This window comes from Saccopteryx bilineata, chromosome 12, assembly GCF_036850765.1.
Source record: "Saccopteryx bilineata isolate mSacBil1 chromosome 12, mSacBil1_pri_phased_curated, whole genome shotgun sequence".
NCBI classification, from domain to species: Eukaryota; Metazoa; Chordata; class Mammalia; order Chiroptera; family Emballonuridae; genus Saccopteryx; species Saccopteryx bilineata.
In genome coordinates this window covers 1,678,507-1,739,454 of record NC_089501.1, presented here as the reverse complement: position 1 = coordinate 1,739,454, position 60,948 = coordinate 1,678,507, and the positions used below count along the sequence as shown (strand labels likewise).

At 41.4% G+C, this 60,948-nt stretch overlaps 2 non-coding genes across 2 annotated transcripts; one reads left to right on the top strand and one right to left on the bottom strand.

Annotated features, from left to right (window-relative positions):
- The first annotated feature begins 14,975 nt into the window (after window positions 1-14,975).
- On the top strand, window positions 14,976-15,083 carry LOC136316514 (U6 spliceosomal RNA). The gene has a single exon (XR_010727744.1). It is a non-coding gene; the product is annotated as a U6 spliceosomal RNA (small nuclear RNA).
- A 9,282-nt stretch (window positions 15,084-24,365) lies between these two features.
- LOC136316515 (U6 spliceosomal RNA) lies at window positions 24,366-24,472 on the bottom strand. Its single transcript, XR_010727745.1, has one exon. It is a non-coding gene; the product is annotated as a U6 spliceosomal RNA (small nuclear RNA).
- Window positions 24,473-60,948: the final 36,476 nt, after the last annotated feature.

The window sequence follows — 60,948 nt, the reverse complement described above, 5'->3', positions numbered from 1 at the left end:
CTAGAAGAGTAAATATCAAAATCAAAATAAGAGTTGGGAATTTAGAAAATATTTTTACCTTACATTTTTGGATAGGAAACGCAAGATATATTCAAAATCAGCATAATAGGGAAAGCTATACGGGAAAGTCTCACGCTTGGAGCTGACTCCATCCTCGCCTTCCCACAGGTCCCTTCCACTCCCACCTGTCTATCAGAGACCATCCAATTGCTTTCTTCTCCATCCTTCCAGTGCTTTGCCAGCAATCAGAAGCAAATACAGAGAAATCTTCTCATCTTCCCCTCTTTCTTACAGGAAAGATGACATGTTATATTCATTGCTTAGCACCTTGCCTTTTATTTAAATCTTGAGCATATATGAAATATTTTAATACATACTCAGAACTGATGATTTTCCACATTTGTAGGGGAAAAGAACACAAACATACTTCTTTACCGAAGTAGCATTTTTTCATAAAGGCAGAGAAGTTCACTTTCTACTTTGTTAACAAAAGTTTAAAAAAAAAAGTAGAGTGAGAGAAAGGAAAGAAATTTTAACTTCAAGAAGCATTAAGGAGGGCTGCCTTGCCCTGGGGGAAAAGTTTACAATGTGTAAAGCTCCTCTTTCAAAGCAGCCTTATTTCCATAGGCAGCGAAGAGATTACCACCTTGTAAAAGAAAGGAAGAAATGAAACCTCCCCACCTTTGAGTTATCCGTCCCAGAAAAAGGAACATTTGGGGTGGGGGGTGGGGGGCGGCCTCTAGATGACCACCACTCTGACTCCTAGAACCAGGCTCTGTTCTTTAAAATTTAAGGAAATTCACTGGGCGTCCCAGAAGATTGTGTCTTGAACTCTATGAACCTATTATGTCCCTGGGCCTCCTTCTCCCAACCCAGTCTCACAAAAGACAGACAAAACAAGCAAGCCCATCATCTACCCAAACTACTTTGGTCACAATAACTTTGGCTATTAAAAGAGAGATAAAGAAAGAGACAGAGACAGAGACACTTGTCATCAGAAAACCTTTTAAGGTTCTATTGAAAAAAAAAAAAGCCAAAATAAAACAAAACATTTTTTATCTTCAGGATAAATCCAAAATTTAGAAATGTGACCATGATAGGGATTACATACTAAAGGCAGATAACATGTTAACCTGGTTAGAAACTTTTAAAAAATCTTAAAGATTTCATCATTTGCATTCATTCAAGTCATTCATTTATCAACATTTTTTATTCAAGTATTTTTAGAGCATCTTTTATATGCCAGAAATGGTTCCAGACACTGGGGACAAAACAAGGAATAAGTCAGCAAATAAACCCCTCATGAAGTCAGCATTCTGGCCAAGAAGACAGACAACAAATACATAAACAAACAGAAATATACATTTAGGTAGTGGCAAGAGCTATGAAATGACAAAATAAAGCAGGGCAACTGGATGAGGAGGAGGAAACCCTCTTAGACATGACCAGCAGGAACAGCCCCTGTGAGGAGGTGACCAAAACCAATAAAGGGACAGGGCCAGCTCCTGGGTGACTAGGGGCAAGGGAAAAGGGCCTGGGAGGGAATGGCAGAGGACAGAGGCTGGACCAGGGGGAGGGGAGGGGTGTGGTAAGAGAAGGTCAGAGAAGCAAGACAAGACTGGCCTCATAGGTCAGGAATTGGCAAACTGGCCAGAGGCCAAATCTGGTCTGCTGCTTGTTTTGTGTGGCCCATGAGCTGAGATTGAGTTTTACATTTTTTTAATGGTTGGGGGGAAAATCAAAAGAATAATAACTGGAAAAAATAAAAAAGAATAATAACTGGCCCTGGCTGATAGCTTGGTTGGTTGGAGCATCCTCCCAGAGTGCAGAGGGTATCGGTTCAATCCCCAGTCAGGGCACACACAGGAACAGCTTGATGCTCCTGTCTCTCTGTCTCTCTCCCTTCCTCTCTTGCTAAAATCAATAAATAAACATTAAAAAAAGAGAGAATAATTTGTGACAAATTTTTACATGAAAATATACGACATATAAATATTACTTGGGTTTTTTTTCTGTATCTTTTGTGCTCCAATGGCAAAGTTGAGTAGACACAGATGGTATTGCCCATGGCTGTGGACTGAATTGTGTCCCTTTTGATTTCACATGTTGAAGCCCTAGCCTCCTACCCATCAATGTAATGGTATTGGGAGGCGGAGCCTTTGGGAGATAACTCGGTTTAGATTAAGTCATGCAGTTGAGGTCTTTACGAGGGGCTTAGTCCCCTTGGAATAGAATGCTAGAGAGTTTGTTCTCCCACTTCCACTCCAGCCCACCCGCCCCATGTGAGGACACAGCAAGAAACAGCCATCTGCAAGCCAGAAGGAGGCCTCTCACCATAAATCAACCACGCTGGAAACTGATCTAGAACTTTCCAGCCTCCAGGAATATGAGAAAATACTACTGTTTAATCCACACAGTCTACGATATTTTGTTAGGGCAGCTTGAGCAGACTAAAACATACTAGAAAGCCAAATATTTACTCTGTGGCCATTACAGAAAAAGTTTGCCAACCCCTGTTGTAAGCTTCAGAATTTGGTCCTAAGAAATGGGAAGTGAGTAGATGGACAAATCATGCTAAATGAGCAGGTCTAATATTTGCTGTTTGAACTATTCAGGGGAGTTTTGACATTTTTGAGCAACCTGAAGGTCTCTGACAAATTATTCTCCTGAGGCGAAACTGAGTCATTCATGTCAACAGATCTTGACGTAACAGCTACAAAGATCCAGGCAGTGGGCTGCTCGCCTGATGGAGGCCTTGTTTCCAAGAACCCTGCGGTGGGCAAACCTCTGACGGGCAAACCTGCAGCCACTTCAGCACCCGTACCTCTACCGTACACGCGGACTCCTCCAGAGCTCCTGGCAGTGCTAATGGAGATGAAAGGTGTTGGTTCTTTATGGAAATGACTCTCAAATGAAAGATGAAACTTTAAAGAAAGGTCAAAAGGCAGCTTACATACATGTAAAGATAAGCTTAGTTAGGACAGGTGCCTACAAAATTATTTGTTTCTGAAGGATTTGGAGGGATGATGGACATACACTTACAAGTATCAAGGATCTATTGTACAAGAGTGAGTTGTAAAGAAAAAGAAAAGCACATGGCAGATGTTATCTGTCTGACTGCATGTTATTCAGCCAGCTAAGAGAGAGAGAGAGAGAGACGGAAACAAAAAAGAAAAGCAGAAAACAAATTCCAAAACTTAAAAAAAATTGGCATTTTCAAACATACACAGGAACAATCTTTTCTCTAGAATGAATGTATCACTCGAGGTTCAACACTTTGGATTACTGAATTTTCAGAAGTTGCTCTAGAAAACCATTCCCCTGGATTCCTCTGGGGTTCATGCTGGCACTGAGAAGCCTCGTAAACTGCAAAGCAGGTGCATCCCTGGGCTCTTTTCTGGGGGGGGCCTTGGACAGGAGCCTGACTGAGAGTTGGGGAGTCTAGCTACCAGGCACACTGTTTTCATTTAAATTGCATGTTGAGGTGAGCTTGAGCCACTTCCAAATCATCCCTTTTCGTAACACCACTGTTGACAAATATTAGAAATATCAATTTGTGCAAATAACTACATGAGGGCTTCTGACTCCAATGCTTGCTCTCCCAGGATAGGGGTGAACAAAGGAGAGAAAGGGGGGTTCTTGATTTGTACCTGTGACATACGTAATTGGGGAGAATGGTACTCTGAGTTCCTCACATGTCTGGGGCTTGCTCCATACATGCCCCACCCTACTACTTCTTTCTCAGGAAGGTAAGACCCAAACATTTTCTGTATGCTAGCCTAGAGACTGACTGAAGAATTCAGGTCTCATTAAAAAAACAACCACCAAAAAACCCCAAAGAAACCCACCAAAGTAACCTTTTGGATCTCCGACAACTGCAGTCAACATCAGGACAACCCAGTGTAGTGTCCGTTTCTCTTTCCAGAGGTCTGGCCAAAATCAAGTTTCTCATAGTGTTACCTCTGGGATTGTCTATTATAAAAAGTGAGAAATGTCAACCTTTTGTATATCTTGGGTAATATCTGAAGCAATGCAATTTAATTCCTGAAAATAAAATAAAAAAGCTATACAAAATAAATAAACAGAAGAGAATCACTTCAAGACAAAAAGATAAAATGAGAGCTAAATAAAAATGAGAAGTTATACTATACAGCAATTAGCAGTGCCTGTGTAACAGAGTAAGTTTTCAAATTAGGCTTTGCAGGCAGTTTCTGCTGTTATTCTGGGGCTGCAGCTGAAATCCTCAGATGTACATTACTGATTAGGCCACTTGCTTTGCATGGGTCTTTTAAAAAATGTGTTTCTGAGCAAGCCTATGCATGTACAAGTATGTGAATGGACCTCCAGTTCCCACAGGCTGATCTCCCTGAGGTCCCAGAAAAAGCTCAGGGCATTTCCCCATGCAGATTCTCTGCCAAAAGGGTGTTGTGCAATAACAAAGAACTCCTGACATGACAGGCACGCGTGATAACACAGTGCAGCAGTGGCATGCTGCAGATGGATTTAGCGCTTATACGTTTTGCGTGCTTTTTTTTTTTTACCTTAAAATCATAAATTAAAAAAAAAGAAAATTTGAAAGGAGAGCTTGATGATAGATATAACAAGATTAATAAGTCTTAACATAAATTGAACCGGACTAGGCAATACTTTCTCAAATGGATGGATCTGGTAAAGTGAACACAAAATAATATGGTGTACAGAAATTACTTGGATGCCCAGGCTGATGTAAGGCTATAACTATTATCCTTAACCATAGATTTCATATTTGGGATTCGACGATTTGAATCAATTTACCTCCTAATAAATGAATATATACATATTTTAAATTTAAATATAGAATATACATTTGTATTATTTGTAATAGTAAGCTATCACTTATTACATATTTTATTTATTCAGATTCTGAGAAAACTTTTCTTTGCAAAAGGGGTTCTTCTTAAGAAAAAAAATTAAAAGGAGAGCTACCTGCTGGTTCTTGAGTATCTTAAGCTGTGAGATTTAATCATATAAGCTCAGTGCGCTGGCGGAAGGCCTCCTAGCCTCCCGTAGTCCACTGAGAGGCCGACTGGGCACACTTTGGGACTCCGTAGCTTTCTGAGTAGCCTGTTGGACTGCTGCTGACCCTGACCTGCCATGTTGGTGACTCAGACACTCAGAAGGGAAAGAAAATCACGTTTCCTTATGACAGATGCTCAGCAACTTTCTGTCCCTTTCTGTTAGCTTGCTCTTTAAATCCAGTGCCTTCTGTCCTACACGCACCCCTAATTCATTGATTCATTTTTGTTCTCCACCTATAGTTTTTCTTTCCTCTATATGCACATGTGTAGATATATTTTCTGCACCCTCTCCTCCCTTTACTCCAGTTTCGAATATGTAGGAAAATCAAAACATAACTCTGGGAGAATTATTTGGGTGCTAATTACTCACCCAAGTAAATTTGTAGCCTTCTAAATTTTTTCTTCATCTTCATGTGCTCCAGATCTCTGGACCAGAAGGAAAAAAAAATAATCCTAAAAACCCATGTTAATATTTGCTACACTATAAATTGGAACTCGAATGAATCTGCTTTGAAGCATATAAGTAACATTTAAAAGCCTGACTGTCACATACATAATTTAGGTGGATTTCATTCATTTGGAATTTGTCCAATATCCTTGCTTCACCTATCTTTTGTCAAAGTGTATTTACTTTATGCTGAGAAGCAAAAGCAAGTTGCATAACATCCCCTATGGAAGTGTTCTAGGACAGATGATTGTGATTAAGATAACGATTAAGACAGGTGAGGGGTAGCACTGCTGAGGGGAAGGCACAGTCCGGGAGCAGATTGTTCCTGGTATCACGTTCAGTCTGTGGGGTCTTTGGGAGGGAAAGAGGAGATCTGGCCATGGACTGGCCTTAGTGGTGAGGAGAAAGTGGGGTTTGATCTGGACCTTGGTGAGAGGCAGAGTTGAAGGAGACGAAATTCCAGGTGGGAGCAGAAAACAAGGCAAACAAGAGGGGAGAGAGATTGCTAGCAATCACATCTATTTTATTTGATTGATTTTTTAAAATCACACATCTATTTTAAACAAAGCATCAGACAAGCCCTGAGGAAACAGGGATCCTTTAATAAAGAGGCTAAAGAGGCAGTCCTGAGTCTTCGCCCTCACTTCAGGAACAGAGCACCACCAAACTCCCGCACCCTCCCTCCCACAATCAGATCTTACCTGACTGGGCCTATCCCCTGCCTGCCTGCCAGTCAGGGGAGGGAGGAAAATCCTAGAAAGCAGGACCTGCTTGACGTACTTTGTATCCCATTCCAGGCACTCAGTAAATATTCAGTAAGTGCTCGATGGTGTTATAAAGAGGACACTGGTAAAGTGTGACTTTGGAAGGGTGGGAATCCGTGCAGCTCCAGGGAAACTGTAGGGAACAAGTACCCAGCTCTGCACAGGGGCAGGAAGGAAGGTAAGCCTGGGAAAGAATCCCCTCCGTTGTGAGCTATGTGAGAACTGCTGGGGCCATTTCCTAAAAGGCTTTGACAAGAATGCAGGATTAAGGTGCTTGAAGTTTAGTTTGTGTATAATATAAAGCTATTAGAGGCTCTGGAGATAAAAAGAGAATCAAAATAGTACATTTTTGACTGAACAAACATACCCAGCAAGGGAGAGGGATGAGTGGAGCAGAGGATAGGTATGGCCCCGCCCTCAGAGGGTGTGGCCTCTGATGCCTTAGGAAGCTTAGGTTGTGCTGCTGTGCAGCAAGGCCAGCCCTCGGGAGCCTGGAGCTGGAGAAAGTTTTAGTAGTTGAATTTAGAAAAACACAAAGGAAGCTGACCAACATAATGACGCAAATGAATGGCTAAGCAAACCCTGATTTGCTAACCCTCAGTTGAGGAATGACCATAGGAAAAGGACTTCAGGAATAAAGGAGTAGGAAAAGTCCAGATAACATGGGAAATGTATATATTATCCCTTTTATTTAAAAATCTGAAAAAATTTAAGATCTAAAGTACCGAAAAAATTAGTTTTGAATATAACTTTTTAATTGCCAATTCCTCCTTATATTTATTTATTATTTTTTTATTTTTTGTATTTTTCTGAAGCTGGAATCGGGGAGAGACAGTCAGACTCCCACAAGCGCCCGACCGGGATCCACCTGGCACGCCCACCAGGGGTGAAGCTCTGCCCACCAGGGGGCGATGCTCTGCCCCTCCGGGGCGTCGCTCTGCCTCGACCAGAGCCACTCTAGCGCCTGGGGCAGAGGCCAAGGAGCCATCCCCAGCGCCCGGGCCATCTTTGCTCCAATGGAGCCTTGGCTGAGGGAGGGGAAGAGAGAGTCAGAGAGGAAGGAGGGGGTGGGGGTGGAGAGGCAAATGGGCGCTTCTCCTATGTGCCCTGGCCAGGAATCGAACCCGGGTCCCCCGCACGCCAGGCCAACACTCTACCACTGAGCCAACCGGCCAGGGCCCCTCCTTATATTTAGTTACATATAATTTGGAAGATGTAATAGAGCTGATAATTCTATAGGAAAAGTCTGCTCAAATAGTATTGTAACAAAAATGATAGCTGCCTTTGTCTCAAGTAATTTTCAATTCACCAACTCCTAAATAGCATGTACAATAGAAATGAAGCAAACTAAGAAAAAACGAGAGCACCATCACTCGGAAGGAAAGTAGGTCAGATCTAATTGTGATGAAGCCCTAGTGAAATACACTAGGGAAACTGCAATAATAATAGTTAATTTGAGTGCAACTGTGTTATTTGTTAGTACACCTTCAAATATATGCAAGTGGCACAAACCAGCACTGAATGCAGGAGTTAGAAGAAACCTTAGATATTTAAAACTTATACACCCTAGCCCAGGGAATGAGATGACTTTGCTTTGTTGTTAGAATAGAAAAGGCATGGGAGGAGTCCTGCCTTTCAGTTTAACACTCTTTTCTTTTTTTAAAAATTTATTGGGAAGATAGAGAGACAGACTCCTGCATGTGCCCCTACCAGGATCCACCTGGCAACCCCATCAGAGGCAGGTGCTCTGCTCATCAAGTGCCATACTGGAAACCCAGCTATTTTTAGCACCTGAGGTGAAGGCTCCAAGGTGCCATCCTCAGTGCCTGGGGCCAATGCGCTCAAACCAAATGAGCCATGGCTACGGGAGGGGGAGGGAGAGAGAGAGAGAGAGAGAGAGAGAGAGAGAGAAGGGAGGAGTGGGAAGCAGATGGTTGCTTCTCCTGTGTGCCCTGACCAAATCTGGGACATCCACACACCAGGATGACATTCTACCACTGAACCAACTGGCCAGGGCTAATAATACTCTTTCCTACTACAACACAGTGCCTAAGTAGGAGCAGACAGGTAGCTTCTGATGGAGAACAGGAGGTAGCTGGGAGCAAGACAGGGCTTCACCTCCAGGTGACAGGAGGAGGAGAGTAATTTCTCCATTATGTTTACCACCAGAGCCCAAAGGATACTTTGGTGATATCTTATTTTCTTCTTATTTTTTTTTTGGTGGTGGTGGGGGGCGTGGTGGTGGAAAAAAGGGGAAGGTGTCCTCTAAGTACAAACATGATAAAAATGGTATCTGAAGTTCAATGACATTCTAAGAGAGTCTCTAACTTCAGTTTAATCAGAGTTTAGGTTCATTGCACATGGCAAACTTATTACATACTCATAACTGCCAGCTCATTAGGCAGGGGTCCTTTGAGGAAGCAAAGCAGCTGCTTTCCCTTGACATGTTTCTCCCATCTTGCAGAAGTAAAGATTATGCCAGTAGCCAGTCATCAGCTACTCAATTTTTGTGTAGAAAAGTCACCCCTACCATCCATACAGGGGAGGAAAAGAAAAGAAAGGAAAAAGAAATAGACAGGACTCTATGAGTCTTGGCTGAGTCTGTACACTCCCAGGAGAGAGGCTTAAGTGTTTACACACAGCATGTTTGCCTCAATCTAAACAAGAATCTGATCTTCCAGGAATATAGCACTTTCCATCCTCAGAGAAGTCAAACACCTTCGTCAGACGGCAATGGAACCTGTGAGGAAGTAGTAAACAGTTTGGATGAGGATTGTTGTTCTTTCCAATTTAAGAGGCTACAAGTGGCTAATCTGGGGTCACAAAACCAGTTGGCGATTTACTTCAGCCCTCAGAAGGCTTCAAAAGCCAGGGAAAGAACCTTCCTCCACTCTGTAGAATTGTAAACCCCAGGGAGTCTCAATCCCTAAGAAGAGCTAAAGCTCAAGTTTCCTGGCTCCTAATGCTAACATTGTATCGAAGAGGATTATAAAAGAACGTGTAGCATAATCATCAAGATTTAAATCCACAAACAGCATATATGTTAGTGGGGAGAATCGAAGTATTTTCCTATGGTACATTTTAAAATTCTCCCTCATTCAATCCCTTTTCAAAAATCTTTAAATTTTATATTTCCAGACAGGCTTGGACTAAATATTGTAGTTCATTGTGTAAAAAAAAATAAAAAATAAATGAATATCATGGTGAAGATTCTAAACACAAAGTTTAGGTTAAAAGTTGCCTTCTTTTTTTTTCCAATTTAAAACATTTTTCATATTGATTTTACTCAAAACCTAAAATCCAAGGAGTGCCTGTGAACAAATAGAAAACCTAAACTTCACTGATTTTCAAGTTCCTGGAAGATTTGTACAAAATAAGTTCTCTTGAAATTAAACACCTAGTTTGACAGCTTCACTAATTACAGCATGCTGTACAGTGGAAGGCCAAGTCCCATGGCCAAGCAGACAGATTAGCCACAGTTGCTCAATAAAACAACTATTTAGCAGAGACAGCCCCTCGGAGAGAAACCTAAGAAGTCCTGTGCATATCCAAACAGGCTGCCCCAGTGTAAAGAAATCCCCTTAAGTCACTTTCGGCTTCATTAGCACATGAAAATGGGGTAATTGAACATCCTTTAACCTTCCATCAAGTGCCAAAATCAATCATTCATGGAAATTAAGTTTTGATAAGAGGTGTTTAAACACTGTCAAAGACTTCTTCAATGTGTCATTCTTTCAGCCTCGAGAAGATTCCAGCCAGCACTTAACTGTACAAAAGGATGAAAAATTAAAGGTATCACTCTTGTTGTAAATTTATGACTTTAGAAGAGCCATAGACCGGAAGAGGAAACCTAGCAAGGAGAGCATTGTTTCCATACAAACATTTATTTAGGGAAGGTTGTTCTCCTTTCCATAAACATATCATTTCTAACAGTTGTTTTGATAAGCTCATAGAATACATTTTTAACTAAGCATCTATTTATAGCTAAGAAACGGTAGTTTATGCAGATCACATATTTTTCATCATAATGTCAAAATGTACAAAAATCTTTAAAGTGCTTTAATAAATTCATAACAGCATAATGTGTTATCATTGTCAGCAGCCTCCCTCAAAAAATTTTTTCATTTAGGCTTTGTGTTTCCAAAACCTTAAAAACAAATCAATAATACAATAAACCTTAAAGGAAAAGAAGGAGGGTTGGAATAATCTGTTTATACCTCCACAAGCAATACCTTCCCTTCCCCCCAGATTAGTTATCTTCTGGACGGTAGGAAAACGAAAAAGTAAACCACTTCAAAATCACTTGGCTCTTTTGTCAAACTATATTCTTTCATCCTGCAAATATTTGCAAAGGGTCAAGAAGTTACTGAAGTTATGCTTACTTTTGGTGTCACAAATACCAGTCTTTTAAACAATACTGATCAATAGTTACATTCATTATAACTGAACAAAAGGATTCTAGGCCAAGGGGCTGTGATGAAAGATGAACAATCTGTTTCAATATTTAGTTAGCATATATGTTACTGTGTTTTTCCTACCTCCAATAGCTCCAATCACTATGTCCATACACAGATACACACATTCCATCTTAAAAGCAGCTGGGAAGGTCATGTACCCAGTGGTTTTCTATCTAGTTATGGAGAAACTTGGTTACAATGAGAGCGCAGAGAGGTCGGGCTACAGAGAGCTCCTCCACCTCCTTTCTCTTTTCAGGTGGTTTAACCCCCTGGGAACCTTTGATCTGACTACCAGCAAACACATACTCCCATATTTTGTATTGTCAGGTGTAGATTTCAGAAAGGGGGGGTGGGTGGGCGTATTACCCACAAAACAAAATGACTCTTTCTAAAAAGAGTCCCTACAGCCTACCGTCCTGACTGCTGCACAGGAAAAGGCAACCCCTTCCTCCTCCTCCCACCCCTCCACTCAGCCCTCTCCTCACCTTTGAAGGAGAGGCAAAGCCAAGCAGAAGTACTGAGACACAGGCACACAGAGCTGTCCCGCCTGAGAGTCACGTGTCAGTCGTCCCCAGCATTGGCAAGATCCAGATCCGAGGTGAAAGCCTGCTCCTTTCAGTCTTCAGAATCCAAAAACCCACCCATAAAACCTGTGACCTGAGCAACTGGACAGGAATGAAAAACACATGCGCTAACTACTAGGAGGCTTTTTTCTCAAGTGATCAAAAGAAATAAGAGATTTTTTTCCTAGAGAATGACCTGGAAATCTAAGTAATCTTACTATAAAATAAGTAAAATATATACCAAAGGCTTGAGCCAGAATACAGGTCCAGAATAAAAGAAATGCAAAAATAATTTTTAAATATGTCTACAGTATACTTAAACTAATACAATGTTATGTGTCAATTATAGCTCAATTAAAAAAAAAAGTCTAGTGATAAAATGGAAGCAAGGAAGAGATACAATATCTAGAAAATCAGGACTGAGCAAGACAGGGTATGTGAATTCAATGAAACTAGCAGATTACAGCCAGGGCACACTTAGCACCCAATAAACCTGTAGTCTCTGGGTGTTTGTTTTATATTAAAAGGTGCAGTGACTATACAGAGGCCTTCCCCTTCCTTCTAATCAACTCTTTCCCTTCCTTTCCCATCCTGAGAAAGTTAGGTTATTTTAAAACTTTCCGGATTTTACGAAGCATGATTCATCGTGTCCAGCTCCTTATGGTTTGCCAGGGAACACTCTACTTTGTTTGCTGTTCCTAATGCCTCCTTTCACTCTCAAAGGTGTCCTGCTTATGGACAACTAATTATATGACCACTCTATTCATAATATGCATGTATATGTGTAATTAACTAATAAATAAATGATTCTAACTATATGTTTCTATGTCTATCTGTAAAGGAATTCTCTGACTAGGCATAATCTTATTCTTTACTAAACTTGAAATAAACCAACTAACATAAAAACAGAAAGAAGATAACCACAAACTTACATTATTGTATTATAATAAAGTAAAAACTCCCAAACACCGTAATATGTAATCCTGCTGAAAGCTCTAAAGGTGAATGGTTAATTCTGTTTTTTTGGGGGGGTTGTTTTTGTTTTGTTTTTTCCTCTTGGCCACACACAGGTGAAGAATCTGGCTAAATTCACAACAGAAAATGCAATTTCTCAATTGAGAAGAAAAACAGGGCTATGAACCAGAAACTGTACTTTCTATAGGTATACACAGAAGCATATAGGGCCAATTTGTAATAAAGTATAGAATGGAATGAATTGAATGCTTTAAGTAGAATTTCTTCTTTGAGTGGGCAAAGGCAAGGCATAAGTGAGAAAAACCTCAAAATATTTATGAAACAACTAGAATGTAAATTCATATTTGATAAGAACAATGTAAGTACTTTCTAAGGTTGTATAAGGTAGAACACATTTTAAAAATCAAAGCCCTAGACATTTTCGCTGGGTTTTGATATTAAAATTCATTACTATACAATGAGTGCCTTAATGGTGAAAGAATTCAAAGTAAACTTCCAATTAAATAAAACTTTGTCAATCCTATTTCAATCTCCAAAATAAACATTTTGTGAAATCACTTGTTACCAACAGACACGATTATCTAACCACTCCCTGAAGCTCAACAAGATAAATATTTCTAAGCGATTCTCTCTGAAGTTAAACATTAAATTAAAAAATTAAAACACCACTAAGAAACCTGTGATGACCTGAAGGCATTTTAAGAGCAGCAAAGGTTAGAAGGGCAGCTCTCAAATAACACCCATTGTTCTATCTCCACTTAATGACAAAAGGAGAAAAGAAAGCGATTACCTGGCCTTACTCTACATCTCAATTCAAATGCTACTTAAGAAAACAAAAACCTTCTTTTTTTTTTTTTTTGCAACTAAACACTTTTCAGCTTTGTCAAACTTTGGTTTTTAAAAAACTAAATTAACCTTTCCAGAAATTCTTCACAGCTAAATTCAGCAACAGGCTTGTAGTATATTGTAAACTATATACATTTCAATGAAATAAAAAAATTAAATAGAGAAAATATTAAATAAAGATCTAGTTTGAAATTCCCACAAAAAGTTAATCTGTGGGTATCAGCATCCAAATAAATTTTATAATCTGTTTTCCCACTTCATAAAAAGTGTATGTACTGGTCCTAAAACTCATATGAAAGAGCAAAATATCAAGACTAGTCAAGACAGTTTTGAAGAGCACAGTTGGGGAACTCACGCTGCTAGATGTCAAGACATAAAACCATGTCCTTCACTGTAGTGGTAAACGGACAAACAGACCGGCGAAAAGAGATGCGCAAGCTGATGGATAAATCTCCCACCGGAGGGAAGTGGTGTTTTAACGTACAAGGAAAGGATAGGCTAGTTAATGAATCGTCAATTAGATATCCATTGGGGAAGAAATTCAGATTTCTACTTGTAACCAAAATACAAAAATACATTTAGATAAGTTAAAAGCAAAGCAGCCCTGGCCTGGATAGCTCGGTTGGTTAGACTAGAGCTGGGTCCATACGCACAGGAGTTTCCAGTTTACTCCGGGTCAGGGCACTTACAGAAGCAGATTGATGTTCCCACCTCTCTCTCTCTCCCTTCCTCTCTCTCTTAAATTAGTAAATAACAATAAAAAAAAGCAAAACTTTATAAAACGTAGAAGAAAATATGGGTAAATATAACTTCAGGCCAAGGAAGAATTTCTTAAAAGAGAAAACCACAGATTCTTAAGAAAAAGATTAATATATTACACTGTATTAAAAATAAAACTCTTACTTATCTGTGGAATCTAAAAAATCACCTCACAACTCATAGATCCAGAAAACAAATTGGTGGTTGCCAGAGGTGGGGCTGGAGGTGTAGGCAAAATGGGCGAGTGATCAAAGGTACACATTTCTAATTCTGAAATAGAAATCCTGGGGATTTGATGTACATCATGGTGACTAAAGTTAACAGTGCTGTATTATATATTTAAAAGCTGCTAAGAGAATAAATCTTAAAAGTTCTCATCACACTTAAAGAAAAATTGTGTGGTGATGGATGCGAACTAAATTTATTGTGGTAATCATTTCACAATATATTCATATATCAAATCATTATGTTGAACACCTAAAAGTAAGTGTTATATGTCAATTATATATCAATTAAAAACAAAACAAAATGATATATACATTATTAAAGACATCATAAACAATGCCTGGCTAAGCCATAGATCAGGAAAATGTTTTTTACAGCAAAACATAATCAATAAGGAATTAAAATCCAGAATAGAAAAAGAATGAAAATCAGTAAGAGGAACCATCCATAATAATAATAATAATAAAAAGCAAAATAAAAAAATAAGAAATTTAAAGCAGAGGAAAGCTGGATGTTTAACAATGAAAAGACTCTCAGTCTCACCAGCAGGTAAAGAAATATAATTTAAAACAACAATGAGTTTCATTTTATGCCCTTCTCAAGTGGGAAAATATTTGAAAGTTTGACCTTCTCAAGTGTTGTAACAATAGTTACAACAGGAACCCTCATATATGGTAGTAGCAATGTAAATTGGTGCAACCATTTGAGAAAGCAATTTAGTAATATTTATCAAAGCTGAAAATATGCACAGCCTATGATCTTACAATTCCATTTCTATGTAGTATCCTACAGTAATAATTAACCTGTGCACAAGGAGACATGTATGAGAATTTCACAGCAGCATCATTAGAAATAGCGAGCAAAAATTACAAAATATATTAGCATTCACTTGGCAGCACACAAACTAAAATTGGAAGGGTACAGAGAAGATTAGCATGCCCCCTGAGCAAGGATGATGACACAAAACTCCTGAGGTGTTTCATACTAAAACAACAACCCCCAAAACAAAAGACAAAAGAGATACATGAATGATGGTATGTCCATTAATGGAATACTACAGCATTGGTAATGGAATGGGCCAAAGCAACATTTATCAATGTGAGCAACATTTATCAAAAATAAAAAACCCCAGCCTGACCAGGTGTTGGCACTGTGGATAGAGCATCAGACCGGAAAGCTGAAGACCCAGGTTCGAAACCCTGAGGTCGCCAGCTTCAGTGCGGGCTCATCTGGTTTGAGCAAGGCTCACCAGCTTGAGCCCAAGGTCACTGGCTTGAGCAAGGGGTCACTCGGTCTGCTGTAGCCCCCGGGTCAAGGCACATATGAGAAAGCAATCAATGAACAACTAAGGTGCCACAACAAAGAATTGATGCCTCTCATCTTTCTCCCTTCCTGCCTGTCTCTATCTGTCCCTCTCTCTGTCTCTGTCACACAAAAAAAGAAAATGATGTTAAATTAAAACAAAATACTCTAAAACTCTAGAATTTAAGCTAGATATTTTTTCAAATTTCATTTCATCTCAATTCCCAATATTTAATTGATAGAGAAACCAAGGGACTGCTGTTTAGCAACTCCAAAGGTCACATAAGCTTGTTGGTAAACACAGGGTCCAAGTCTATTTCTATTGCACCGAAGGCCCTGAGCCAGTGCCATAGTAGATCAGAAGGCTGGCTTTGGCACACTGAGCCCATCTCACAATGTTACTTAAACCCCAGAGGACTGAATACCAGGTAAGCACACAGAGGTACCAATACATATAATGTAATCTACAGAAGGGCTGCCACTGGCTGAACAAAAGGTTCCCACATATCAAGCCTACTTTGGACCATTAGCAGACAATCTTTTGATAAAGCAGAGCTGGGGAAAAAAGATCAGGAGGAGAAAAGTTTGAAATAGAGAAGCATCTGGAAGGGTACTGTGTGTGCTGTGTAATTGGGATATCAATTCTGTCTGGTTCCAAGGTCCAGTGCTCCCACCTAATCACTAACCAAAAACTTTCTGGAAGTTGGCAAGTTTCTGTGTCGCTTTTGCATACAAATTTTGTTCTAATTGATCACATGCATTTTTTAATTTGGATGAAAGAAGTACATGTACATATATATTTAAATCTCTATATAAAACCACAGCCAGGTTGATCTGTAATAATCCACCGCCTTGGCAGAGACAAAATCAGAATATATGATAAAAAGTTTCTTTTTGATGACAAAGAAGTGAGAAGGAATAAAGTATTGAGAAATTGGGAATTAATGTTATTAAATTTTTTTTTTTTTTTTTTTTAGTGAGAGGAGGGGTAGCAGAGAGACTGACTCCCGCATGTGCCCCTACCAGGATCCACCTGGCCAGCCCAGTAGGGCTGATGCTCTGCCCATCTGGGGCCACTGCATGGAGCCATCCTCAGCACCCAAGGCCAACTCACTCCAGCCAATTGAGCCATAGCTGTGGGAAGGGAAGAGAGAGAGAGAGAAAGAGAGAGAGAGAACGGGGAGGGGTGGAGAAGTAGATGGTTGCTTCTCCTGTGTGCCCTGGCCTGACTGGGAATTGAACCACGGACATACATATGCTGTGCCAATGCTCTACCACCGAAACAACTGGCCAGGACCAAAAGTCATTTAATTTTAAACTGGCTCTCTTAAATTTGACTCATGAAGAGATTGAGACCTGTAATCTAGGAGAGGTAAGAATCCAAATAGCCCTTGACAGATGGCTCAGTTGGTTAGAATATCATTCTGATGTGCAAAGGTTGCAGGTTTGATCCCCGATTAGGAACATACAGGCACAGATAAGTGTTTCTGTTTGTCTTCCTTCCTCTCTAAAATAAATAAATATATACATATTAAAAAATCTAAGTAATGTGAATAATGTAAAATAAACTTTCAAAGGTACAGAGGAAAACTACTGAGTGTATTTATTTGATGCAAGGGTTTTTTAACAATCGGAACTTTTTATCAACCAAAATGTTGCACCTTTTAGATTAATTTATATTGGAGATGGAAAATATCATCAAACATAAAGTATTCTAAAAAGTTTTTTCATGTATGTCTCTTCTCTTATTTAAAGTGCCCTTTTAATAAAAAAGTGGAAAAGGGTTATTAATATTGAGCCACAAACTTCCAGTTTGATGGATTCAAAATACAATTTACAGATATTTCCAGTGTGAAATACTGAGAAGCAGTAATGTTATTTTGTAATAACAAACTTGTTAAAAAAACCACAACCAGATGCAAATTAAATGTATAATGAAATACTTAAAATTCAAATATTCAAATTTTTTCACTTTATAATGACATAAATGAATGTAAAATAGAAACCAACTAAAGCACAGCTTTCTAATAGACTATTTCTAAACTCGGAACAACCAGTTTACTTTTTAATTGTGCCTGAGTGTCCAATACCATTTTTCGAAGTGAATTTGTTACAAAACATTAACTTTCAATTGTCAGATATGAATAAATATAAAGATCATGCAGTGATCTTTTCTTTAAAGCAATGGTCCTCACCATTAATAATATTTTAAAGTGTTCCCGTCAAAAGAAACACAATATTTTTCTTCTGAATGGCAATGTTTAATACACATGCTTTTGCTCATATATGTATTATCCACAGATTGTATTAGACTTCACAGAACCATATTTAAAATTTCATTAGGGAAAACCCTACAACATATTTTACTTAGGCAACTGTTGAAAGCAGTTCTGCTTGGTGTACAAAGCCTTCCACTGCTTACACCAACAACTTTGTTTATGGAACAATTTAAAAGTTCCAAGCAAATGTGTCTAAAATCTTGAAAGAAAAGTCTCCTTGGAATAAAGGTGCATTTTTTGAAGGACAAAAAACCAACATGTATTTAACTACCCAACAATAAAACTGGACACTGAAATTGATGGTTTGGTTCCTTTTTTCAATACATACTCTGGAAGCGCTCCTCCAAATACCAATGGCAAAGCCCAGAGATCTCTTCTTTTAATTATTTTTCAGTAGTTTGTAGTGCCTCCAATTATTTTATAATTTGCAATAGGTAAAGAAATACTGCAGAATCCATTTTATAAATATGGAGAATACAAGTGTTCTAAGCACAACCTCTCCAACCTACTTCTATTAAAAAAGGCTTGCAAATGAATGCACCTATAGCAGTACTTGGGGGCCTTTAGTTCTAAATGCAGTATCTTCTGGCTAAACAGTTAAAGAGATAAGACTGCAAGGTGTGGAGACTCTTCCTCAAGTGCAACTGAGAAATGTCATTAGCTTTAAAAAACAACTAAGTAATTTTGTTTAGAAAGGATTAAAATTGTACTATAAATTGAGCAATACACTAGTATTAAAAAAAGAGAACTGAGAGAAATGATTTTTAAGACAATTATAATCCTTGCCCGCACTTTCAGGCTTTCTATGGTTACGTGACAAAGCTCACGAACAATTTAGCCAGAAGTTACTTAGTACAAACTTTATTCTACCACTCTTAAAAGAATTTGCAGGGAAAGCAACGTGATCCAGCCATCTCAGTGCCTTATGATTTGTGAGGTATTTTTATTTGCAAACACTGAAATCCTTGTCTTCCATTTCATGCTCTTCCCCTTATAGTATTTCCTCAATCCACTTTTGTCATTTAAATTAGGTTGCCCATCAAGAAGATTTTTACTGCTCAGAATGCCCTAGCAGCCTTTTAAGTGTGCAGTGTGAAAATATAGAGCTGGACAGGTAAGTGAAGGAATCACACAGTCACAAAAGAAGCAGAGAAATAAGCAGTAGTGTTTGCAAGGCCAGCATTTATTTTCCTATTTACTTGGATGGGGGAAACCCAAACCTTGCTAATGTGATTCCAACCTAGGAGACAGGCTATTTCACAGGAACAACACTGAATTTGTGTCAGAAACACAGGATTCTAGTCCTCGCTCGTTCAAAAGGAGATAATAACATCAGTCCTATGTTGCTTTCAAAGATGTTATCATTATAAAATGAAATGCACTTATGAGCCCAAAGACTCAGATGTATATGGACTTCTAGGAAGATACAAACTTCACTTCATAGTATTCTCTTTTGGTATTTACTTTTTAAAAACTTTTATTTAATAGCCATGACTGTGATGATTGAAAGGATAGTAAGTTATATTGCACAGAGGTTGAAGTTTGTTCAAAACCAGACAGATTTCAAAACATGGCATACATTAAAATACAGTCTATCACATTTTTTGTGGGGGCAGACAGGGGAGGAGTTAAATCCTATAGAAACCCTGTTAACTTTCTGTTCCTTTCCAATGCTTAGGAAACAGATACCTTTCAGTGACAAATCTTTAATATATCACACAGAGAACTTAGTAGGCATGATACCATAAGAATTAAGAACTGGATATATTTGGACATCTCATTAATGATTTGTCTTAGTTTTGTATATTCAGTAGAAATGATTAATCCTTAACTTCACTGTGCAGAACCAGTGATGATCACATTTATATGACAATTATTATAGAGAATTTGATCTTTTTGCTTATCAGTGTACTAGAAGTTTGATAACATTCATTCAGATTCAATTATTATTTTAAAACTATTTAGATGAACAGCTGGTTAAGCATACTCTTTAAACACTAAAATTATGAGAAAAAGAATTGTGTGACCTGGTCAGGACCATGTGCTATTTTAAGGATTTCACCCTGTTTTGCTGACTTTCTAAAATCAGGAAATATTTTAGAAGCAGAATCTCCTAGATGGTTATGATCAGAAAGAAGCCAAGTTTGAAAAGAAGTATGTATTGGAATGAGGAAGGAGAGGTGCCATATTTTACTGAAGTCTTTTTTCAACATAGAGCACTATAAGACTCTGGAACAATTATGTTTCCTTTTGTTTTTAAACCACAGTGTTTAAAAATATTATATTTCAATTTCAGGCCTTCTAAAGGAGAGATATCCCCTAAAATTAATTCTATTTACTATCTTGGATCAGATTTTGTGGCTGACTACGTATGTTAAAAACTTCATCATGTCTCCTGATTAAGGACCAATTCTAGTTGCTTGATTAAAAAAAAAAAAAGGAAGTTAAATTCAAAGGAAGATGTAATATGTGAAAATAACCAAATATATACTTTTTTTTCCACAAGGCTTTCAGTGGAAGGAGAGCTTCTCAAAACCATCTGTATCGTACATCTACTGCACATTTTATTATTTTTTCCATTTGTATCTTTCCTAATTACATTACAGCTTAAGGTTTCATTCAACCAATTATTTTCTGAAACTCTTTTCCTCTGTCTCCGAGCACAGTGGTCGTTTCAGCAGTGACTGCTAAGTAAAACCTCCAAGTCAGACTTTTTCTTTTTGTCCTCCCCCATTTTGAAATGTTATTATTTGTTTCTGTGTGCAATAAAATCTTTAAAACGTAAAAAGAAAATATATTTTCCTAGAAGGTTCTGCTAAAAAGAAAAGTAAAAAAAGGAAACAAAAAACCCTTTGAAACTGTCCTCGGGAGTGCCCAAGCAGCTGAGCTAATATGCTCAGCCGGGTTATCAATGGAGAGGCAGTCAGTGGTTCACTGCCCGTATGAGAGCGTGACAACACTGGGTGCCCCTAGGTGCCACCTGCCCGGACCCTCTCCCGCCCAACCCTAACCTCACGCTTGCCTCGAACCCTAAAACAAGATGAGACGGGGAGAGGAGGGGGAAGGAGGACAAGAAGCTCATATTGGCATTCCACAGAGTTGGGGTTTGACGCATCTCTCCGGTTTTCAAAACCGGGAAGAAGGCGTTGCGTGGCTGCTTTGGAGTTAGACGTTGTGCTTGGAGAAGGAAAAGCGCACCTCAATCCTTTCAACAAGGGATCCTCCCCCTTCCCTGTCCAAAAGTGAAGCCGAGGTCTGCGGAGGCTCCTGTGACTTTCCCACTGTCACCCGATTTAGGGCGGCTGACGCGACCCCAGGTAGCCTCAGGCTGGCGCGCTGAAAATTATCTTACAGTTTATACACCCAGCGGTCCACACCGCGAAACCTGCTCCAAGAAAGCTACACTCAGGAAGTTGCAAGCAGGACTGATGCTTGTGACCGCAGGAGCATCCGGGCAGGAATTTCTCAGCAAGCTCGTCCTGCCCAACACCCTTCTTCTGGAACCCACGCGCCTCGAGAATAAATGACGAACACTCTAAACCTATTTCGAGAGTCCTCTCGACCTGATATCAGGACTCTAATTCTTTCCTTCTCATCTCGTCCAAATGAACACAACATATTCCCTCCCCACTTCCTTTTGGGGGGTGGGGTGGGAATAGCGACTTTAAAGGATCTTGAGCTCGGAGAAAAAGGTGCGTAATTGAGAAGCGAGCTCTGCTGTGTTACACGTCCCAGCTCATCTTCGAGCGGAAGCGTCGCTGCAGTTTTCCTTTTTTTAAATTACGCAATTTAGGTTTATGTACTAGAATCGAGAGCCACCAGTAACCTACACTCGGAGCTCAGTTGAATTCACTGCGGAATTTGTTTCTTCGACAATGACCCCGGAGGAAAAGTCTGTCCCCAGCCGGATCCCGCTAGGGCGGCGTCTTACCTCGACCCCATGGCCTCCCACGACGTCTCGGGTGGAGGATCTACTCCTCACGGCGCCTTACCACCGGGCTGGCAACGAGGGGGTCAGCCCCAGAAACTCCCAGGCTTCTCGCTACCCTCCACACAGTCCCAGCAGTTTTAAAAACTTTGGGCGCAACTTTTCTGAGACTGAAGAGCAATAAATGCTGCTGCCCTAGTTCAGCTAACATAGGGAAGCAACATTCCTTCACATTTCATAAATTCGGAAAATACACAAAGTTAACATTCCAAAAATAAGGAGTACCCGTGTCTGCATTTCATTTTCCCCTACAAGTTGGTGACACGGAATTCTAGCCTTCAAACAAACCATAATGAACCACCCTAACGTCTTTCTACCCCGTTTTAAAATACAGAATAATTAATGCCAGAGGGGTAACTATCAACATTGCCCGTGTTTACAGATTAGCAGTAGCGGAGCCCCAAATCAACATGCTTCTTACTGTCCCTCACCCTGGGCGTGATTATCTTCACTAAAATTTTAGCCCATATATATATTGCGACCATAGTCTTGATTCTTGGCAAATCTACTAAAATTTCAAAAGTAACGTTTTTCGAAGACCTTTTAACATTACCCTCACTGCAATCATAACCCGCACACCTGCTCAGCTCAGCCCGCTCCAGAAAAGGTCCAGCAGGAAACCCAGCTATCTTCCAAGTGGCATCTTCTCTGATCGCCTAAATAACTAGAAAACAAGCAACTTCAATGAGTGCAAACTAAGCTTTCTCGGGGAGAGACGGCAATGCAGCTACAATCACTCTCTGATTACACAAACATACCTAGGGGCAGGTTGGAGAGTGAAGGACGGCTTGGGGGACGCGCGCGCGGGGGGGGGGGGGGGGGGGGGGCGCCTACTCAGAGGTGGATTAAACCAATTCCATTGTTACCGAATTTAGGAAAGCCAGTTTTTTTCGTGGTGGACATTGGGTTTGAAAACTGAGAAGCGACAGTTAAGCTTTCGATAAGTCTTTGAAAGGGCAAAACTTTAATTTAGGACTTAGGTTCTTTTAAATTGTTTAAGATACTGGGATAAGCATAAAGACCCCAGTGGGGGTGGGGGGAAATCAGTCATTTAAAATATTGTTAAAGGACTGACGTCTGCGGCACTCCTCCGGTCGCCTGTTGGGGCCGGTAGGCTTCAGACTCCCTCTAATCACCACTTTGCACTTCTGCTTTGGAGGTAGGAGGCTCACAGTCCTAGCTCCCTCCCCAGCAAACCAACCACGGAGACCCGAGGCCCTGATCCTTCCTGGGCCCACCTGGAGACACATCTAAAAGGAAAGGCTCTTTCCCGCCCAGGAAGTAGGTACAGGCTGATGAAAGTGATTGTGTACAGTGGCCAAGCGCCCCGACTTAGGGACGTCCGACTTTCGCTGTCCACAGACTGTGAGGAATCTGCAGCGGAAGGAGGTGCAAATCCCTCTGTTCCTCTGCGTTTAGGTGGCTAGAGCTCAAATGACAACTTTCATCGACAGGAAAGCGCTTTCCAGGCCGGGTCTCCGCGCGCCGCGGGGCTCCGCTCCGATTCGGCAGCTGCACGTCACGTGACAGGCCAGACGTCCCTGCGCCACGCCCCCGTGCCCATCGCACGCTCTGCGCCAGCCCTGGGGCCGCCCGCCCACTTTCACTTTCTGCACTACGGTTCACACCCGAGCGTTTGCGTGCGCCCCCCCCCCCCAAATAAAAGGATTTTGGTGTGACCTGTACAGAAGGGAGGGGTTCTAAAGAAATAGGGCTTCACGTGCTTATGATGGGGGCTGACTCTGGATCCGCCCTTCGGGGGGAGGGGAAGCCCTGTGGAAGGGGTGTCTCGGGAACGGAGTTTTTCAAGTTTGCTAGTATAAAACTGAGTTTGCAGGTCTACAAAACGTTCTGCGAACTACGAGAGCGCTAGGAGCGCAATCAAAAGGAGAAAGCTGGCGGAGTTTCACCTGAGCGCTGACTTGGTGATCTGGATTTTGAGGCGTCATGTCCTCCATGTAGCTTATTTAGGTTAGAGTCAGTAAAGGGCCACAAAAGCTAGCTTGTGCAACCTAGGAGACAGCGCCAGGCCCAGTTAACAATCCAATGTATGTTTGGACACTTACCTTCTATTAATACTTATCCATTATCACGGCCAGCGACTGTCTATCCGGTTAGAAACATTTTCTCCGTTGTCCTAAATAACTTCACATTCAGAAAAAAAGGTATTTCAGGGTATTGAAAACAGTTATTATTTTTTAAGATTTGTGAAGGAAATGCAAGTTGACATATTAGGACAAGCATCCAGGTGTAACTCATCTTAGTTTTCATTTCACAGATTGCCTTACAAGAATATCTTTATAGTTAAAAGTAACAATTTTGTGAGTGCCACACTGTGCTTTTTAAAAACAATTTTTTTAAGAGAGAGAGAAAGACAGACAGGGAGGGAGAGAGATGAGAAGCATCAACTCATAGTTGCAGCACTTAGTTGTTCATTGATTGTTTTCTCATATGTGCCTTGACCAGGGGGTGAGGGGGCTGTCAAGCTGAGCCAGTGACCCCTTGCACAAGCCAGTGACCTTGAGGTCATCTCTATGATCCTGTGCTCATGGTGGTGATTTCAGAATTTTGAACCTGGGTCCTCGGCATCCCAGGCCGACATTCTATCCACTGTGCCACCAGTTGATCAGGCCACACTGTGTACTTTGACTTATTGTTTCTTTTGAGCTAATCAAAACGTGTGAGGGCATCTGGGCAGTGCACAAAATATGGAACACTTCACAGATTTGTGTATTATCTTTGTGCAAGAGCCATGCTCTCATCTTCCGTATAGTTTCAATTTTAGTATATATGCTGCTGTGGCAAGCATGCCTACTTATAGTGTTAAGTGACAAAACAGCATTGTCTTTTCTTTCTTTTTTTTTTTTTTCTTTTTTTTTTTTTTTTTTTTTGCATTTTTCTAAAGCTGGAAACAGGGAGAGACAGTCAGACTCCCGCATGCGCCCGACCGGGATCCACCCGGCACGCCCACCAGGGGCGACGCTCTGCCCACCAGGGGGCGATGCTCTGCCCATCCTGGGCGTCGCCCTGTTGCGACCAGAGCCACTCTAGTGCCTGAGGCAGAGGCCACAGAGCCATCCCCAGCGCCCGGGCCATCTTTGCTCCAATGGAGCCTTGGCTGCGGGAGGGGAAGAGAGAGACAGAGAGGAAGGCACGGCGGAGGGGTGGAGAAGCAAATGGGCGCTTCTCCTGTGTGCCCTGGCCGGGAATCGAACCCGGGTCCTCTGCACGTTCTTTCATATTTTATATATATGTTTGATTAGGGAGAAGGGAAAGCTCATAAAGTACTTTGCTTCAATCATATGTTGTGATAGTAACTTTCACTAACTACATGTCATTTCAAAAGTATTTACTCAAATTTGTTTTGAATACTTAATATTGCCTTTGAATTTCTTTAATTTTCTCTTTATACTTTTACAAAATGAAAGGGTATGTTCTTTGTATTGTATTACTAATTATTTCCATAACCAAACATGGTAGCTTTTGGGGGGGAAAAGTTATGATTTTTTCTGGGCAGTTAGCTGAAAAATCTCCTATCAAAAAGTGAAGTCTGGAGCAAGAATCAATTAAATACCCCTTCCCTCACCATATCTTTTTGCTTTCTGGCAGGAAAAAATCAAATACAGGGTGGAGCAAAAGGAGGTTTACGGTTACAGTTGTTTGTATGGAAAATAATATAATAATTAATAGATAATAATACAAGAAGAAACTCTGTTTCACATACACACAGTGTAAACCTCCTTTTGCCCCACCTGTATATAGAATAGTATGTAGATATATGAAATCTCAAGAAACATAGCTGTGTTTTAATTCCTGTTATTTTTTAAAGTAAATTTGGATGTTTGAAATGAAAGTTGTTCTCTCTTTAAAATTAATGTAATGATCACTAAGTAGGAAGAATACTTCCAGTCTAAACCTCTCTCCTGAGCTTTAAATTTTCTCTTCCACAAATGACACTGGGACCACACTATACATGACTATATATGAAGCGGAAGTCATCACCTCCCCTGTTCCTGCCCCTCTCCCTCTATCCCTCTCCACATTCTAGACCTCACTTAGTTCAACCTCCTAGTTACCTATACTACAAACCCAAAAGTCATTTTTAGTCTTTTCTTTCTCCCTTTACTTTAAATCAGTTATCAAATCCTAATTATGCCTCAGATATGTCCCCTCCCTTCCTTTCTTATTCTTGATTCCCTAATTTAGGTCTTTCCTGTCTTGCTCTCTGACTCATTTGCCGCTTCTGCTGCAGCCTCTTAACTGTAAGGCTCTGCCATTATTCCTTCAAATCTTTTCCTTGAATGACTTATCTAAAAAGCAGATCTGAACATGCCACTCACCTTTAATGGATTCCCCTTACTTTACCAGATAAAAATCTGAGCTCTTTACCAGAACATTCAGAGTCTCCGTACATCTCTCCAGCTTTACTTCTCCACTTCCTGCCCAGACTTTACATTCCAGCCCTGTCCTTCATTCATTCAACACCACTATGTGCCAGCCACTGTCCTAGGCGTACCTGGGGGAACAAAAGTGAGGTTTTTTTTTCCTTTGTGGAGCTTATATAAAAGGGGGTGGGTGCTGTCAGGAAACAACATGTGTAATAAATAAGCACATTTTATAGAATCTGGGGGGGTGTAATTTTAGACAGGCTGGTCAAGGTTGGCTTTATTAAAAGGTGATGTTTGAGCAATAACATGAAAGGAGGTGAGACGGTGAGCTACTTGGTTAAACAGGAAAAAAATCTAAGCAGTGGGAATGGCAGTGCAAAGCCCCAAGGTGGGAGTGTGTTTAGCACATCAAGTCAAGGAGTGAGCAGAGGGAGTAACAGGAGATGGAGTCAGAGAGAAAACAGGGTGTGTGAGTGTGCTTTTGGACAGGTTTTCATCAGCTGTTGTGATAAGTTGCATTAAATGAGAAGCCAAATACCATGGCCACTCCCACAAGCCATAGTGTTTGGATCTTGTTAGTCATATGCTCCTTTGTTTGGATTGTACCCCTCTCTCCTGCTGAATTGCTCCCCAAACTTTTTGATTGTTTTTGTTACTGCATTTGCCATTTTACCTTTAAGACTTAGATCTTGAAGAAGGGTTTTGATTTATTCATCTTTGAATGCCTGGTGCTCATATCAGGCTCACACACATTCAATGAATGAAAAAATGTTAATGTTTGTGTATAGTTTGCCTACATATGTCGAGTATTTTGCATGTTTATAAATTTTTACAACAACCCGACAAGGTGGGCTTTATTATACCTATTCTACAGAAGAGGGAATGAGGTGCACAGAGATTAAGTAACTTTATCCAAAGTCACACAACTGGTGAAGTATCTTAGCTGGGTTTCAAACTCAAATATCTGGCCAGTTGTTACACTGCACTCCTCTCACTCATGAGGCTTTCTCACTAGATTGAATAAAAGAGATGGAGGGAATTTGTTTCTTGTGCTTGGCTTCCTCAGGCTTAAAAAAAAAAAAGCCACTTATCAACTCTACCATCTATTAATTTATTAAATATTTAATAAGTACTTACTGTGTTCTAGGCACTTGGAAAACAGTACTGAACAAAACAGACAGTCTCTTCCCTAGTGCCTCTTACACTGTAGCAGTGAGGAGTCACAATTACATAAGTAAAGGGCAGTAATGTAAAGCCAGTGCTCTGACCGAGGAAAGAAAAACTGCAGCAGAGGGAAGTGTAGCAGCAGTTCCTGACTCACCCACACAGCCTGAAGAAAGCTGTAGGATGAATGCATGTTTTCTGGAGGAAGAGAATTCCAAGTGAAATGTACCATTGGCCTTGGGGACACAAAAATTCAGAAAGTAGAGATTAATAAAAAAAAATTTCTTATAAACTTGTAAATGGTACTAGGTATTACATAAAAATCTGAAGAGCCTTGCTTTATTTTATTTTTTTAAATTTTGGCTAATATTATTGCCACTTTCCCTAATCTGATTATAATTTTTATGCATAAAACCTAAAGCATCAGCTTTTAAACTTTTGTTTTAAAATTGTTGTTTGATAAGTTATTTGATCATTTGTAAAGTGATAACGCAATGTGTGTTTTAGCATTTAATAAATTCCAAAACTATGAAATCTAATGGCTTTTTCAAATTATTTTGTTCTGTTGGAATTTGGTGGTATATTGCATCATTGGCTGGAGTTTGGTAACTTGTTATAGAATGCAAATTTTAAAATTACGTTGTTGGGGATGAAATTCAATATTTCCTCCTTGTAATTACTGTTCAATGGAAGAAATAATCCAGGAAACCATGAAAGTTGGTGTGACTGAGACAGGAAGAAGCCAGGCTGGAAAACCAGAGATCCACATTCAGAGGGTAGCATTTTAGTGCTTTGTAACCAGTAGAAAATTAATAGGTTGCTCTCTACAGATTTTTCCTGTTTTTCAAGTGGGGATAATGTATTTGCCATAATAACTCTAATATATGACTTGATTTCAAAATTTAAAATTTAAGGATGAAAACAGTTACTCAGACAACTTGAAACTGGTGGTGGTGGTGGTGGCAACAGAGCAGTTGTTTTTAATAAGAAAATGATGGGGAAGATCAAAGAAGAGCTGGGATCAGGATGTGGGAGTGAGTTCTCTTTATTGTAAACTGCTTTGGAGGGAGGTGAGAGATGGAGATTAGAGATGATGAAGACCTTTCCCTTGGGCTTCTCTGATCTACCCATGGATGATGAGAGTCCCTCTGGATGAGCGTCAAAGAAAAGACATGGTGAAATGGGTAATAAAAAAAGAAGCAATGACCTATAAATACTAAGTGTTTTAAGTTGAAAATTTTCCCTCAAAAAAAAAAAAAACAAGAAAAAAACCCCAGCTTAGCTATTGCAGTTATGGTCTACAGCTTGTAAAACACAAGTCTCCCTAATGGAGCAGGTCCAGCAGGTCTTGGTTGTAGAAAGAGTTAGGGATATTGTGAGAATCCAAAGACTCCCGGCAAATACATGCTTTGAGGCTTTAAAAAGTGCCCCAGAGGAGGAGAAAATATGCTGGGAAAAAAAACCCCAAAAAACTATAAAGTACTTTTTAAGTTAGGAACAAAAAGACAGGAAATACTCCCCCCCCCCCATATTGTTGCATTTTCTCCATCTGGTGAAATAAAATAAGACAGATATGTTATCCTCCACTGTTACACAAAAACACCACCAGCAGGCCAGTGAGAAGGTGGAGAACTGCTGTCCTTGGAGCAACATGGATGCCATTCTTGCCCTCCCCCCTCCAGGAAATAAAAAGACAAAAACCAGCTCTTGTACTGCTTGTCTGAGGCCATCAAAATTTTTTGGCTTAAAACACAGAAATTTCTTGGTAAACAGAAAAACAAAATTACAGAACTGTCATCATTACCTCTACGGAAACCTTCCCTGTTTGCTAACTTCCTTCCAAAACTTTTTTTTTTTTTTTGCCCTAATTACCTTTTTGTTAGTGGCTTGAAAAAGCCAGGACAACCCAAGGGAATGATTCCATTCTAATTGTGTCTTTCCTTTCCCAGGAGGCCCGTGTCCTTTCATAATCTCTTGATTAACTGTTATCCACTTGTTACTGAGAAAAAAACCCCACCACCCAAACAAGCACTGTGAAATTAACTGGATGTTTTGTTTTGGTTTTTTAACCCTGCAGAGATCACAACACTTGTGTATACTTTGTCAGGCAACGGTTCTTAGGCAGGGCTCGAGGTATGATAGTGGAGGTGCGTGTGTGTTTTCCTGGACTGTCAAACAAGCATCCTAAAGTGTTGCCTATTTTTGGGCTAGGATCCATGGCTTGCTACAGTTTTGACCTCCTCCCCCAGATCACTCCCAGATTAAATCCTTCATTGTTGCCAGACTGGGGTCCTGTTAGGCCTAAATATGTTTTAATTTCTACAATATAATAACCTGTGAGACCCTCAACATTAGCCTTCGGGATTTCACTGCGGGTACGGGAAACTCGGACGCGATGTTTGGGTTTTCGTCCCGGGCGCCCCTTGGGCTTGGGCAGACCAGATGTGCAGCCGTCCTGGGCGCCCGGGCAGTTTCTCTCGAACGCCTCTCTCCAGACCAGAGAGCGCCCTACACAGTCCTCCTTACAGGACCAGTCCGGAGGAAACGTGGCTTTCCTTTCCCTTCAGCACTCCGAGGGAGAGCGGCAAAGGATCTATGCATCCTTTCCCCGCGTGTTTACGCCGGCGGGGCGGGAGCGGCGGGAGTGTCCCTGCGAGTCTGGCAGAGTTCCAGTCCTGCTGGCGGCCCCTTCCTCGCCCCCAGCCCCGCGTCCAGGCAGCGGCACAGTCACAGCGCGGCGTCCGCCGGCCTCTCCGCTCGTCCCGGAGCGCGGCTCGCCCGTCGCTGCCGCGTCGGGGAGGAAGCTCCTCTGGCCGAGGTGGAGCGGGCAGGCCGAGGCCACAACCCGCCCGGCCGGCAGGAGGAGAAGGTGCTCCCCCGGGGTGTGTGTCGGAGACAGGGTGTCGGGGGACTGGGCGCCCTGGGGAGGCTGCACGCAGAGCGAAACGGTCGCGGCTCTGCCTTAGGTAAGGTGCGCGGGTTCCCGTCCCTTCACGGCGGGCCACGTTGCCAGGGTTAGCTCCTGTTGGGAGTCCACTCCTGATCTTTGGCTTCACTCAGGCTGCCCCTCAACATCTCTTTTGTCCCAGTGTGGCGCTGGGGACGTGAAGCATACAAGAATCAGGACAATGTAAATAGGACTTAAAATGCTGGGGGAAACCCTGGGTAGCAGCAAAGGATGAAAGAGTTGGTGTGGGCTCCTTTCTCTAACTGAACTTAGAAGACTCCTCGGTAAGGGGTGTCAGTATCCCCCTCTGTAACATGGGGATACTCAGAGAGATTAAATGGTTTACCTGAGTCCATGGCACTACAGCTTGTGGCTTTTGATGCCAGACATGGCACGCTAAACTCTTGCTTCCTCCCAGCTGCTTCCAGTTAAAAAAAATTAACTCTGCCCACGAGAACGGGCAGAGGTTTACCAGTGGAAGCAATGATGAACCACGTGCTCTTCTCCCTCCTTCTACAATCCTGATGAAGTGGTAAAAGTTGGAGCACATCTGGCCAGGTTGTTGAACCTCTTCTCTTTACCTGCTCTCCGCCCTTAAATGATCTCTTGCAGTCATCAGCATCTAAGCCTGACAATTGCACCATTAAAAAAAAAAAAAATTATATATATATATATATATATATATATATGCAGTCTAAACCTCAACCTCGGGTTTTCTTTAATTCAGCTGCCTGTTGGATATCCATCTACACTCAAATGTCTAAAGGTGCTCAAATTTAAGGTGTTTGAAGCTTTGCTTTCAAACCTGTCTCATCCACTGTATTCCTCTTCTGGTTAAGAACAAACCATTATTATTTTTTTTCCAGGAGTTTCTCAAGTCAAAAAACTTGGAGCCATCCTTGACTCCTCTTTCTTTCACACTCTGAATGGAGAATGCCGCTATCTTCTGTGTATATCCAGAATTTGACCATTCCTTACTACCTTACTGCTGTCACTTCGGCCCACGCCACTCTCATCTCTCTCTCACCTAGGTTATTAGGACAGTCTCTTCACATTTCTACCTTGCCCCCTTCCAGTGCATTCTCAGTTGGGCAGCCAGAGTGATCCAGTTCTATAATGGTGCTCAGAACCCCTCAGTGACTCCCCACCTCACTCAGGGTCATACTCTAAGTCCTTCAAAGTCTACATGTCCCCGAGAGGCCACTCCACCTCTGACCCCTTCTATACTTTTCCTTACCCAAGCCTACTCCCCTCTAGCTAGACTAACCTTCCTGTTAGCCCTACCCAAAGAGTCCCATTAGGGCCTTTGCATTTGGCCTTCTGCCTGGAGCAGTTCTCCCGGCATAGGCATGGTTTGCTTCCTTTTGCTCAACAGTCACCTTCTGGGTCAAGTTTTCCCTCATCTCCTATTTAACATTTTGATCTTATCTTCTATTTTAACTCTTCCCCTTCTTTATTTTTCTCCATGGTTCTTAACTTCTCACATACTAAATTTATGTTTTTTATCCTTTTTATTTCTTCTGTCCCTCCATAAGAATGTAACTAATATATATGAAGGCAGTGGTTTTTAAAATTGCTGTATCTTTAGTGCCTAGAACAAGTGAGGGCTCTCAATAGATACCTGTTGTATTATGAATGAACCCACAATAAAGTGGGAGGATGGAAGTGGCTCCACTATTTACTAGCGCTGAGACCTTGGGTGAGTTATTTAACTGCTCTAAAATTCAACTTTCTCATCTGTAAAATGATGATAGATTCTGCCTCATAGGGTTATCAATGATACTGATATAAATACACATAAAACACTAGCATAGTGAATATGCAGGCCAGGCTTCCAAGCGTTCATAGGTCCTGCACCTTTTTTTTGTGTGTGACAGAGACAGAGAGAGAGAGACAGACAGGGACAGACAGACAGGAAGGGAGAGAGATGAGAGGCACCAATTCTTTGTGGCGGCACCTTAGTTGTTCGTTGATTGCTTTCTATTACGTGCCTTGACGGGGGTGGAGGTGAGGGGTGGAGGGTGACTACAGCAGAGCAAGTGACCTTGGGCTCAAGCCAGCGACCTTGGGCTTTAAGCCAGTGACCCCATGCTTAAGCTGATGAGCCTGTGCTCAAGCCAGATGAGCCCATGCTCAAGTCAGCGACGTTGGGGTTTCGAACCTGGGTCCTCTGTGTCCCTATCTGATGCTCTATCCACTGCACCACCGCCTTGTCAGGCTGTACTGCACCTTTTATAAGTTATTTTGCTTTATGTGATGTAGCTTAGCTAAAATTGTGTCTTTGTTATTGATATTTCTTTGTGTAGTGTTTTGGAAGCGCATGGTGACTATTGACTGCTGAGAGCGGAGGGGGGAAAGCCACTTTGCTTGGTTTGCATCAGCATCTGCCATTCTCATCATCATCTTCCATGGAAGGAGGAAGGGGAAGTTAAGAGTCCTTGAGAGAATGTGAGCTATCTCCCTTGATGACACTATCAGGGAAATTCTTTTGAAGACTGAAAGGAGGGGTGTGTGTGCGGTGGGGTGCAACAGAGCAAGAGGCAACTGACTGACTTCAATACCTCCTTTCAGCCACTCAGCCTGTTTCCTTGGCAGACCTCCCTCAGGAGGGCTCAAGATGATGAGATTGCAAGGGGTGAGTGGGGAAGGGGTGATAGGACTTAGTAAGGAAAATTGGATAAGCTTCATCTTGTTCTTCCTTCTGGACCAGCTTCTCTCATGGCTCCTCCTTTCCATCACTTGACACAACTGTCCAGCCTGTTTAAAATGTCAACTAAGCCCCCATGTCTGTATACCGTACCCCTCATCTCCACCCATGTAAACTCCAAGAACACAGCAACTTTTATTTGTTACATTCTCTGTTTTTTCTTCTTTCTTTTCTAGTTCCTGAGGCAGGGCCTGGTACACAGGGTTGCTGTCAAAATCTTGTTGAATGATCCCTTCTACTGAGCTTATTTAACTTTGTCAAGAGGCTCATGATGAAAGTTGAACAATCCTTGTGCCAGAACACTTTATCTCTTCTCATTCTCACAACAGCCCTCTGAGGTTGGTGGTGTTATAATTCCCGTTTTACAAATAGAGAAACTGAACATCAGTGATGGTCAGTAACTTGTTCAGGGCCACCCAGCAGCTGGTAAATAATAGAGCTAAGGACGGAATCCACACAGTCTGGGTCCGGGGCCTGAGTCCCGACCTTCTTTGGTAGAAGCGAGGCCGATTGTAGCATCAGGTGCAGCAGGCTGAACCCTGAAATGTCTGACGGTTGAGAAGCTAGAGGCTGCAGCCATCGACACATCCCTTCAGCGCTTCCGCGGCTGCCGGTACCTCCCGGGCCACAGCGGAGATGCCTGAATCCAGCGCGGGCCTGGTGTGCAGGTTAAACAGAGCAGCCTTTTCTCTAACGCCCTCCCTTCAAATTCTTTGCTGGTGCCGAAACATCTCGGTTATGAGGTAAGAATAAGCATCTGCCACTGGGACGTAGGTGAGCCGTCAAAAGACCGACGACTTGAGCCAAGTGCGGGCGGATTTCCCCAGCCAGAGATGCCGCCACCCTCCGATCCCCCTGGAAGACCCCGAGGGAGAAATTATATCAATAAAGAAACTAGAAACTGGGAACTACGCCTCTGGGAACCGGGAAGCCTACTGCACTTGGCTTCTGGCCTGCGGTATGAGCTACTGTGCGCGGTGTCTGTAGGCGGAGAGGCGAGCTCACCCCGCAATCTGGGTGCGGAGTCCCCAGGCCAAGGCAAGGCCACCAGCGCCCAGGGAGGCAGAGCCCGCAGGGCGCAGGGACCGCGATGTCACCGACCTCCTCCTCCTCATCGTTTTTATGCTTAAAGATGAAAAAAAAAACAAAACAAAACCCGAAAAACAGAAACAGAAAAACACCTTGGAGATAGAGTGGTTCACTTAGTGAACCCATTTCGCTCAGCCTGTGGAGAAGGAGCGAAGGTAGAAGCCCACCTCCCCGCCCTCCGCCCCGCGAACCCGAAATCGGGGTCCTAGCCTGGGAACCGCTTGCGTGCTTCCGGGAACAAGTACACCCACCGGGCCTTCCCTGCGCGACAGCTTTCAAATGTAGGGAGATTGGGGGTGGGTTGGGGGTGTAAACAAATCCATCTCGAATGTAATCGAATTTATAGGGTCTTCCAGGTGATTTTGTCGTTACATATTTTATTGTATTTTCAGTCAAGGGATACTAAAAACATAACTAGTCATCTGGTGGCCTTCTAGGAAAAATTGGAGATTAACACATCTGAAAATTCTGGTAATCCTTGTTCTAATGAGTCAATTAAAAAGAGTTCTTTACTTACCACCACCAGGTAAATTAATGAAGAAATATGCACAACATCTACAGTTCTATTTGGAAACGCGAAACCAAGCCCCTGTGTTTTCAGTTGAAAGTTAGAGGTCACATTAATTGTTCTAAAATGTAGCAATTTGCCTTATGCAAAAGTTTGTACTCTTGGCTGCTTGAAAAAAAAAAGAATGATTATTTTAAAAATGGATTTTAGAATAAAAAGTAATTGAGATGTTTGGCAACCTCATGGTAAAACATATATATTTTGTGCACCGAGGATAAAGACTAGAATTTAGTTCTTTTTCTTGCTTCATTACTCACTTGATGTGGCCTCTGACAAGTCCCTTCACTGTCCTGAGCCTCAGGCTCTCTTACTTGTAACAAGAGATCATCTTTGACAACTACCTGCTGCCTGGGGGTATTGTAAAGGTTTACTGAGATGTGTTGTGAGTGCTTTGATTCTACGGTAAATTAACAGGATTGCATCTCAGATTCATCTCAATAAATGGGCCTTCCCTTTATTAACTCTTCCTGTTAGATATTCAAAATTGAGTTATTTGATTTTAAAATTCTTTGTTTGGGCATTCTGTAGTTTAACACTCCATATGAAAAACTGTTCACAAATTCTATTACCTTGTTGAGGAGAACCTCTGTTTGTTCACAGATATTGAATAATTTATCTTTCTCATGTTATTCAATGCACTTATTCAATAAATGTTTATTGAAAATGTACTCTATCTAGGAACTGCAGGGGGTGCACGGAGTGCTTATGAAAAGCTGTCTCTCCTGACTAGGCAGTGGCCCAGTGAATAGAGCTTCCATCTGGGATGCAGAGGACCCAGTTTTGAAACCCCAATGTCACTGGCTTGAGCTTGGGCTCACCAGCTTCAGTGCGATGTTGCTGGCTCGAGTGTGGTATTATTGACAGACTCATGGTCACTGACTTGAGCCCAAAGGTCACTGGCTTGAAGGCCAAGGTTGCTGGCTTTTGCAAGGGGTCACTGGCTGGACTAAAGCCCCCTGTTCAAGGCACATATATGAAAGCAATCAATGAACAACTAAGGTGCCAAAACGAAGAATGGATGCTTCTCATCCCTCTCCCTTTCTGTCTGTCTGTCTGTCCCCCTCTCTGTCTCTGTCTCTCTTGCTAAAAAGATAAAAATAAAAGAACTGTCTTGTGTACCTTCTGCTCACATACACTTATGTGTATTTTCTCATTTAATCCTCAGAAGAGCTCCCTGAAATATGGGGACTATCATTATCCTGTGTAGAGAATGTAAGCTGAAGAGTTTCTGTGTAATTCAGTAAGCAAGGTGTTATCAGAGCAACTGTTAGGTCACTTGTAATAGCAAAGGGCTACTTGTTTGAAACCTCTGATGGAAATTTGTGGTCACATTTTTTTTAAGAAGGAGAGGTTCTACCAACACTGTATCAGCAGGTATGAAATTCAGCTATCTACAATGTTACACATCTTAAAACTAGGTCATCCTAGAGTTGAGAGAGTAGATTACAGAAAGTTTATATATAAGTGAATTTATATACAGGCAAAAAATGATGACTCAGTCGGAATAGGCCCAACACTGAAAAAGACAACCATCCATCCCTCCTACAACTCACAAGAAAAGAAAAGAAATCCACATAAGCCTTCATGAGGTCACTACTTGGTTTTTGAGAAGTTATCTAAAAGATATGGTGAAGTTTATATTCCTCACACAAGAAAGGGGGCCATGTACCTGTACTTAGAGAAAAGAGAAGCTTTGTGGATTAAGCCTATTATGCATGAAATGTAAAGAAAAATTGTCTGTTCCTGGAACTGTGACCTGCCAAAAGCTAACTCATGTTGAACAGGAGAAAAAAGGAAGATTAATCCAGAAAATACAGGTTTTTGTATTCTGTCTGTGGACAGTAAGACCAGCTGCAACAGATTGTTTAGAAAGTTCACTATTTATATTACAATATTATAGTATTATACATTTGCTGTATGTTGACAATGTGCTAAATCATCAACATGATTATAGTGAACACCCATATGCTGGATTGACAATGTTCTAGTTTATAGTCACCAACATACGACACTGACACATACATATATAATAACAGAAGCAGATGTTTATATGAAGTACAGTAAGTGTTGAATGATTTAGATATACAGGAATTAGTTGTGGTGCTTTCTATGCATAGAGAATGGAAAGTGAGAAATGCAAGTCATCTCTTCAGAGAAAGTAGTCTTGGGAGAGAGGAAACTCCTGTCTTGCTTGCAGTTACATATTTGGAAAAGAATTCTTGAGAAGGAGCCAGAGGTGGGGATTTCAGAATTAGAGTCATAACAGGTTAGACTTGAAAAAGACTATCGAAGTCCAAATTCACTTGACCAGGCAGTGATGCAGTGGGTAGAGCGTTGGCCTGGGATGCAGAGGACTCAGGTTCAAAACTGTGAGGTTGCCAGCTTGAACACAGGCTCACCAGCTTGAGTGCGGGGTCGGTGGCTTGAACATGGGATCATAGACATGACCCCATGGTTGCTGGCTTGGACCCAAGGTCGCTGGCTTGAGCAAGGGGTCATTCGCTCTGCTGTAGCCCCCCTGGTCAAGGCACATATGAGAAAGCAATCAATGAACAACTAAGGTGCCCCATTTTTGTAATGTAGGCATATAAATTCCCTGAACATTTAGGCCATCTGTAGTTGAAACTTCAGTTACTCACTGAAGAAAGCACCCTAATGGAAACAGAGTTACTTGTGGTTTTCTGGAGCCCCTCTCTTCCTTAGATTGGCATAGTTAACACGAGATGAATTTAGGCACTACTATACTTGTACTCACCCTTCTCTCTAAAAGTAGACTCATAAAGATACAGTCCTTACCATGTCGTGTAGAACTACATTAGCATGCATGTAGATGGAGTTGTAGGTATAATAATAACTCTGACTACCTATCTGTTCTACTACCTAACTTGCCAAAAATATCTTGTCTTACTTTGTGCTTTTTAAAAAGTGATTTCACATGTCTGTTTTATAACCCCAATTTGATACTTGTTTCACAAGAGAGAAGTATTTTACTTCTTCAGAGGCTCTCTCTCCCCCACACTTTTTCTCTCAAAAGCAACCAAGGATGAATAATGTCTCTCCCCATCCCTTGTCAATCCTAATGATTAAGGAAAAGTGTTTTCATTGGCACGATGAAGTAATCCGACTGGAAAATGTGAGAGAGGTGTTATATTTTAGTCTTTCTTATTGTTGAGCTTTAGTTCTCTTCAAATACCCAGCTTTCAGATCCTTGTCGTCTTGAAGAGGCAGGAGAATCTTGTATAAGACTATGTTTCTATAATCACATTCTTTCACTGCTGTGTTGCTGTTAATGGGTCCTGGCAGTTGGCATCCTCTTGGGCGGAGACTCAGGTCAGCCCTGCCGTACTATGCTTCTTAGAATGTAAGAGAATTAGTTATGTCCCATTTCTCCCTGGGATAAAAGGATGTGGGTTGGATTTTTACTCCTGGCTTATTGCCTATCATAGCTACACCTTTCAGCTTTAACAATTAATTTGAAAAGATCTTCTTCTTAAGCCTTGTCTGTTTTAATATTGATGAAATTCTAATAAAAGGAAAGCCCCTGGGAAATGCTCTGTTGACTTATTCATTGTTTTCAAATGACACATATATCCTATTTAAAATCAAGAAAGTGAATTTACTTTAATTCACAAATAAGGCAGTTACTTTCTTTGTGGGTCCATGGAAAGAAAGAGTTGATTTTCTTCTTTTAGGTTCACAACAAAATTGAGGGGGAAGGTACAGAGATGTCCGACATACCCCTGTACCCACACATGCATAGCCTCTCCCACTGTTGACATCCCTACCCTCACTAACGAGGCACATTTGTTACAACCAATGAACTACCACTGACACATTATCACACAAAAAGTCCGTAGTTTACATTAGGGTTCGCTCTTAGTGAACTTTCTACAGGTTTGGAAAAATGTATAATAATGTGTATCCATCATTATAATATCATCATTTGTAAGAAAGCAGGAAGGAATTTTATCCACTGACCATTAATTTCTGATCAAGGATTAGACATTGCCCTCAAAAGGCAAAAAAGGAGGTCGACAGAGGTGGTGGGAGGCAGTCTTACTCTAGTACAAATGTAAGACCACTGCCCTCCATCAGCACCGTCCAAGGAAGCAGGAGGGAGGGAGGTGGCTGGGGGAGAAGGCAGCTGAGAGTCGCTGTGATTCTGAAGACTGTTCCCCTGCGTATCAGGCAGAGATGGATCCAGAGAAGCTGAACCGTTAGGTCTGATATCGAAAAAGGGCTTTATCATAGGAGTTGATTTGAACAGTTGAGGTGACGTTGTTGCTTCTGTGTCTGCTGACGCCTGAAGCAGGCCAGGCAGTTTAGAAGAAATGATGGACACGAAGTGGGAAGAGCAAGGGCAAGCTGCAACCGAGATGACCTGGAGCCTGCACAGAGGTCTCTCACCACCTCTACCTGCTCAGCTTTGATGACAGCACTAACCTGCAGGAGCAGCTGGTGCCCTGTGTCTCAGAGCTCAACGTAGACCTGGCTCAGGAGGCAGAGAGGGTGAAGGAGGAGATTTGTAGGTGCTTGAGGAGCTGCGATTTACATCTACCTCCCAAACCTTGGGTAAAATGAACTCTCACAGCACATGCTAACTGAGAAAAACACAGGGAGGGCATTCTAGGAAAAGCAGTTGCAGCTTCATTAAGTTGACATGGTACACATGTCCCACACTGTTGCACAAAGAGACTGAGTATGATGATCTTTGCACCACTGAAATAGTGAACGAAAGGAAACATCCTAACTGCCCACTAGTAGGACATGGGCTCATAGAGGGAACCATAATTATATAAAGCTTTAATAAGAATGAACCAGATCTTATATATAAAACAAATAGATCTTAGAAACACAATGTTAAGAGGAAAAATTGCAAGTTGCAGAATGACACAAATAATGTGATATCATTTGTAGACATTCACAAAGCAAAACAAAACACAATACCATATAGTGTTTATTAAAAAAAAAAAAGAAAGGATATACCCTAAACTCAAAGGAATGTCTGTGTCTGGGGGAAGTGAATGGGTTTGGAAATCGTGGAAATTTAGAACTATTTTAAACATTTTTTTTTAAAGGAAGAGTATATAACTATATTACTTTATTTAATGTGGCAAAATTTATATGACATAAAATTAGAAACATTACCTTTGTAATGAAAAAGTCCCCTAGGTCAGTGGTCCGCAACCTTTTTTTGGGCCACGGACCGGTTTAATTTAATGTCAGAAAATATTTTCACGGACCGACCTTTAGGGTGGGACGGATAAATGTATCACGTGACCTAGACAAGCGTCAAGAGTGAGTCTTAGACGGATGTAACAGAGGGCATCTGGTCATTTTTAAAAAATAAAACATTGTTCAGACTTAAATATAAATAAAATGGAAATAATGTAAGTTATTTATTCTTTCTCTGCAGACCGGTACCAAATGGCCCACGGACCGGTACCGGTCCGCAGCCCGGGGGTTAGGGACCACTGCCCTAGGTGGTTCCCATCCATAATGTTCTCATTATAGTTCAGTTATAACCTACTCTTTGCTGAGAGGTGAGGAAGACAGGTGACAGAGGCAGGCAGATATTTGGAGGTAAGGGGTAGAAGTGAAATATTTCTCCTCCCTCCCTCTTCTCTAAGCAGAGGGGCTTCTAGCTAACACAGGGAGCCAGAGAGTAAAGCCAAACACTGCGTCATCATCACTAATATTCAAGGATGAGATCATTATAGCCAATAGTGTTGGGTTGTGCTGTTTGCTTGTTATATATTATTTGGTTTTTTTCAGGTGTGTTATTAGGTTGAATAAGAACAGTTTCCTTGTATGAATGAGGGAAAGCACAGAGAAGGGAAGGGTGAATCACCCCACAACATGCCACTGTACCTACTACCCACTTTGCTTCTATTGATTGTCATGGATTTGAAAACATGTCTAGGAATTCTGTTGGTGGGTATTTTTTGTGTGCTTTTGTACTTATATTAGGAACATCAAAATCCCAAAGGAGATAGGTCAGGATTTTTTTTCCTCAGTCAACCAGCAAGCATTTTCTCATGGTTCAAACACGGCCTCTTAGGGGCATGTTCATATCTCTTTTGCAGTACTTCCTCTTTGAGCGATACAGTTCTTTGTATACATGTCACCTCTCCTACAAGATTAAAACTCCCAGAGTCCTGGAATGTCCTATTTATCATCATATTCCCCATGACACACTAGTATTGAGTGCTTGTGTTTCATACATGGTTAGAAAAAATATTTATATAAAGAATGAATCAGAAAATTAATTTTGGTTCTTAAAAAAAGAATGCTTTCACAGGCTTTTGTTGACTATTTGTGGTAATAAAAAATGTAACTAAAAGGCAACAAATTTAGAGTAATGAACACTTGATAGAATGTTTTCTGGGGTCACAGATTTGTTAAGGTGTTTTTTATTGTCATCAATAAATTCTTTGACACTGAAGGTAAATTCATACCTTTTTCGAAGCGAAGGCATTTCTTTTTTTCATGAAGTGAGAGGCAGGGAGGCAGAGAGACATACTCCCAAATGTGCCCCGACTGGGATCCACCCAGCAACCCCCATCTGGGACTGCTGCTCCATTGCTTGGCAACCGAGCTATTTTACAGCCTGAGGCGAGGGCCTGGAGCCATCCTCAGTGCCTAAGGCCACTTGCTCATTTGAGCCATGGTTGTAGAGAAGAAAAGAGAGAGAGAGAGAGAGAGAGAGAGAGAGAAGAGAGAATGGGTGGAGAAGCAGATGGTTGTTTCTCCTGTGTACTCTGACCCAGAATCGAACTGGAGACTTCCACACACTGGGCCAACACTCTACTGCTGAGCCAACTGGCCTGGGCCAGCACTTTCTAATTATTTCCTTTGCAGTAGTGTAATGCCAGGTGCCATGGCCAGGCAAGTCCACATTGGATTCAGGTAGACTGTAGAAAAACTGTGGAGCCAAAAAGCATTGGGCCATTACCGTTTAATAAAGTCTTGCAGCTACAGAGGAGCAAATAGGCAGGGGAAAACCTCACAGCAGCAAATGAACAAACAGCAAAACAGCCCCTCATGATGGCAGGCAGGCACTCTACCATTCACCCTCTGCAATCCACACTAAGTGCAAGCACCCATAGCCTTACATAGGCTATGCACATGTGCCTCTGCCAGGTGCTCATGCACTAATCAAGCAAAGTGTTGCAGCCGGTGAACCAGCGAGCAAGCCAAACACAGCTGTTTTCCAACAAATAGTATTACTGCTTTATAAGACTGTATCTTGGTCTTATCTCTATATTAGTGTTTCTTCTAATTCAATCCTTATGTCCTCACTCTATAAACTATTATAATAAAGATAGTGGACTTTTTTTTTTTTTTAAATCACCTGGGGTTCGTCTTCTCTCACAAGGACATGGGCATTCTTGTTCAGCATTTCATTGCTTCACGCTTTCATTTCAGGCAATAGGATCGTGATTGTCACTCTTTTTTTCTTACCAAGGTAATAAACCTTAATTTGAGATCAGTGAAGATATTCGTCTCCTGACAGCAACCTGCTTAAAGAGGCTGCTTCCAGGAAAATATCAGTGAATCCTGCAAAATGAAGTCTGTGGTCTGTGCTTTTATTTCCCACTCTTCTTCTCTCTCTTCTTTCTTTGCCTGCCAAAATGTCTTGTCACAAATATTTCCAAAAGTCATGATGCACAAAACTTAAGATTCTGTGCCTGTCAACTTGGTGTCAATCGTCTTGCCAGCCATGCTTCTATCATTCCAAACCGATTACAGTCAGGTTGGTTTCAGATAAATTGCAGAGCTTCAACTAAGTGTGAGCTGTTGTGTTAAATCAAATACAAAAATGAGTAAGAGCAAATCCATGCCTTCAAGGAGCAAATAGCTCTCTAAATATACCTTGCATGAAAATATTATGTAGAAATTTAGTTAAGGGCACAGGTCTTCAAATATTTCTGCTCTTGTGCCACCTCAAAAGAACAAAACAAAACAAAAACGATGCTCTTCTACACATTTTAAAGTTGGTATCTAAAATTTTTTATTGTTAAGGCTAAATCATCGTAAAGATAAATTGTATGTGTTTGCCAGTGGACATGGGCTGTGGCTTTTCTTAAGAGATTCTGACCTGGGCAGGACTGCCCCCAGTTCTGTCCGATGGCCGTGCTTCTTTTAACTGCTGGCATTTTCTATTTGGAATTCCTCACACTTGTTTGCTCAAAATAATGCTTTGTTCTTAGGGTTAGAAGGGGATGGGGAAGAAATCTTAGACTTTTTAAGAATTTATAAGGGTCCTCATTGGCCTCAGATTCATCCTCTCTAGATGAGTAAAAATTATACCTGCTTCAGAGCCTTGTGAAGATTTAATGAAACGGTGTGCACAAAATGCTGAGCGCAATGCCTGGCACCTGGAAAGAACTGAATTCTAACTAGCTGCCAACTCTGTTGTGCCTCACACCATCCCTCCTATCCCCTGATCTTCACTGCCTCTTGTCTGTCATAATAGGTTCTTATCTGGCTTTCTACCACCGATCTCGCATGATGAAAGCAGTCTACATTCTCTGCAAAGTCTAAACTCTTTAATTAGGGATCTGAGTTTTTCAGGATCCGACTCCAAGTTCTGTTTATTCTTTAATTTTTCATCTTCTTACTCCCATTCACCCTGGTTCTAGCTACCTGGAATTGCCTCGTTGATGCACGTGGGCACGTCACATTAACTCAACGAACTGCTGTGGAATACCAGTTATACACAGGTGTGAAATCATGTGCTCAGAATGCAACGATGGAAAAGCACAGTCCCTGACTGTGGGGCAGCTATGTTGGGCTTGCGCACGAGGTTACCAGCTGCAAGCACTCTGTCTGATTGGTGCGTGAGTGTGTGGCAGCACCACGTGTGTATGGCCTATATAAGGCTATGGGTGCTTCCACTCCAGAGAGACTGGGGGTTGCAAATGGTGGGTTGCCTGCCTACCACTGTGAGGGGCCATATTTTCTCTTTGTTTGCTTGAGTGGCAGTTTTCCCTGCCTGTGTGCTTGTTTGCTGTTGTGAGACTTTATTAAGCAGAATGGCCCAACACTTTCTGGACCTGCAGTTTCTCTACCAACTGCCCGAATCGAATGTGAACCTGCCTGGCCTCAACCACCGGCATTACACCGACCTGTAGTCTTTAGGAGTTAGCATTCTAGCTGGGGACAGACTGCTATAAGGAAATAATTACTGTTGACCTTTGTGCAATGTTAGGGTTAGGGGTGTGGACCCCTGCACAGTTGAAAATCTGCATATAACTTTTGTTTTCGGAGAGAAACAGGCAGAGAGAGAAGCATTAACTCATTGTTCCACTTAGTTGTGCACCCACTGATTGCTTCTCATACTAGCCCTGATGGGGGCTCAAACCAGGGACCTCGGGGTGGAGCCGATGCCCTCAGGATGGAACCTGCAACCTTGGTGCTCAAGGAGGATGTTCCATCCACTGTGCAACTGGCCAGCGCGGAAATCTGCACACGACTTAACTCTGCAGTAGAAGATGTGTGGTCAGGTGCAGTGGAGGCTCCTGGCTGGTGTCAGAGGCCGGACGAGAGGCATGTGAGTTACATACACCATGCATTTACCATATTCCTTCTGGACTGCAGTTCTTGGATCCTGCTGTTCCTTTAATGTCAAATATTGTTTCCTTTTCCTGTGTCTGTCTCTTACAAACCTCATTCAATTTGGAGATCTTGTTGAAATACTCAACTGTAAAATGTGCCCTACAGCCAGAGGCGGATTGAGGTCGGCCGAGGACCGGGGCGCAGAAGAAAATACTGGGCCCCTTCTTAGAAAAGAGAGAGACAGGGAAAATAAAAATACATGTTAACCATATTTTTAAGTAAATAAAAAATATTATGTGCTATTAATGTTAAAATTGCACATATGAAACCAAACTTGGTGTCATTAGAAAAAAGTGTAAAGTTGGGGTTTTGCGGGACCCCTCAGAAGTCGGGGCTCAGGGCGCGTGCCGTGCGCCCGCCGTTAAGTCCGCCTCTGCCTACAGCTTGTGGCGCTGCACTGGTTCATTCCTTTTACCTTCCTGTAGTAGAGAAACTGCTGTATGCCCCTTGAAGGCAGGAACGACACTTTGGGAAGAAGTTTGCCCATGCTAGTTTCTCCATGATTTTTTATTTATTTTTATTTTTTGAATGAACTGTAGTCATCCCTACTGCCTAACTCCTACACATCCAATACAATTTTTCTAAGGTAGTACTTGTTAAGTAACCTAGGTGTTGAAGGGAGAGATTGGAGTCCCCCATGCTTGCTCTCAGCTACGGCTACTGGGAGCAGGAGAAAATGGCACCCCGCTCTCCCAGGCACCTGCCATAGGCCAGGAAGAACTGTCTTTAGGGTTTTAGTGTTTGTAGATGGTCATTTCCCTTCATATATAAAGGCATTGAAGGCTATGAGTATCTCTGTATTTATTTTCTATACAGCATACGTGAATAAACAAATGTAAATAAATTAAATTAACCACTGCATTTACATAGTGTGATGTACACTAGCCAAAGTAAAAGAAGAAAATCACTTTTAATTATGTTGCTTTAATTTTGGGCTTATTTATGCTTTAAAATCTAGAAAAATATTCAAGTTACATTTTTATTGCTTTTTTTTTTTTGGTGACAGAGACAGAAACAGAGAAAGGGATGGACAGAGAGAGATGAGAAGCATCAACTCATAGTTGTGTCACCTTAGTTGTTCATTGATTGCTTTCTCATATGTACCTTGATGACCGGGGGGCTCCAGCTGAGCCAGTGACTCCTTGCTTAAGCCAGCAACCTTTGGGCTCAAGCCAGTGACCATGGGGTCATGTCTATAATTCCACGATCAAGTCAGTGACCCTGTGCTGGTGAGCCTGCACTCAAGCCAGAGACCTTGGAGTCTTAAACTGGGTCTTCTGTATCCCCATCTGACACTCTATCCACTGTGCCACTGCTTGGTCAGGCTGCCATCACTCAATTTTGAAAAATCCCTCTCACATTCCCTTTATCCTTTCTCTCCACATTGCCACAGCCTTTGTCCTTATTATTTTGGGTGCATTTCTGTAATAGCTTAGGAGTCTTGTCCCTCTGTCTCTTAATATTCCTTTTCCGGCCCTGGCCGGTTGGCTCAGCGGTAGAGCGTCGGCCTAGCGTGCAGAGGACCCGGGTTCGATTCCCGGCCAGGGCACACAGGAGAAGCGCCCATTTGCTTCTCCACCCCTCCGCCGCGCTTTCCTCTCTGTCTCTCTCTTCCCCTCCCGCAGCCAAGGCTCCATTGGAGCAAAGATGGCCCGGGCGCTGGGGATGGCTCTGTGGCCTCTGCCCCAGGCGCTAGAGTGGCTCTGGTCGCAACATGGCGACGCCCAGGATGGGCAGAGCATCGCCCCCTGGTGGGCAGAGCATTGCCCCTGGTGGGCGTGCCGGGTGGATCCCGGTCGGGCGCATGCGGGAGTCTGTCTGACTGTCTCTCCCTGTTTCCAGCTTCAGAAAAATGAAAAAAACAAAAAAATTCCTTTTCCAAATTTACTATCTCTTCTATTTTAATTATTTATTTATTTATTTATTTATTTTTACAGAGGCAGAGATAGACAGGGACAGACAGACAGGAACGGAGAGAGATGAGAAGCATCAATCATCAGTTTCTCGTTGTGCGTTGCGACTTCTTAGTTGTTCATTGATTGCTTTCTCACATGTGCCTTGACCGCGGGCCTTCAGCAGACCGAGTAACCCCCTGCTGGAGCCAGCGACCTTGGGTCCAAGCTGGTGAGCTCTTTGCTCAAGCCATATGAGCCCGCGCTCAAGCTGGCCACCTCGGGGTCTCGAACCTGGGTCCTTCCGCATCCCAGTCCGACGCTCTATCCACTGCGCCACCACCTGGTCAGGCTATCTCTTCTATTTTAATAAACATAGAAATGTACCTGACCAGGTGTTGGTGCAGTGGATAGAGTGTCAGCCAGGGATGCTGAGGAACCAGGTTCAAAACTCTAAGGTCTCTGGCTTGAGCGCGGGCTCACTAGCTTGGGTATGGGATTGCTGGCTTGTGTGTGGGATCATAAACATCACTCTATGATCACTGGCTTGAGCAAGGGGTTACTGGCTCAGCTGGGGTCCTCTGTCAAGGCACATATAAGAAAGCAATCAATGAACAACTAAGGTGCTGCAACTGTGGGTTGCTTTTCATTTGCCTTCCTATCTGTCCCTGTCTCTCTGTCTGTCTCATATATGTGTGTGTGTGTGTGTGTGTATGCATGCAAGAGACATATATACACATATGTTTCTTTGTCATTTGCAGCCCTCCAGTATAGCTCTTGACCCTCATCAGAATAAAGAGCCTTGTTGTGTGTCGTGTCTGTGTCCCCAGGACCAGGGTGTGCTGCTTCTGCAGTGTGCCCGTGCCCTCTCACACAGTGCTGCTTTTACGCCAGCTGTGCTCTCCTGTTCCTTCCTGTGCACACTGCTGTCTTTTGGGATGGCCCCTTTCCTGCTGCATTGTCTGGCTAAGGCTGATTCCTTCTTCAAGATCAACTCCAAAGGTCACTTAGATTTGCTCTGAAATAAATGATTTTGTGAATGTGAAATGTTTGGCTAAATTAAAGAAAAATATCTCATAACTTGAAAACAAATTCCTTCTGGAATCCTCCCTGAACAGTCTTTATTTCCTTTATCCCAGCCAATTGACTAGTTGTTGGGGAAACAGCTGTGTTAGGCTTGCTCGCTTGTACTTTGCCTGATTAGTGCGTGAGCACACGGCAGAGCCATGTGTGTATAGTCTATGTAAGGCTATGGGTACTTGCTGTCAGGGCGGATGGCAGATTGCGGATTCCCTGCCCACCACTTGAGGGGCCGTTTTGCTGTTTGTTTGCCTGCTGCCACGAGAAGTGGTTTTCCCCTGCCTGTTTGCTCGTCCAGCATTGTGAGACTCTTAAACAGGACAGGCCCACTGCTTTCTGGCTCCACAGTTCCTTTACCATCTGCCTAAACCCAGTATGAACCTGCCTGACCTCGGCCACTGCCATTACACTGGCCCCTCAGCTTCAGGTTTCATTAGTTGTCACCCAAGTTTCAAAAGTTGTCGCTTCTGCGACAGATTTTATACACACACACACACACAAAACTTCAATATTGAAGTAAAAATTTTGGTAGACACATCTGTCTCACCCATTGGTCTATGAGTCCTTTAAGGCTTACTACCCAGCAGAATGCTGGGAATTTATAGTGTTAGACAACAGACCATGGAATGAGTGAAGGAACGCTGAGATTAAATGAGGCAGCTACAGCAAGAATGGAGAACTCATGTTCAGATCCTGTGTTCTTTTTACTCCCTTTCTCCTTCTACTTATATAGAAAAATATCAAGAAATTTCTACATTTTGAATTTCCTTCAGCTTGAGACTGAAAGGAATATGATAGTTTTCTGGTGTGAATAACCCAAATTCCTAATTCAACTGGCTTAAAAGATTAGTAATTTGTTATTTTATATTACAGAAAGTTCAAAAGTAGGGCAGTTTCAGAGTTAGTAATTCAGTGGTTCAGTAGTGTCACCAGAGATCCAGGTTTCTGTTCCATCATTTTCATCGAGGTGGCCTAGCTTCCCTTATAGCAGCAAGGTGGCCAATGTAGCTTCACAGTCTCTTTGAGAGACAAGGAGGGGTGGATATGAGACCTTACTGACCAGACCTTGGTCTCATGCCCCTTTCTTAATCTCATCATTCGTTACTCTGAAAGCCGTAGACTAACCGAAGTTCACCCCTTGGACCTGGGCCAGCCTCTCTCATGTTCTTAGGAGCAGTGTGGACATCTGAACAAAATCACGGTCTCATCGGCAAGGAAGAAGGGGTGATGGCCAATGGGGAGGGTGACCCAATATTGTTTCATTGTTTCCCACCCATAAACACAATTCTCTTTTGGTTGAGAGATTGGGTGAAAGTTGCCTTCAGTAAGTATATTGTTTTCAGCTTCTACAGGCAAACCTTGGACATACTGCAGGGTTAGTTCCAGGCCACAGCAATAAAGCGAGTATTGCAACAAAGCAAGTCATAGGACTTTTTTGGTTTTCCAGTGCATATAAAAGTTATGCTTACACTATACTGTAGTCTGTTAAGTGTGCAATAGCAGAATGTCCAAAAACATCAATGTACAAACCTACACAAGTTGTCACAAACTTTCGATTTGTAAACAATGCAATCTCTGTGTAGCACAATAAAGAGAAGCACAATGAAAGACTTATGCTTGTACCTCTTAGCAGTGAAATAAACCAACAGTGAATGTTCCAGAACAAAGAACAAATGCTGCCTTCTGGAAAAAAGTTTTTGATTGTACAAACATAGCTGCTTTTATTTTTTATTTTCCAAAGTCTATAAAATTGCTTCTAAGCCAAATTAATTTCCAAGTCCATAAAAATGTGATTCATTATTTACAACATGACATTTATAATATCCTATTTGGGTCCTGGCAAGGGGAAACTGAGAGAAAGGTGTGAAGACCTCCAAGGCTTTGAAGATGACTAATGACATAGTATATTGCTACTTATATTTCCAAAATCAAAGTAGGCAGTAGTATTCACTCAATTCTAACTAGCATAGGAGCTTAAGTACAGTTTAACTTATAACTTCAGTAGTAAAAATATTTATATATGCTGCCTTCTTTAATTAAATGAAGCACACACTATCAAACAGGAACTAAAGCTTGAATTTTGCTGTAAAATTGATTTTTAATAGTGCCTACTCTGTCATAATAGGTGTCTTTATATGTGTGTGTATGTGCTTTTAAGGATGTGCGGTTTGGCATGTTTGTAAACCACCTTAAATACTTTTTTAGAATAAGGTGATTATAAATTAATATTGATATAATACTATACAGTGTTCTATTTCCAAATCCACATGCATACACATGTCCAAGTGTTGTGAGAGAGTGTTTGGTGACACTGCTACAGCCTCAATGCACACAGCAGAGAGAATTGTAATTCAAAACAAGTGTAATGTTCATGTTTATTAGAAACGCAGTTAATTTGTTTCCAATATATAAAATTAAGACGCTTTTTTTTTGGCCCTGGCCAGTTGGCTCAGTGGTAGAGTGTTGGTCCGGCGTGTGGAAGTCCCAGGTTGGATTCCTGTACAGGACACACAGTGGAAGTGATCATCTGCTTCTCCACGTCTCCACCTCTACCCCTCTCCTTTCTCTCTCTCTCTCTCTCTCTTCTCCTCCTGTGGCCATACCTTGAATGGTTGGAGCAAGTTGGCCCCAGGTGCTGAGGATGACTGCATGGCCTTGCCTCAGGTGCTGAAATAGCTCAGTTGCCAATCAGTGGAACACAGCCCCAGGTGGGCAGAGCATTACCCTGTAGGGGGCTTGCCAGATAGATCCTGGTCGGGGTACATGCAGGAATGTGTCTGTCTGCCTCCCTGCCTCTTCACCTCTCATTTAATAATAAAAAGAAAAAAAATATGCCTTTTTCTTTACAGCTGCAAAAGAGAATGTGGTTATATATATATATATATTTTTAATTAATTTAATTTATTTATTTTTGTATTTTTCTGAAGTGAGAAGTGGGGAGGCAGAGAGACAGATTCCCGCATGCACCCGACCAGAAACCACCTGGCAAGCCCACTAGGGGGTGATGCTTCGTTGTAACCAGAGCCATTCTAGCGCATGAGGCAGAAACCATGGAGCCGTCCTCAGAGCCTGGGGCCAACTTTGCTTTAATGGAGTCTTGGCTGTGGGAAGGAAAGAGAGAGATAGAAAGGAGAGGGGAAAGGGTGGAGAAGCAGATGGGCGCTTCTCCTGTGTGTCCTGATTAGGAATCGAACCCAGGATATCCACATGCTGGGCCAACGCTCTACCACTGAGCCAACTGGTCAGGGCCGGTCATATTTTTTTAAAACAATAAATATATATATTATAGCATGATTTATTATGTTTTGGGATGATAGATACAAGAAATTGAAATCCTGTCCTCAGATGGAGAAATATCAGTTACCTTGGCCATATGTTTTACAAGGTGTAACGCTGGTGTTTGAGACCAGGCAGGTTCACATTAGATTGAGGCAGACCACAAAAGAACAATGGAGCCGAAAGGCATTGGGCCATTTCTGTTTATTAGATTCTCACATTGGCATGCCAGTGAACAGGCAGGGGAAAACTGCTGCTCATGGTGGCAGGTGAGAGATCAGGGAAATCTTTCCTGGGGGAATGTACCTGTAGCCTTATATAGGCCACACACACACACACACACACACACACACACACACACACACGTGGATTTCTGCCACATGCTTACGCACTAATCATGCCTGCAGCTGGGAAACCAAGCAAGCAAGCCTAACCACAGCTGTTTTCCCTACACAAGGTCTATGCTGTCTCTGGCTACTTCTAAGCAAAATACTTTGACAGAGGGGCTGAGGAACTCTGGTGTCCGTAGGTGGATTCACATGGGAAGTATCCAGTCTGCTGATCTTACAAATTTTATTGTGGGAGGCACATGGAGGCTGGAGAGAATGATTAGATTTTGTTTAAATTAGCCAGATAATTACTTTAATTCTCAATTTTATATTACCTGTATGGTCTGGTGGGATTCAGCCAGTTTGCACCAGTTCAGCAGAACTGATACCTAATTTTTTGTTGAGTTTGGTGAACAGGTTGTTAAAATGGCACTTGTGATCAGGGTTCTCTCTAAGGCGGGTGCCTGGGCAGCCACCCAATGTGGAAATCACAAATTTACATTTCTTATTCTTGTTTAACATTCATCTGTGCGACAGCGTATTCTATGTGCTTGTAGTAATGTTCATTCTGTTCATAGGTAAAAAAAAATTGCAAGTGAGGATGCCAATCAGGAAGCAATATGGAAATATCTTAAATAACAGTTTTTTGTCAGGTGTTATTTAATATTTTTCACTAATATTTTAAAACTCTTATAATCTAGTTTTGTGTACCTCTTTTATTCTTAAGTATTAAATGCATGTAATAATAAACTACCTTTTGGTACATCACTTTTTTATACTTAAAGTGGTCATTAGGGCAAAGAGCCACTTGTTAAATTATTTAAATCCTACCATGGACTGCATGGATACAGACATGACCTACTAGTGAAAGAATAAAAGCCCAATAATGGGTCAATCAACAAAGAGGTTTTAAGTGCTCAAAGTTGTATTAGGTGCACAGACTTGTGTAAGAGGCTCAAGGTAATGGCAAGCAGGTGGTAGTTTGCTGAGTTCTGAGGAAGAGAGAAAAGGGAGTAAATGCCCTCGGATAACTTATATGGGGCAGATACTTATAAGCTTCAGATGAAATCATCAGGGCATAATGTAAGAGAGTGACAAATGTCAGGTGGTGATGCACCTGAGTGCCATCAGCATAGGGAAGAGCAGCTGGGGCTGAAAGCTCTTTCAGGATCCTGTTGGGCAAACAAGTGTGCTAGGCTTGCTCGCTTGTACTTTGTCTAATTGGTGAATGAGCACAGGGCAGCACCTCGTGTGTAGTCTGTGTAAGGCTGTGGGTGCTTGCCCTCAAGGTGGCAGATTGTAGATCGCCTGCCACCATTGGCAGGGGCCATTGTTTGTTATTGTTTGCTGGAGAAGGGGTTTTTGGCCTGTTTTGCTTGTGAGTCCTAAGAGAAAGAGGAAAGCGGTTTGCCCTGCCTGTTTGCTCATCTGCCATTGTGAGACCATAATAAATGGAATGACCCACCATTTTTTGGCTCCGCAGTTTCTCTGTTGTCTTCCTGAATCCAATGTGAACCCACCTTACAGATCTAGATCCAATAGGACACTTGTTGGTTTGACCTTTGTGGCCTCAAGTATAATAGTGACGGACTCCCATAACCTAGGATGTTTGAAAATTACCTGCATAAGGACACATTTTCTAACTCAGTCAAGGAGTTAGTACATGCTTTTTATCAGCAAAGAGAAGTTGGGACTGGAAAGGAGAGATGCTGTGATGCTAAATCCAGCACTGCCTTGTTTGCAGTGTGTTGCTAAGTAGAACTTATATTTGTGGGTGTGTATTATGCTAGGAACATAAAAATATGAAAAAGAAGTAAATCTATGTATTTCTATGATGTATTTTGGGAAAACAGCTGGTAGGCTTGCTTGCTTGCACTTTGCATGATTAGTGTGTGAGCACGTGGCAGAGCCACATGTGTGTAGCCTATGTAAGACTACAGGTACTTTTACGCAGGGCGTTTATATGCGAATTGCTAACCTGCCACCCTGAGGCATAGATTGCTAGCCCTCCACTGCGAGGGGCCATTTTGTTGTTCGTTCTTCTGCTGCCATGAAAAGAGGTTTCCCCTGCCTGTTTGCTCTTCCGCTTTGCAAGACTCTAAAAAGCAGGAATGGCCCTCCACTTTCCGGCTCCACAGTTCCTCTACCATCTGTCCGAATCCAATATGAAGCTGCATGGCCTTGACCACCGGCAGTACATGTTGAGTAAGTTATTTGTAAATGGGTGGACCAGAGCAACTGGATTAGTGGCGTAGATTATCAAGAAATACAAATAATACTTTGAAGGCTTGTAGGAGGGTTCATAAAATACATTTTGGGGCCCTGACTGGTGGCTCAGTGGATAGAGTGTCAGGTTATGGAAGTCCCAGGTTTGATTCCTAGTCAGGGTACACAAGAGAAGCTACCATCTGCTTCTCTTCCCCTCTCTATCCCCCTTCTCTCCCTTTTCTCCTCCCACAGCCAGTAGCTCCATTGGTTAAAGTGTCGGCCCCAGGCTCTGAGGATAGCGCAGTTGGTCCGAGTGTCGGCCTCAGGTGTAAAAAGTAGGTTGGTTGATTTGAGCATTGGCCCCAGATGTGGGTTGCCAGGTGAGTCCTGGTCAAGGCACATGCACAAGTTTGTCTTGCTGTTTCCCCTCCTCTCACTTTTTTTTTTTTGAGAGACAGAGACAGAGGGACAGACAGGAAGGGAGAGAGATGAGAGGCATCAATTCTTTGTTGCAGCACCTTAGTTGTTCATTGATTGCTTTCTTATATGTGCCTTGACCTGGGGGGGGGCTACAGCAGAGTGAGTGACCCCTTGCTCAAGCCAGCAACCTTTGGGCTCAAACCAGTAGCAATGGGGTCATGGCTATGATTCCACGCTCAAGCAAGATAGCTCACGCTCAAGCCAGATACCCCCCATTCAAGCTGGAGACCTTGGGGTTTTGAACTGGGGTCCTCTGCGTCCTAGTCTGATGCTCTATCCACTGTGTCACCACCTGGTCAGGCTTCCCTCCTCTCACTTAAAAATAAATAAATAAATACACACATAAAATAAAAAGTCATTTTGTACTCAGCCTTTTCCAGGGGGAAGTCTAGAATATAAGGTTTCAAGAAGAAGGAAGACTTTCAAAAAATCCTTCTATTGTACCCACAACAAATAGCAATAGAGAGAAGGTAAAAAGGAATATGTCAATTTCCCTTGTTAAGATGGAAAGCTGCTCAGATACAGCATGAAAAAGGCAATATCGCGATACATACATACGTTCTTTAGAAAGGATGATCTCTTCTACTCTTACTAGGGAATTCAATAGAAAAAGGAACCAAATGAAGAAGAGATCTTGCTTTTTGAGAAATTAAATAAATTGACCTTTATTACTCATATTTCAGGGCTGTAGAAATATGGCACTTTATAGTACACCAATTAAGATCGCATGCACTGATTATTTTTAACAACTTGTGTATAATAAAAGATATATCTGAAACTTAGAAGAACCATGACCCTTAAAAAGCATGCTTATGAGGGGAAAAAGTAATCATGGGTTTAATCTAATTATTTGAAGAAGCCCTGGGTAATAACAGCCTGATCCTAAATGTGATCAGACTATCTTATCTCTTACTGTTGTAGGGTAATGGGATTGGTAGGACAACAGGAAATGACAGATTTTATCTAGAGTTAACAAGAATTTTGGTTTTGTTTTTTCACAATGAAATTGAGAAATGCACAGTGACTCAAACTTTTTGCATTCACAGGTTAATTGATTAGGACAAAGGATGCAAGGGAACCCATTCTGTTTACAATCAGTAAGAACTGCTTGTAGTTGGAGCTGCAAAGAGATAAAACCCTTCAGGGGGTGAGAGACCAATGGAAACAAGTAATACTGCAAATGAGGGTATATTAAACTTCATTTGAGTGATAAATAGTAAATGGCACCCTGAAGAAATAACTTTTCTTAAAGGATTATAATAAATTCTATTAGCCTTTGATGTCTCTAAAATGTTGTTCTATTTTGACTAGTTTTTACAGATCAATTACTAATCTATGCTAGAAACATGGTTATAAGAGAAAAATCAGCAGCCTAAGAGATCAGAACACTAGGCCCTTGGAGAGCACTGGGGGTGACAGTGACATTCTTGCTCTCTACTTTACAACAGCTCTCCTCAGGCTTCAGTGTACAATGACTCACCTGGGATCCTGTCAACAGGCAAATTCTGATTCAGTAGTTGGCCTAGGGTCCAAGAATCTGCATTTTAAATAAGATCCCAGATGTTGCTGGTGCTGCTGGTCTGGGAGCCACAGCCATGCTGACCTTAGAAATACCAGACAGAACCTGGCCTGTGCTGGTGCAGTGGGTAAAGTGTCGACCTGTAACATTGAGGTCGCTGGTTCGAAACCACGGGCTTGCCTGATCAAGGCACATACGGGAATTGATGCTTCCTGCTCCCCCCCCCCTCTAAAATGAATAAATAAAAATCTAAAAAAAATATATACTGAACAGGGAAATCGTCAGGCCTGTTATGGAAGTCCGTGTTTGTTAGTCTCGTGACTCCTCAGGTCAAAGGACATAGGAAGCTTTGAGCAAGAGATACAGTTAAGAGGAAATTAAACTTGCAAGAAAGGATGAAAGAGATTTTCATCAATGTATCATTAAAAAAAACCAAAACTGTGGAATGATGTAAAAATGCATATGAAATATATAGACTGTTACACAGAGTTTTTTTGTTTTTGGTGTTATTATTTTTTTTTTCCCCCCGAAGCTGGAAACGGGGAGGCAGTCAGACAGACTCCCGCATGTGCCCAACTGGGATCCACCCAGCACACCCACCAGGGGGCGATGCTTTGCCCCTCTGGGGCGTCACTCTGTTGCATCCAGAGCCATTCTAGCCCCTGAGGCAGAGGCCACAGAGCCATCCCCAGCGCCGGAGCCATCTCTGCTCCAATGGAGCCTCGCTGCAGGAGGGGAAGAGAGAGACAGAGAGGAAGGAGGGGGGAGGGGTGGAGAAGCAGATGGGCGCTTCTCCTGTGTGCCCTGGCCAGGAATCGAACCAGGGACTCCTGCACACCAGGCCGATGCTCTACCACTGAGCCAACCAGCCAGGGCTACACAGAGTTTGATAGCTTTATTTATTAACGGAATTATTTCTCAATAAGGATACAGGCTTCTAAAGGAGGCATTTGAATGTTCTTTTTGCTCTAGAAGACTTTAAAATCAGAGGCTCACCCAGCAGAGTTGCCTTCAATTAGACTTCTAAATGTTGAGAGCTGTTCTCAGCATTCCTTTAAAGGATCTGAAAGTAGCATTGAACTTGATTCCCACTCATGGCTTCTGAGGAGCAACTGTTCACATAGAGGGACAGTAGGTGAGACCACCACACAGATTGTAAATCAATACACAGAATTTCTGTATTGTTTCTCTTATTTCTGAATTCATCATTTCCTACCTGTCTGCAGACCATTAGTTCTACAAATCCCTTTTTCTTAAAGATAAATTGTTTTAATGTTTTTTTTTGTACAATGGTCCATTGGTTTTTGATAGATCTATAATCAATGGTGAGATTCAGCCAGTACAAACAAGTTTGGCAGAACTGATACCTAATTTTTTGTTGAGTTCAGCAAACCGGTTGTTAAAATGACACTTGTAATCAGGGTTCTCTCTAAGGTGGGTGCCTGGGCAGCTGCCCAATGTGGAAATCACAAATTTACATTCCTTACTCTTTTTTAACGTTCATCTGCACAACAGCATAGTCTAAGCGCCCATAGTAACATTCATTCTGTCCATACAAAAAAAAGGTTGATGAATTACTTACTTTAGAAACCCTTAAAAAATATAAAATTTGTAGAAAATCATCAATTTGTTGGGCTTCCTCGGGAAAGACTTAGAAAACATAACAAATTTGAAAAAGTCTAATGGATTTTGAACGTTTATAAGCAAGTTGTAGCCAATTTCAAGATAGGAATAAATGATAATTCCTCAAGTTTTTGGAGCCAGATTAATGGAATATTGATGAAGAAGTTCTAGTTCTATGGAAAGCAGCTGAAGAACAATTATTTGTATTTAATGACAAATTAATATTAATGATTATTGAGATTTCATGGAAAACATTTAAAAAAATTCCCAGAACTATGCAATTTCTAAAAGTGTTTAAAGTGCTAAGTATATTATCAAACAATTGCTGTAAGTTCAGCAGAAGCAGAAAGGGGTTTTTCAAAGATGAACATAATATATTGAGAGGTTCAGAGAAGAGAAGTTGCCTGTTTCTAATATATCAAACACAATGGCTATTTGTCTAACCAGCCTACCTACCTCTAAAGGAATGGGATTCTACTCCTACAGTGAAAAGATGGTTAAGGATAAATCACACAGCCGATGATGCTTTGATAAAAGTGAAGAAAATTGCAAGTGAGGACGCCAATCAAGAAGCAATGTGGAAATATATTAAAAAAGTTTTATTGTTTTTTCAGGTATTTAATATCTTTTTATTAATATTTTAAAACTCATATAACATAATCTAGTTTTGTATATCTCTTTTATTGTTTTTATTTAAGTGTTAAATGCATGAAATAATAAACTACCTTTTGGTATATTGTTTTTTATATTTAAATGGTCATTAGGGCAGAGAACCAGTTGTTAAATTATTTGAATCCCACTACTGTCTACAACTACAAAGGACCTAGGTGGTTCAGGGAAAGAGATTTTATTTTTTCCTTCTGTTTGTCCTAGTGATAAAATCCTTCACTCAGGTTAGGGACTAATGTATAATGAAAGTTTATTTTTCTGCTGTCTGATTAGTATTTCCTTGTTATAGAGTTAAAGTTGATATTAAACAGGAATCAGCAAAGTATTATCAGCCAACCATATGCTCATGTTTTTGCCCCCCACAAACTTCGGAATGGTTCACAATCTTCCAGGCTATATGCAGTTTAATTATTTTCCTTTATCTTTTCCCTCTCTAAGTAGTATATCAGTTAAATTCATATAGAACTCATAGTTTTTATTATTTATTTATTTATATTCGGTAAGGGGGGGCAGAGACAGACTCCTATATGTGCCCTGACTGGGATCCACCCAATAAGTCTACTAAGGGGCAATACTCTGCCCATCTGGGTTGTTGCTCTGTTGCTCAGCAACTGAGCTCTTCTTAGAACCGGAGGCCAGAGGCCATGGAGCCATACTCAGCGCCCAGGGCCAACTTGCTCCAATCGAGCCATGGCTGCAGGAGGGGAAGACAGAGAGAGTGAGAGAGAGAGAGCGAGAGAGAGAGAAAGAGAGAGATAGAGATAAGCAAGAGGGGTAGGGGTAGACAAGCAGATAGGTGCTTCTCCTCTGTTCCCTGACAGGGAATTGAACCTGGGAAATCCATACGCTGGGCCAGTGCTCTACCACTGAGCAAACTGGCCAGGGCCAGGAGTCATAATTTTAAGTATGGAGGGTGTGTGTGTGTGTATGTATGTATATGTATGTACGTATGTATATATAGTGGTTACTACCTTACATTGAATGCTTGGAGAAGCCCTCTCTAATAAGGTGACATTTGATCCGTGGGGGAGAGTGCCATTTGGATATCTGGGAGAGGAGTGTTCTAGGCAGCAAAAGAGCAAGCTTGTATTGGACACCTCTTGTGTGTCACTTAAAATTCTTTCTTCTACTTCTCACAGTCATTACTGCAATATCCAGTTTCTCAGGTTTCAACCAGCTGCATGGAGAAATAATCTGATAGCACCTTCGTTGGGGCCTGTGTCACTTATCACTAACATTCACATACTTTTGGCTCCTGTCCTGGGACTTCTCTGTTGCTAGAGCATAGGGTGCCCACAGAAGCCACGGGAGTAGATTTGGGGGGTAAGGAGAGGGATGAGAGAAGAAAATCAGAAGCTTAACTTTGGAGATGATTGAGATTCTCCTTGGAGGGCCACATGGATATATGAGTAGAAGATGTCATTTGGGAGCCACCACTGTGAGGAGGGACCTTAGAGCAACTAATTTATTTAGATGAGGTCCCTGAGGAAGTGAGTAGACAGAAAAGGCTGTCCTCAGATGTCTTAAAAATTAAATTTTCATCATCAAATGATAATAAGTTGCTCATCACTATATGAGAGAATGGGGAATTCCAAAGTTCACATTTCATAGTGATGATTTCTTTGTATCTTGACAGAGGTAGCCAAAGAAACAGTAGAAAAAGATTGGCAAAGACAAATCTGGGGTGCAATGATATGAGCTGTTTTTTCTTTCTGGTAGTTCCATATTGAGAAAATCAGAGAAACTCAATTTGGAGATTAGCATCCTTGAACTTTCAATCAGATAGCTTGTTCTGTTTGTGTCAGGTTATTATTGCCCTGTCTACAAAGACCATTATTCAGATTGAAGATATCAAAATGAATATGATCCTGATGTTTTTGTTCTAAGAGTCTTCTATGTCCACAGTTCTCAACTTTAGAATGCAAGTGCATCAGAATCACCTAGCAGTCTTGTTAAAACACAATCTGTTAAACCTAGATTGCTGAGCACTAACACTAAAGTCTCTGATTTAGTAGATCCCAGATTCGGTCCCGGGATTTGCATTTTTAACAAGGTCCTGGGTGAGGCCACTGGTTCAGGCACCACATTTTGAGAACTTCTTTCCAAATTCCTGAAGTTTACTTTTTGAATTCCGTTAATAGTTAATGAACCTCCAACTTCCAGATATTGGTCTTCCTTTTTAACTTACTATGGGAGTAGTCAAAATCTGTGGAGAATTACTTTTACAGCTTTTAAATAAGACAATTTAGAATTTGCAAAGGGGATTCTGAAGAAAAGAAGTTTTCTCCATTTCATCTTTAGGAATGATTTCTCTTCTGTCATCAAAGTGAACAAAGACTCTTTTAGAATTGCAGATTTTGTAGTCATGATAAAAACACCAGCGAACAATAACAAATAATACTATGGTAAATAGCCCTGTACATATATCTTCAAACACTCATGCTAATTTTTCCATAGTATTGATACCTAAAAGTAAAATTTCTGGGTAAGATTGCATTAAATAATTAAGATTTTAAAATAGATGATACCAAATTATTCAACCAAAATAATTGTGCCAATTTATATTCTGATCAATAGAGCCTTGTTTTCTTATACCCTCACCAGTGCTGGCTATTCAGTTATTAAAACTGTTTTTAATCTGTTAGGACAAAACAGTATTTTATTTTAATTTGCATTCATCTAAATATTTGTGTGTTTGAGTACCATTTTACGGGTCTCATTTTGAATGAATAAAATCATTGAATCTAAAAAAAAAAACCCACCAGCAAACAAAAAGAGGAATAACTGTTTGTAACAACAATTCTATTGGCAATATTTTGGTTTTTTATTTGTGATTCCAAGATACAGAATTTTAAACAATAGTATTAGATTTTTCTAACTTCAAAACCAATGGCAAAACCTTTGATTCTCAAATGTTATTTATTTCCTTCTGAAAGATCCCTGTTCTCACTAGCTTTATAAACTCTATGACAAGAAAACCAGATTCACAGATTTACTCATTTTACTGACTCAGGAAGCGTTGAGTGGAGAGTGGGGATAGATAATCTATAACATTTTATTTCTAGGTGCAGATGGTGAATTCCTTGTTTGAAAGAAGTAGCTTCTCTAGAATAGGAATCAACCAGGTAGTCTTGACAGGTCCCTTCCCTGTAGTTCCTCTGTAGTCTGAAGACTTTCCTTCCATCCCATTGGTAGATTTTGGAAACATTTGAATACCTGACAACTGTGCTAACAATTAGGACCCAACCTGTCAGTTTCTGAATCTCATTTTGGTTGAGACAGGTCATTGAAAGAGGAATATGTTGGACCATATTAAAGCAGAAGGAAAACTTAAAAACATATAGGGCTAGCTCTCCAATCAAAATGCTGAAGTACTCTCACGGTTCTTGATCTTGATAGTGTTTGTTTTTTAGTGGACTTTTATCATTTTATTGTCTTTGTAATCAACTAAACACATATCTTTTTTCGTATATGTTACCAATAACAATAAGGTACATCCTCCTCAATCTAGACTCCTTTAACTGATTTTTTAACCTGTTTACCTTGATTTATATTAATGAATTCATTTACTAGAATTATATATCGCATGTTTACAGTGTGGCAGGTACTGTGCTATACTTTATGGATACAATTCAGATGGGGCATATCATATTTGCCCTCAGAGAGGTTGCAGTCTTGCAAGACATAAGGCACACATTGATACACAATTATAAGACAGTAGAATA